General features: G+C 41.6%; 1 long non-coding RNA gene across 2 annotated transcripts; it reads left to right on the top strand.

The window, feature by feature from the left end:
* The first annotated feature begins 45,153 nt into the window (after positions 1-45,153).
* Positions 45,154-71,022, top strand: LOC310697060. 2 transcript variants are annotated; one of them, XR_014520911.1, is made up of 4 exons: positions 45,154-45,381; positions 50,961-51,044; positions 53,611-53,966; positions 70,667-71,022. It is a non-coding gene; the product is annotated as an uncharacterized lncRNA (long non-coding RNA). The 2 variants fall into 2 exon arrangements; XR_014520912.1 differs by lacking the exon at positions 70,667-71,022 and adding an exon at positions 58,277-61,769.
* Positions 71,023-72,089: the final 1,067 nt, after the last annotated feature.

Below are 72,089 nucleotides of genomic sequence, written 5' to 3'. Positions count from 1 at the left end.
TTGCTTGCTGTCGTTGAATCTGTAACTAAAGGGAAAGTGACTGAAAGAGAATCTTTGAATAGCCTAAATCTGGCTGAAGTTTACCAACATCCCAGGATGGTTAATGAAGTCTCATGCTGTGTGTAATTGCCCAGCAGCAGGCAGGCTGGCGGTTCCAAGGGAAAAGAAAGCACAGAGCCCCCTCCCTCTCTGCCATCCCCACAACACACCAATAAAGGCTTTTCTAACTTTGCTGGGTTGGGGTGTTTTTCTCTATCCTCTTTCTGCTTTCTTTTCTATTTGTAGCCTTGATTGCTTTGTTTATAAGGAACAGAACTGGACTTCAAAAACAGTAACAGCTCAAGGCTATCTAAACTGACTTAATCTTCTTCCCACTGGGACATTTAGTACCAACTGAGACTAGTAAGCAGGGGTCTTCTGTGGAAAATCACAGCACACAGAGAAAAGGGGACATTAAAAGAGTAAGGGAAAAAATCTTGGTTTTGCTCTTTCAGAGCTTGTTTGTCTGATTGTTGGAAGCTTCTTTTCATCTGTTTCTCCTCTGCTTCATTAAAGGGTCGGAAAGCTGCTGTATATAATGATTCCCCAGACCTACATGAGCAGCAACCAGCATCCCCTCCTGTGCCTAACAAATGTTTTGCTTGAAGGGGCACCCGGAAGATCCATCTCTCTCAAACCTGTCTCCTTGTATTTTTGCCCCACCCACCACCAGGTAGGTTGGAGAATTCACACAAAATGGGAGCAGAGAGTAACAGTGCTTGCTTATTCGGTCCATGTCCACAATGGAAATCAACCCAGGGCTTATCCACATTGACCTTTTGTCCTGCTCTTTCCAGCCACAGGTCTGTGCTTTAAAGCTCTGTGTCTTGAGTGCGCTCTCTCTCTCTTTTGCCCCAAAGTTGAAGCACAATGAACTGCAATTTGGGTTTCCCCCAAAATTGCCATTTACTCTGACTCAGCTTTGAAGAGCGGGTTTTCATGGAAGAAGCTCCAGAGCAAAGAGAGACAGAAAGAGAAAGAGAAAGAGAGAGATTGCTCAGAGATGGAGCTTTAAAGGATGGAAAGTGAGGAGGAAAGTTAAGTGTGGATATCCCCAGTGAAATCAATTGGAGTTCGCTGTTGTTTTCAGTCTGCAAATGTGTTTTATTGACACTGAAATGAATAGGGTAGGATATCAGTAATGACAACATAATTAACACAGTTAATAACGTAAGTGTGACGTTCGTACGGAGCCCCCGGTCATCTCATGGACTATTGACCCGTACACCAGTAATCCGCTGCCACCAACCAGGGCCTCCCTGGTAAAATCACTTCAGTCTCTGTCAGGTTCTCAATAAAGAAGAGTGTATTTTATTTCAGACAGAAACAAACTTTTACGGCATTCCAAACGTTGTTGCTCTTTTCTTTCTTAGTCTTATTTTCCTCTCTCTATCTCTTCTACCTCTCCACACTCAAGAACCCACTGCCCTAACTGTCTCTCTATTACCAACTGCCTGCCAACTGCTTCTCCAACTGCCTTTCCCAACCAGCCAACCCACTAAAACCAACCAACTACCCACCAACAACTCCCCCCCAAACTCCTCCCAGAACTGGTTTTATAGTCCCACTGACTCCACCCCCTGGGTCCTGACTGGGCAACCTGTTTAACTATTTCACCTCCAGCACTCTCTCTTATGTTAACATCACAATAAGTTACATAATTCCATCACAGTGGATAGTGAGACTAATGTAGCTCTGGGTGGAAAACAAACTGCAGCAGAACAGAAGCAAGGCTACATATGATGAATCCAGGGTGGAATGTCAAGCCATGCCTTCTTATCCACCATACACACCTTTTAAGAAATAGCTCAGAAAATATTTGTTGCACTAGTCTTTTATTCAGTTATGAACGCATTCATACTCTGCCTTTGTCAGCCCACAAAGTGCCATCTAGAAGGCTGACAGCCATAAATACAGAGCTATAATATAACAATTTTTTAAAATGTCAACAGAAAGCTTCTCAACGAGAACCAAGTACAAAAGGGTGGGACAGAAAAGAACTCTTGGGAAAATGAAGTGAACGTCTTTGGAGCCTACCATCCAGGCTTCTCCAACGAGTGACCTCTAAAATAATTAAGAATGCCGTGTCCCAGGTGTCTGGCCGTGACTCCTGGCATACTTCCAGCATTCGTCTTCGTTTGATCCTTTCCAATCTTCTAACAAGCTGGTGTCTCACCAAAACCATCATAAATCAGAATTAGAGCCCTCTTTAGGAAGCAGTGTCACAATTCATCACAGTATTTCACATAGCCTGTTTCTTCAAGTACTCTGTAAAGAAAATTATAAAGTTCTTGTTGAATCCCTCTTGAATTCCATATATAGTTGTTATCCATTAGTAATTTCATTCCATTAGTAATTAATTAATTAGTTCTTCTTCAGCGAAGGCTTGCCGAATCACAGCATAGCAAATATAATGGGGGGGGGGGAGAACAAAGGCTCCCCTTCACTTACATAGCAATCCAATTACAATGAGAGTCCTCTCCAGATCAAGACCTTGGCACTCAGTGGCTGATTGATTTAGCAGGTTATCTTTCTCCTTCATGCAGAGCATGTCTGTTTCTTAAGTCCAAATTCAGATCCATCTTAAAAGAAACCGAAGTACCTCTGCTCATGGTGACTGCATTGGAGAGTATCCAATACATGCAGTGCTATGCACTCTGCGTCCCTGCCCAGGGGCTTGCAAGGACAATTACTCCCAGATTATCCTTAATTAACTGCATGGCTGGCATCCGCTATCGTGGGATCCACTGTTCGCCATAGTGGCAGCACCAGAAGTCAGAACTGCCTCAATTCAATCATGAGCACAAATCATCATGAATGCACAATAAGGAAGACGTCTGGGTGGCCTCTTAGTTTCCATCAGTGCTAAATGCTGCCACCCACTCAGCCTGACACTTTCATGAAGCAGCAGCCCCTGGCTCCTCTGCTGCTGCCTCTTTGTAAAGTTTTAAAGGAAAGCATAAAACAAAATGTACCTTTTCCTACTTATTTGCTAAATATTTTACAATCCAGAGGATTAAACATACACTGACCACTTATTTCAGATTATGCAGTATACACCAAGTATAATCTAACAGAGCTGGGGGTGGGGAAGAACTACTGCGATTTTACTTGAGGTTTAGGCTTGTTTGATGGTGGCAGCAGCAGCAGCAGCAGAAACAATGCATTTCCTTGTTTTCCTTGGATGATCCAGCTCCCGTGGTTGTGCAGAAGATATTTCAGAAAAGCAAAACACCACATCTTTCATTTCTCACAAAAATTCAGAGGATGCAGTTTCTCAATCCCCTGGCTTGGTCCATCAGAGCCGTGAAGCAAGTGTGAAAGACAAACATGAATGGATGGAAAATCAGCACAGAAAAGTCTTCTTCTTTTTTTTCTTTCCCCTTCCCTGCTACACTCTTTCTGTATTACCACAAACTCTCTTTAGTATTACTTCCTGCTGGGCTGCACTAGGCAGCTTTGCCCAGAGGCTAGAATACACTTCTTAGCTCACCAGTTATATAGGCTATATAATCAAAAGCTCAGTAGGCTCAGGCATGGAAATAGTTCTGTATTTTTATCAAGTACACAGTAACTACCTGGGTGAGATTATTGGGGACATCCTAATACTGTACGTTCAGGAAGTAGGTTGGAATCCCCTCATTCATTCCTAACAATCCTGTCCTAATAAACCTAGTAGTGTAAAGCAGAAAATCTAAATCCAATGTTTTGCCCATGATCCCAACCTACTAGTGTTCATTATAATGAGTAAAAGAACCTACATTCATGCAAAGCGTGCACTCATGGGTTCTTTATATATTATTAGGTGCCCTTAACAGATGAGGTGTCTGATTGTGGATACAGAGCCTAAACACATACAAATGTAATGTCTTTCATAGATTATGGTGAAGTCTTGGGGATGCTGTGGGCGTGCTGTTGATGTATCTGAGTAGTCTTCAAGGGCAGCCCTACATTGCCATGATCCAGTCTGGAAGTTACCAGAGTATGGAGTACTGTGGCCAATTCATGGCCGAGTCAAAACATACAGGGCTGCACAGATCATGCTTTCTTTCATTCCTCAGAACAACTGAACCACAGTTGCTAAAGTAGGACAAAACAATTCAGACAGAATAGCTCCACAAGACCGGAGCTTACACAAATTGCCATGCTGATGTTGGACCAAGAACGTGGGAGGAAATAAACATAGCACTATGGTGATCACTCCATCAGTGCAAGCATTTATGTTTTCCTGATGGGACATTCACCTCCTCCCACACACGTGCTGCTCTGGGGGTTCTCCTGACCCACTTGCGGCAATCTGGAGGTTGCACAGGATAAGGAGAGGATGAAGCCCCATTGCACTAGCAGAAATCCATGTGTGGCTTCCTCTAATGGAGATGCTTAGTAGAATCTGGCCCTGCGAATTTTGAATAGCTGCCATTCCACATCAATAACTTGTGATTTAAGTCTATTTTATTAAGACGGTTAAGAGGAAACTCACCCAATCAGCTATCTGAGCTAGGGAGAACATGACTTTTCGTTAACTAAATTTCTTAGCATAAATTATACAACACATTTCCAACATTTAATATAGAAATGTTTTAACAGACAGGTAATAGAAGAAACACTCCACTAAAAGAAACCCCAATCTGGCCTGGTGTCAGTAAACACAAAACCTACATATTTTCATCTATTAACTGATTATTCACCCCACATACAATTCACAACTTGATGAACACCTTGTGAAAAGATAAATGCCCAGAGGGATTAAAATGTCATGTACTGATATTTATTTCAAATGATATTATCGTATATTTTATAGCATTCTTCAACTGGAAGACTTGTAGTGCCTGAGGGCATGACATCCTGAGTTGTGGTCCTGCCAAAACTTGTGAAATAAGAAGGGTCACAAAGGGTGAACTAGTTGGAAAGCCCTCAAAGCAATGCTTAAATTATTCAAAGAGCAGGAGGTTATCAGTAGGTGGTATTTTTCATCTGTGTAAAACCAATGATATAAAATGAATGAGACAATACTGAAACCCACTCTTTATTTTTCCTGAGGCCTACTTTTGACCACACATGGATTCTAAAATTTATATGGACAGTTTTGTTAATGAGAGTAAGGATACCATTTTCCTCAGCAAACTGGCCCAGTCTTATTTTATCACAAATCCTTTACTTGGGCAACTTATCTCCAGAGATCGAAACAGAAGTCTAAAAGTTTAATCTGAGAATATGTAATTCATGCATCACTGTCTAGTGTATACTCCTTCTTCTGCTACTTTCTTTCTAAATAACCAGTCAAATGGAATGGACTGTTCAGAAAGTGATTTTTCTAAAATAAAGGTGGTAGGGTTTCTGCAATATCTGAATTTACTGACCTACCTTTCAAAGGTGTTTCTGGATCCTTAAATAACAGAAAAATAGATGGAGTAGACCAAGATATTTTGATGCCCGAGTGGAAGATCTCCCTGTTCAACGTACAAAAGCCAACTGGATAGGCAGCTGAAATTTACTTCATTGCTGGTGACACAATAGTGTCTTCTGCAGCACCTGAAGCAGCCAGGTACTTCAGAGTGGCCAGAAGAGGCTAGGTAGCATACAAAGCTCTCTTTTTCCAGTAGATGACACCTGACAGCTGTGGCCATCACCCTATTTTTACCTAATGGTAGGATTGGCCTGAAAATGCACTGCAGTGAGCATGATAAAGCCTGTTGGGAGACAATGACACTAGTTGTTCTGTTTTGCTGGTGGTCTGACCTAAAGGTGAGTCAAAGAGGCCAGAAGTTGGGAAGTGAGGCAGTAGGGTTGAAGAAGCCTCAAGATGTGCTAAGCCAGAGGAGAGCAAGGTGGCTATTTAAGCATCAGAAGAAGGTCCTGAGCAGAGTGAATGGGAATGCGGGGGAACAGACAAAACACACAGAGAAAGAGAAACAGAACAGCTAAACAGGCTGAGTCGCAGCAGGCAGATTTAGGGGAGCGTGACTGATTTGGTTGCACTGGATGCCGAGCTTCAGGGATGCAGCAATTATGATGTAGGATGGAAGGCAAGAGGCAGGGGGTGTCTGCCACTGGTTGTGAGGCAAGAGGCAGAGACCTGGAAGGAGGGGGGAGAAGTGTGAGAGAAGATAGGAGAGAGAGAAGGAACTGAGAAGTTATGGCTTATCACAGAGAAGACAGGCAGCAAAGAGAACAACAAAGAAAAGCCTGAGACTTTCAACCCCATCTTAGAGCAAAGAAGAGAGTGAGTATGAAGACATACAGTGGTACCTCAGATTATGAACTTAATTCATTCCGGAGATCCGTTCTTAACCTGAAACTGTTCTTAAGCTGAGGTACCACTTTAGCTAATGGGGTCTCCCACTGCCTCCGCACGATTTCTGTTCTCATCCTGAAGCAAAGTTCTTAAACCGAGGTACTATTTCTGGGTTAGTGGAGTCTGTAACCTGAAGCGTCTGTAACCTGAGGTACCACTGTATAGGCAATCAAAGCATTGGAGCCCATTTGCACACACAGAGATGCCTCTGTACACTTCTGTTTGCCAAACCATCCCATGGGGCTGATTGTACCCCAATTTATATTTCTGTATTGTAAAAATGAAAGGCAAGTCAAAGTCTCTCACTACATGTGAGTACATGATTTTATAAAGCAACTCTCTACAAGGTATTAATGAAACAGGAAAAGAAGTAGAAACTCCACAAGAGCTTAGGATAAAACACTTGCCCTGTTCAGAACTTCCTAATCAACAGTGGAACAATGGAAGGGCATCAGGATTGTATCTGCTATCCTTTCCTCTGACCTCCACCTGTTCAGTAAAAGCTTTTACCAATGCTCTACACATGTAGCTCTTACACACAATTGGGAACATTGCAAAAAAGAGGGTCCCAAATGATGTGTGCAATTGCCATGCATAGCGTTCTGCTCTGGACTTCTGCTGAATGCATAGTATTTGGGAGTGGGGACAGCAGACATGATCCCAGTGCCTTCTCATTGCGTTTCACCTATACACTTTGGAAGTCTGGAAAATATTTTAATTATTTTGAATTACTAAGAGTTTAAGCAATGATGTAAATGAATGCTTAGAATTAGACTGGAAGCAATATCATTTTCCCAGGACAAGGTACACGTGCCTTAGTGAATTTGGAAGAGTTATCAGTGTTCTAGCTATGAGATAATGGGTAGGGAACCCCCCTCCCATAAAATCACAAATCACAACTCCTGACCACCCCACCCTCAATATTGGTCATCAAATCACTTCTTCCTTGTAGCTTTCCAAATATATTAGCTAAGGCAGTTGGATCCCCTTTTACACCACCACCACCCTGGTAATTTTACTAGACAAACCATCGAGAAGCAGGACAGCTATTCTGAATAAAACTCTTATCCTTTAATAATAACCAACAATTGCTGACTAGATTCTTTCTCATCTAAGAGTGCACTAATAAGTAAAGATGTCAAAATGATCTTGCCAAGAAAATCAGTTAATCTTTAAAAACAGAAGATTTCAGAATATTTTCCCATTAGCGTTCTGAAAGGTTGAGCGCTACTCAACTGAGTGCATTGGGTATTAACAGTAAGTTGAAGGAGAGGAAGAAGTAGTAGACATCTTAAAATGCCATAGAAATTTAACATTAAATTGTTTAAACTAATGGCAGGAAACCATCTCAAAGACACAAACATATGCAACTGTTCCCAAATGCCTGAGTAAATGACGGTGTCTTTGAAAAAGGTATCTAAAGCAAAACACTGAGAGAACCAATCATAGTGGGACTGAGTTCCACAGCTGGGTTGCCCCTATGGAGAAGGCTCCATCCCAGTGGAGCTGCCACATTTTACCCTGGCTGCAGCTTCTGAAGCAATCTTCAAGGGTATTTCCATGTGGAACGCATCACAGTAATCCATTTAGGAGACTACCAAGGCATGGATAATAGTGGCCAGGCTCTCCCTTTCGAGGAACTGACAAACCAGACAGATCTGGTCATATGCATTCCTCACCGCTAAGGCCACCTGGGCCTCCAGTGTCAGCTTGGAATAGAGGTATATAATGTACTTTACAGTGGACTCTGCAGGGACATGTGAGTTACCTATTGAAATGTATTTCTGATGTACCTTTTCTGAGCTCGTTCAGAAAGAGACCCCAGATACTCTTGTGGCACAAGGGATAGTAAACATTTAAAGGGAGGGGTCAGCTGGAAGTAGAAAGAAGCAGCTAGGGAACAAGGAGGCAGGAGTGATCGCTCTGAGCTGTTTCACAGGAGCAGGCAGACTTGTCCTGGGTAAGTTAAAGGCAAAAGCATATGAGCTTGGCACAGCCAATAGTGCAACAGCTGGATGGCTGCCTGAGGGCAGTGCTATCCTCTCAACACTGAGTCAGGAAATAGACAGATAGTATCTATTCAGGGACCACTGAGAGGAAGGGATTTGCAAAAATGTATTGGATTTGCTCAAGCTGCAACTTTCCTCTGGGGATCAAACCCACAAAGAGTTACTACATTGTCTTTTACTTGCTAGTTTCTCCTCCAGCTATGTACGAGCCTTAGCCATTTCATGTCCTAACTTGAAGAGTAGGACACATCACGATCTGAAAACGCAGAAACAAAAATTCCCCCTTTAGCAATGAACTCCGCATACTGAATTTATGATAACATTGGACAGCTCCTAGATCATAAGCTAACTGTGCAATTCTGTTTACATCACACAGACACACACACAAAAATACCTCATTGTTTTTAATGAACAGGGGAGCACCAGATACCAGAAGATAAATGAGAGGCTGTAATCCAAGCTGACAAACAATCCAACATGACCAAAAAAATAAAAAAATAAAAATGCCAGTCCTTTGAATGCTGAATTAAAAAGCAGATGAATGAAGTGCTTAGAATAAAGCTATACGCTTGCCACCGCTAGCACATTAGTCATGGGGAACATGTTCTTGCATGCATAAGCCACTAAAAATTAAGGTCTTTAAGAAAAATACAAAGCCAAAGACATCAAGGGTGGCAAATTGATTCATTCCCCTCCTTTTATTATTTCATTAACTCTTGCATTGCAAGATCCCCAGGTGGCTCACCATGAAAAGCAGAAAAGGGATGTGAAGGCAAGTTCACAGTACAAATGCAACGAAAGACTGGATAGGCATAATAGAAATAGTAAATGGATTGTGGTTCTGTGTGTGCAGTGAGGGTATATGAGAATGAATATTCAATGCAACTGTTTTAACCCCAAATTCTTCTTAAACCACATTTCCTGAACACTGAGGAGGTTCTGGAATTGTTTATATGATGTAGATTACTTGTGGCATCCTGCTCCTATTTTTATAGATATAAATATAGACAGGCAGGTGAAGAATGGAAATCATAGGTGAAATATTGTTAATAGTTTTGTCTGAAGCCTACCAGGGGAGGGGGGATGTACTCCCTTCCCCCCAGTTCTGATCAACAGCTTTCCATAGAAAACCTAGATGATCTTTTGATATTTCGTGAGTTCTGTTTCTGCTGCTACTCTGTTCAATTCAAGTAAAGATATTCAGAAATGGGTCACTCTCAAACACACCCTCACATTGATTTTGTGGTCTAATGATGCATAAATAGCTATTCTGGTATGTTCTGTTTTCTTGACAGCTGCAAAGGTACATACACACCTTTGTACTGGAGAAGAAATGTTCAGCAGGAATTGACAAGATTGTAGGAAGTAACACAAAGTATTTTATTGCCAAGGTATTTCATAGCTAAAGATAGTATGAAAATACAGAATGCTCACTATAAAAGGAAGTGACTACACTGTTTCAGGATGAAGGAATATGCTGCGGATTCCAAAATACTGTATGCATGTTTTGTTAAGTTTGCTATGTGAAAATACTATTTTTATTTTAGTGGAACCCAAATAGATAGCAAAATTAACCTCTACTCACATAATCCAAATAAGAAAGTTAACAGAGCTTCTCGGAGATGCTAAAATGAGATCTGGCAAGTCTCCAGGAAAAGATGTTTCACAGTTCCAAAGCATCTACAAAAAGGCTTCATGCATTAACTGTAATAGTAAAATATAGCTCTCATTCATTCATTCATTCATTCTGCATTTTCCATCTTCAGCCAAAAGAAACCCAAGGTGGAACATAGTGAAACAGTAAAATATACAAATGAAGGCAACAACCATAAAACCAATACTATAAATCAGATATGAAACAAAACATCAAAATATAATGAGATCATAACGGCGAACAATCCAGCAGTAACCACTCTTGCATCAGCCCAAAATCCACATGCCTAGAAATGTATCTTCATCTGATGCAGATGACAGGTGGGTCTCTATGGGGACAGAGTTCCACATCAAGGGTACCACAACAGAGAAGGCCCTGGGCTGTTGCATCATGTCAGTTAAACTATGAGCTCTGCTGCAAATCATGACACAGGTAAAAGGTGAGGCAATCTTCCATTTATTTCAGCCCTAGGGCACATATACCTTTTTGAGTTAAATTCAGCAGCTTAAATCAAGGCCAGCAAACAGGCAGCCAGTGCACATCCTATGGGACAGGTGGTGAAGGACTTCCCTTTTCAGTGCCAGACAAGAACCTGAATGAACCACTTAAGCCACCTGAGCAGTGATGACTGCAAGAATATCCTTACATTACCAACCTCTTCCTGCGAGGGGAGGGCACCTTTGTCCAGTCTGCCCAACTCACAGCTAAGAGATTTAAAAGCTTTCAAAGTCAAGGCTCCAGTGCAGACTCTAGTACAACAGGCTCCCAATAATCCAATCAGGAGGTGGGTCATTGCATCATGCAACAGCAAGTCTTCTTGATGGCCAGAAGAGGAATAACATCAGTTTTAAATGTCCCCACGCCATGAAGTGTGCAGGGCTTTCCAACTATCATTAGCGTCATCTTGCCTGAATGCAGCTCATTAATATTTGCATCTGCTTTCAAATCACAGCCAGATGGGATACAAGAACTAAGACTCATGGCCAGAGTCATAGGAAAGAAATGAAAGAGAGCAGAGTAGCTGTTTACACAGCAGTTTTGACAGCATTACTGAACTCACTTAATGAATATAAAACTCACTTCCAAGATGCTGATCCTGCTCTGCTGCAAATTTTATAGAGTTGCACTTCATTTGACCTGTAAGGAGTACAGTTCAGAAGCTGCCACAACTTAATGTATTGATACAACCAATGTGTTGGCTAATCAGCTACTGTATGTTGCTATTATGCACCACTGCCTAGTGGTGCAGCGAGAAAGCTGATAGCGTATTTGCAAAGCTAAGCAGGGTCTGGTATGGATTCAACTTGGATGAGGGACTGTGTGTTGAGATTCCTGCATTGCAGAGGGTTGGACTAGAATTCTATGACTCTATTCATGTACTCCTGCACTCAGGGCTGACCAGCCCATGAGGCAAGGTGAGGTGACTGCCTCAGGCAGCAGGATCCACAGGAGCAGTAGATCCGGCCTCCAAAGAATGAATTGTTCACTGCAGCAGTGGCATTAATGGCCAGATCTGCCACCTTCTTGGCAGCCCCTGACCCATCCCTACAGCAGCTTCTTGGTGAATAGGAAGCACTGCTGGTTTCCTCCTACCATTGTTCCCAATGTACATCTTTATTCCTCCAATTCTTCCTGATGTTGATGTCCCTTGTTCCCTGGTTGGTGGGTGTTCAGCTCAGGTGTCAAAATGTCTTGAGCCAGCCCTGCCTGCTCCTCACCTTGATATAACCACAACACTAGCTACAAAATGTACCCATGAGCTAAGCTGTGGTTATAGAATCATAGAGGAAGTAAGCTTAAAGATAAAATAATCCAACCTCTAAAAAGGAACATAGGAAGCTGGCTTAGAGTCAGACCATTGGGCCACCTAGCCTAGTACTAGGATAGGTTGAATCCTGACAAGACAGAAGTACTGTTTTGGCGGACAGGGAGCGGGTGGGTATGGGGGACTCCCTGGTCCTGAATGGGGCAACTGTACCCCTGAAGGAACAGGTGTGCAGCCTGGGAGTCATTTTGGACTCACAGCTGTCCATGGAAGCGCAGGTCAAATCTGTGTCCATGGCAGCTGTCTACCAGCTCCATCTGATATGCAGGCTAGACCCTACCTGCCCACGGACTGTCTTGCCAGAGTGGTGCATGCTCTAGTTATCTCCCACTTGGACTACTGCAATGCGCTCTACATGGGTATACCTTTGAAGGTGACCCGGAAACTACAATTAATCCAGAATGTGGCAGCTAGATTGGTGACTGGGAGCGGCCACCGAGACCACCTAACACCAGTCTTGAAAGACCTACATTGGCTCCCAATACGTTTCTGAGCACAATTCAAAATGTTGGTGCTGACCTTTAAAGCCCTAAATGGCCTCAGCCCTGAAGGAGCATCTCCACCCTCATCGTTCGGTCCAGCGCGGAGGGCCTTCTGCCGGTTCCCTCACTGTGAGAAGTAGAGTTACAAGGAACCAGGCAAAGGGCCTTCTCAGTAGTGGCGCCCACCCTGTAGAACACCCTCCCTTCAGATGTCAAAGAGATAAACAACTATCTGATGTTTAGAAGACATCTGAAGGCAGCCCTGTTTAGGGAAGTTTTTTTAAAAAAAAAATAAATGACTGATGTTTTAATGTATTTTTAATCTCCTGTTGGAAGCCACCCAGAGTGGCTGGGGAAACCCAGCCAGATGGGCAGGGTATAAGTAATAGATGATGATGATGATGATGATGATGATGATGATGATGATGATGATGGCTGGCAATGGATCTTAAAGATTTCAGACAGTGAGTCTTCCCCAGCCCTAGAAATGCAAAGGATTTATGTTCTACCACTCTGTCCTTCCTCCAATGCCAATAGAAGAAATCTATTACTACAGCACCTTGGGATGTGGCCATATAATCTATGCTTTAAATGTTTAACAAAGAGCCTATCACTTTCAAGATGGTCTGTTCCACTGTTAAACCTCTGATACTGTCAGGAAATTCTTCCTAAGTTTAACCTAAATTCTTTTTCAGAGCCCATTGCTTCTGGAGGAGCAGAAAACAATCCTGCCCCATAATCTGTTTGGTAGCCCTTCAAATACTTCAGGATGGCAATCATGTCATGTAAATAATAAAATAAATGAATAAATAATTTGATAGAGCTGCCTTCAAAGAAAGCTTAGAAATTCCATATTGTTTAAAAGCAAAGTCTGAATCTAGACACTATTATGTTCATGATGATAAATTAGCTAGTAAGGTCAGAGGTGTTAGACATAAATGGATTTCAAGTTCACATACATTGGGCCATGTGCTTTGCATGCACTTAGGACTCTATTTGTGAAAGTTCTTTTCTTCAGTACCAATTATATTAACGTTCTTATCTAAAATCCAATTGCACGCGCCATTGAAGTCAATGAACATTATTCCATTTGAGGTAAATGAAATTTATGTTATGATGATTATATGTAACATAAAATAATGCAGCTAAGGCTTCCCATGGGATGATGACAATTGCTACTCTAATTAGTTTTGAACTGTTTGAGTTAAATGGAACAATAAACCTGTTTCATAGTCACCTTTATTTCATGGCCATTTTCAGCTAAAAAGACAGATCTACAACAAAGCGGGGAGGGGACCAAGCTTCAAGAAGCAGCACAGACACCATGTGAAAGTCAGACATCAAATTCTCTTGTCATTATCAGCTTCTACATCTACAGAGGCAGCTGCTGAAAAAGCATTGAACTTATCTTCTGGTTTCTTTTAGGTATTAGGCTCAGAGAGCAATGCAGTCCCCTTAGGCTAAAGTGAACTAGCTCTGAATCTGGATCCACATACTGTTATATATTGGAAGCGAATTTATTTAATTTTAAAGCTGATTTAATTTAGGAAATACCTACACTAGTAGTCTGTTTAGTTTACAGAGATTCATAGTCTAAAGTAAATTTATTCAATGGCTTGCTAGCAGAAGGGCTAGAAGTGAAAAGTGTTTCCAGTAGCAGGAAAACTGTACAGGTTTACAAAAGTAAAGAAGAAATAGACTTTTTAACTTTTTTTAAAAAAAATAGAATTAAATGCTTCACACCCAGAAATATTTTTTTTCTCCTATTTTGGAAAATAATGAAAGGATCAGGTGAAATACTTGCAAAACCTAAATTATAAAAAACTATTTCTCCACAATACACAAACCTTTCTTTCAACAACAAAAAAAGCATTTTATAAACTACCTATTATAGGAACTGCTGAACATCATCATCATCATCATTATTCTACTGCTGTGTCCACATTCCTTGGGTCACACAAGGACACTTCAACCAGCAAACTACTTAAGTATGCCAGTTTTAGTCCCATTTGGTACCAAATTGGCATCATTGCTCAGTTAAGCAACTGTTTGACTTTTGCTAAAGGCACTAGTGCTGGAAATGCTAACTGTATTACAGAAGCAGGGGACAACTTGAGACCTGGCTATCTTGACAAGCTGAATCTGAATCATATGGGTCACATTAGGCATTTGTTGAGCTCAAGTTAAAAAGTCCGCTTTCCTTGTTCCCCAACAATTCAGAGCTCAGCTATATTGCAGCTAAAATGCAGTACAATAGTGATTACTGGTGACTATCCATTCATTCGAAATATTTCAAGCCTACCTTTTGGCAACAAGGCCTTTCAAGAATTTTCAACAAGACTTTCAATATGGCCTTGCAATGATCACACTAGAACTGTGTACTATCAAACAGACCCCATATTCAGTCAAAGCCAACTTCCGAATTCCTATTTCTCAGATTTTTTTTTTTATAATAGCTACTACTCAAGCTAATCATATATCTTGTCTTTCTCCCCTTTTGTGCCCCTCCTTTAGTTTGTGCATAGTCTGCCTATTGGGTATTCCAGTATTGGGCATTTATGATGCAGCATATACACATTCAGAGATTGAGCATACTTTATCTCCAATCATTTTTATGCATTAGATCAGTTATGCAGAGATTGTCAAGTTGTGGTGCATGTAAACTATTAAGAAGCAAATTGATGAAGACTGAACCTCTGTATTTCAATTGCATTTTTAATATACAATATGTGTGTGTATATACCATAGTTACATAAAGGTAAAGGAGCCCTGACAGTTAAGTCCAGTCGCGAATGACTCTGGGGTTGCCGCACTGATCTCGCTTCACTGGCCAAGGGAGCCAGCGTTTGTCCACAGACAGTTTTTCCAGGTCATGTGGCAAACATGACTAAGCCGCCTCTGGCGATACCAGAGCAGCTCACGGAAACATCATTTATCTTCCCGCCGGAGCAGTACCTATTTATCTACTTGCACTTTGACATGATTTCGAACTGCTGGGTTGACAGGAGCTGGGACCGAGCAATGGGAGCTCACCCCGTTGAAGGATTCGAACTGTCAACCTTCCAATCGGCAAGCCCAAGAGGCTCAGTGGTTTAGACCACAGCGCCACCCACATCCCATATACAGTTACATAAACACACTCTATTGGTATCCTGCTCCCAAGGTTACTATCAAAAACCGTAAAATACATAAAGGTAGTTGTCATTATTAAAATCCAATGGAATCATAAAACATAATCTCTCTCATTCTCTCTCAGTACCTCTGAAACAGGCTGCATTCATTTATGTTTCATAAATGGTGTAACTGTAAGGGCCAAACTAGACATTACACAGCAGATGTATGTAACAGTCTCTTGACCTTTCTCTAAAATGAAAAATAACTGCGGGAGTCTGCAAATCGAGAACAGAGAAACTGTGAGGAGTTGGGCTACTTAACAGTCTCTGCTTTGGCAGTTTTCCTTCTGAAAAAAAAGTCACATCTCTCAAGCTGCTTTTCTGCTGATTGCAAGAAAGAGATGGGGAGGGTACCTATCACAGTACATTATTTACTTTCTTAATAAGATCAAAGTCTGATGATTCTTGTCATGGGACTGGAATGCTTATGTTTATTTATAGTCATCATCTGACAAGATTCTTTAAAATGTGGCAGCGTATCAGTGTCAGAAGACATGGATGCAAAAAGCAGTGAAGAAGCTGGGCTACCCTGGCATGGTTATCTTAGTGGTGGTCCTTCCTACTGAGTTACGTAAAACCTCTACATAAACCCCCTACAGTGCAGACTTTCAAATGAGCTGTAAAGAATAACTCATTTCTGGTATGTTATGGCCTACATCTTGGATTTCAGATGCTTCTTGAAATTGTTTTGTATCGTGTTGTAATTGATTTGGGGGGGACTTGTTTGTTTAGAATCTTATTTTATTATGAATTTTAGGTGAGGAGTATGTACACATTGACAATGTTTTCTTAGAAACTACCCACACAATCCAGCAAGCAGAGGGCAAAATGCCTTGGGAACTGCATGAAACAAGATGCAAGGAACCCGTGGCTTATCTTGCAGATTCCTTCCCCAATCTTGTTGGCTGATGTATGGATTCTTCCAGTTAATTCCAGAAGTTGCTGGTGGTGTTGACAAAGAACAGGATGAGGGGGAAAAACAAGCAAGAGGCTGCAATGCCTCCATCACTTGCCACATTAGGAAATGTAAAGGTATGGGAGAAACAATATACCTCAACTCTCTTGGTAGCAGCTGAATGGGATTTTCTTACTGGAATTCTCCCAGCCCTATTTGGGGTTGCTGAGGATTTAAACTGAGACCTTTGGAATGCAAAACAGATACTTGTACTAGCCAGGAGTACACCTGGCAGGTTCATTGTGGGTGGAGACAGCTTGAGTGGTTCAGGATACACTGGTAAACTCCTTGAGATATCATGGTGAAGGGAGCTTAACAAACCAACCACTGAGGGCTTATCAACTCATGGAGACCTTGAAAACATCCCTCAGTTGCCTTGCTGACAATTTCATTTCCCAAAGTTGGAAGAAACAATAAAGAGGTCCTCTCTTTTGGATCGGGTCCTCACCAACAGGGAGGAACTGACTGATAAAGTGGAAGTTCAGAAAGAAGCTGGTAAAATGTGGACTTGATGAGGTAACTGTTAGATGGATTTGTAGTTGGTTGACTGATGGAACCCAAAGTGTGCTCACTCACAGTTCCTCATCATCCTAGAAAAAAATGGCATGTGGGGTGCCACAGAGTTCTGTCCTGGTCCCATTGTTGTTCAACATCTTTATAAACAACTTGGATGAAGACATTGGGGGGATGCACATCAAATTTGAAGATGACACCAAACTGGGAGGGGTAGCCAATGCTGCTGAAGACAGAATCAGGATTCAAGATGACCTTAACAGATTGGACAGCTCGATCAAAACTAACAAAATGAATTTCAATAAGGACAGATGTAAGGTTCTACAATTAGGCAGGGAGAACCAATACCTGGTGTGCAATGTGGGAATTCTACTTACAAATCACCAGATCTTTTCTCGAAAAGGAAGCACCTCATCTATCAGCACTACACTGTAAACTGTGTATTCTTTATGCTAACACATTTTACATGACAGATAAAATATACAAAATGCAGCAAAAGAAAAACTGAACTTGTCTCATTGTTCTTACCTCCTACTTGTATAAATAAAGATGAACACAAAACAGATGTAGTAACAAGATAAATGAGATTTATTCTAATTGTTGACAACAATTGTCCTGTAGACACTTCCCATTCTATAATCGTGCTTTATCTGGTATTCAGACAGAAACAGATGAGATACGCCAGCTTAAGGTCACTTACTTTATATGTGAAACAGAGAAAAGAGATGTCATCTTTATGTTAAGCAACAAGACTGCATTATGTATTAATAGTGAAGGAACACACAGAAGAAGACATGTGTTTTGCTGGAAAATACAACATTCCTTACATTTTTCAGTGCATAGCAGTTGTTTTTGTTTTATAGCAGAACATATGACATTTGAGAGGAATAATTCAAAATATCTTTCATCAAGTGAAATTGGCGGCAGTGGGGGGTCCTCACTGAATAAATTTCCAGAAACACAGATCATGTGAAAAAGGCTTGTTTTCAATCACTTTGTATCCATGTAGGTCAATAAACACAAATCCATAGATTTTGTTTTGAGGGGGTAGGAGTTCAAAAGAACTGAAACTCAAAGAAAAGCCATGTGAAATGACTGTCAATAGCTTTCATGACAAAATGCCTAGCAATCAAGTCTTTCAACTGTGTGAAGTAGAAAATCCTGGTTACTGCAGTGTACAGAAAGAAGACATGGTAGAACAAGATGTGATTCAAGCACCACAGCTTTAAGGAAGATGAGTAAAAAGGATTAATGACTGCAGCAAATGATGCCACTTCAGAGGAGAAGCCACATTCCTCCTTAAATAACCAGTGTGCAAACCAAGGGATGACTTAGCATGGGGCACCTTAACACCTTCAGAACCACCCTGTTTGGTGCCCATCAAGGCCACTGCCCCACTCACTTTTAATTATTTTTAATTGAGGGTTGTTGAGCTTTGGGTTTGTTTGCTTGCTTTTTGCTTTTTGCGGGAGGGGGTTGGTTGGGACAGGGTTGTCTGCTTTGTGGGGTTTCTCCAGTTTTTTGTCTGTGGCACGGTGGGTTAAACCGCAGAGCCTAGGACTTGCCGATCAGAAGGTTGGCGGTTTGAATCCCCGCGATGGGGTGAGCTCCTGTTACTCGGTCCCTGCTCCTGCCAACCTAGCAGTTCAAAAGCACATCAAAGTGCAAGTAGATAAATAGGTACCACTCTTGCGGGAAGGTAAACGATGTTTCCATGCGCTGCTCTGGTTGCCAGAAGCAGCTTAGTCATGCTGGCCACATGACCCGGAAGCTGTACACCAGCTCCCTCAGCCAATAAAGCGAGATGAGCGCCGCAACCCCAGAGTCGGTCACAACTGGACCTAATGGTCAGGGGACCCTTTACCTTTTTATTTGTGGGGCGTAGGGGATGCCTGTCTTTGCGGGGGGGGGGCAATTCTGAGCACTGCTAGTTTTCTTTTGGGGCGCTATGACAGTTCATTGGTTCATAAAGACTGGGAATCCTTTCTCTAAGTAGCTGCAGCTCCTTAAGGTGGCTAACCAGTAACCCCTGTACCAGAGATCTAGCTAATTTTACCATATGCATATAAAAATGGACCCCCAAGGTTGCCCAATCCCTGCTGGTTGTCTTTGTACTCACCCTGACAAAACTCTTCCCCTCACAGCTACCCAGACCTCTGGGTGTCCTGCAATTCCCTATCTCTAATATGTTCTAGATTTATGTCTCCATTCTGTTTGCTTCATCCCTTTATTTGGTTTCCACACTGGAACCTCAGCATACTAAGCAGGCAAATTACTTCCATTCATAATTCCTTCTGTCATCAGGCATTATTTAGTGCCTACAAGCACCAGGCTACAATGCTGCATGTGTGGAGCAAACACTACAAGGAAGGTGAAAACATCCCATTCTCCAAGTCAACTGAGTATAATAGCAAATACTTCCATGTCATCTTCTTCGATTTCGGCCATTTCCCTGCCAAAAAAGCCATTAAGTCCAGATCCTAAATTTACCTAACTGCATCGCTGGTTTTCTTTCTCTGGCAATGCTACTGAAACAATCAAGGACTATGTAATTATTTTCAAGAAGTCAGTGAAGCACTGAAATCTCCATTGTTTGTATAATAAAGTAAGAGGTTGGTGGTGAGGGAAATCAATTGTTATGCTCTCGCTGGGTGGGATACACAGTGAAGAGCATGTGGTGCATTGCAATTTCATAGTTCTGGTGAAGTGTGCTCTATAATTATTCTTTAACTAAAACATAACGGTGCAATTTTGGCTTATTATTAAAAAGAAACTGCAACAACTGAGAAAATTTTAAAAGCAGATAACAGAAGCATAGCGGTTTCAAGAGCTTATAGCGGCAAATGTTTGGGATACATATGAACTGTGCCAAATAACGATTTCTGTATTCTCCCAAGTTCTTTTACATGCACAGACCTCTTTGAGGATCATCTCCAGAGGACTTCTGTAAAGCATAGTGCTGGCCACAGTTAAAAACTGTTAGTCTGCTTCAGCAGGGATATTATTCCTGATATCTATATCCAAAGCGGGATACATCTATCTCCATTGCAAGGATGGGGAACCCTTTTCTGACCATGACTGGGTGGGGGTCAGATGCATTTATTGTATTTATTTATTTATTAACTCTGCATACCGCCTTTCATCTATAGATCTCAGCACAGTTCACAGTACAAAAATACAAGATTAAAACACAAAATGCATAATAACAAAACAAAACAATAATACCCTCACACCTATTTACAGTAGGATTCATTCCAGCCATACAATTGTCCAGAACTGTTAGGCACATCCAACCCAACCCAACCCAACCACATCTTTTCAACCTCCATCTGGACAAGCAAGAGACATTATTGTGCATGATCATAGTTCAGAGATACATCCCAGCAGGCACTTGAGGAGAGAGGAGAGAGGAGATGTGGCCTGGGGAGAGTCAATTACTGAATAGAGGGGCTTGCAAAATTGCATTTAGCCTCCAGTTTTAATGTATGGCCCACCATGGTGCAAAATGTTACCTCCGTTAAATTTGTAATGATGACATTACTTCTTTCCACAGCTATACAAATCCATAAGTACTGCCTTAGTATATTCTCCCATATCTATACACCATTGGATGATGCCTTCAGGCTGCCACTTACATTCTGTACAGCCAGCATCAGACAAACATTGGAGGAAAGCACTTCTGTTAGAGAGAGAGAGAAGCAGAATTATCTGTACCCAGCCTATGAAACAAGAAAGCATAATAACAAAAGTAGGCAGGGGGTGGAATCACACTCTGCTTTAGATATGAGAAAAACTGCTTTTTCAGCCTTTGGCTCCTGTCCTTTCTCCTTTACTTCCAACCACCATGTTATTTACCCTTCAAGAAAAAGATTCAAATTAGCAGGAGCAGCCGGTATATCAGAACAATGCCACCTACTGGGGCAGGGTGGTGCTGAACAGGTGAGACTGGGACTGCACACATGTACACACACACACACACACACACACAGACACACACACACAAATAGTGCGAGTGTTGGATTGTTGCTCATGCACAACCCCTGCTTCTGTGCCACTAGCAATGATGCCACTGTTGGCAGGTCTCCACCACCAGTACTGGATTTACGTATAAGCTAACAAGCTATAGCTTAGGGCCCCACTCTCTGGGGGCCCTCCAAAAAATTAAAGGAAAACACCTGGATGTACATTTCCAAAATATAAGATAAAAAACAAATAAAATAAAACCTACATACAGCAACAGTGTTTTGTGTTGTGTAGGCTCCTATGATGTAAGTAATGGGCCCTGCCTGCTAGCCTGCTCCCTAAAATATCACTGGTTTGCTCATTTCTATATCTAGGGTGCCTACATTCTGCATGGACTGCTTGCAACATGCGCAAGCAGCTTTAGATGCCTATTAGGTCCATAAATCACCACATAGCATATATTCAACACAAAAAAGTGACCATTTGTTGTTGACAAAGGACAGCTGGACATATAAAGGGCCCCATTACCTTCAGTAGTTGAGGGCCTCATCAAACCTAAATCCGGCTTTGACCACCACTGCACAGCAGGGAGAAGTCCTCTCTCATCTTTCCCAGCACTCTCCTTCCTTCTGCTAATGTGTCTGAGCGCTTGGTTCCCTTTGTGGTGATAAGTCTAACAGAAAGCAGGCATCCTTGTTTCTTTTGCCAGTCACAGTGTAGCACTGCATGTATAGAACCAGTTTATTCAGTTCCAGGATCTACAAGGCAGCTGAATTAACAATTAGGACTCCTGCTAGAAATGTAGCTTATAGGACGTACAGTACTTCTCTCTAATGCATATTTGAACAACTTATTCATCATTTCTGCTGCTCTTGACACAGCTTGTCATTTTTAAAAATCTCTCTTATCCAGGAAACACAGCAAAGCAGATCTCTTTTGCATTGTGTGAGATACAATGAAGGACACATATAACTCAACATTTTAACTTTTCATAAATCTAAAGTTCAATCCAATTGGAGTTTGGACTGAAGTTGAGAGATCATTTGTGTTCATCAAATTATACTCTTTAAGAGCCTTGTGATATACGCAACATTTAAAATCTTTGTATAAATGACCTTGATAAAATGAATAAATTGAGCAATAGTATCACCCAGTGGACAGAAATAGAAACAATAAATTAGTTTCAAATTGCATAAATTATATGTGGCATTTAAAAATAATAATACAAGAATAACACATGAAACTTGTCAAATGTTAAATCTATTTTGCAACATGACATGATAAACATTTCAGCGAAATACTGTTGTACTAATTATGTATCCTTTAGTTATTTAGAAGCTTTCAGATATTATATATACACATTTACACACACACACACAGAGAGGGAGAGAGAGAGAGAGAGAGAGAGAGAGAGAGAGAGAGAGAGAGAAATTCTATAATATTCTCAGCATCACTTCAGCATCTCAAACTTAAGTGTGTGGCCCATCTACATTCACACATATATTTTATTTTAGCCCAAATTCCAGTCTATGGTCACTTCATACTGTCTGCATACAAAATTCCTTTGAAGTTTGATCCTTGTGATCCCTGTTATCTCCAAAGTCTTCTCCAGCAAGCTAAATTAACCAGTATTCCGAACCTAAATTACCATTGTGTAGTGCAGGAGTGGAAAACATTTTTTTCATCCGGTAGGCCAAATTTTATTTCCTCCTACCCTCTGGGTCAGTTTTGACAGACCTGTCAATCATCTAGCAGCATGATACTCAAAGCTGACCACTGGGGATGGACAGGCACAGCCAATGCAGAATTGAACTCCCAGCCATCAGCTGATTGACAGGTTGGCCCGGTTTCAGGGAAATGACCCCGAGAACCAAATTGGATCTTCTGCCAGGCCAAAATAAGCCCATGGGCCAGAGACTGCCCACCCCTGGTCAGGTAGTGCAGCTACCTTTCCCTTTCCCCTATTATTAGCTAGCAGGAGTTGGATGGCATCTTGTATGCCTCCTTCCGGCAACTCCTGCAGCCAGGCTGGTGCCAAACATATTGCTCTGCTTTCTTTTGGACCACGCCAGTGAGGTCAATAGTGGGGTCTTGCTATTTGGGCAGGACCTCCATACACACTGCCCAGGAATGTGGAGGTCACCTCAGTGCTGCTAACGCAGCAAAAAACTATGGAAGAGGGGGCGCTTATGGGTTACCAGTCTCTGCAGCCACAGCGGGCACTGTGATTCTCTAGTGGTTTGACTTCAACCCTGGAGGTACACCCCATTGACTTTTGAGACAGACAGATGCCAGCCAACTAATAGGCCCACAAGACGAGGAGAGCCTATCCAGGAGGCTTCCTTCCATAGTTTAATCAAAACTAAAGTCACTCCCCCTCCCAAGGATAGCATTATTGGGGGGGGGGGATTACTTCTCATTGGCAACAGATTTTCCCCACCAAGCATTTTAGCCACAGAAAGGGAATTTTTTTAGTTTCAATGTGTGCTGTAAAAGAAAACAAGGGGGAGGTTGCTACATGCTCACACACTGTAACTCACTAAACTCCTCACTGATACAGTGGAATAAATATCCATTATAGCAACTCAGTTACTCAAAGTTCATCTGTATATAACTCTAGGTGGCCTGCTAATAGTGCTATGCTTTACACAAGGTAGTTCTGATCAAAAAACAAGAGTTGTCCAAGTTTAGAAAGACTTCAAGTGTCCAGCCAATTTTTGACATATGAGTCATCTTGCCTATGTAAGCAAAAACTTTGAGTTAAAAGTAGTCCTTTTGCCTATGTTCTACACTTTCCTATTATTTGTGAACATTACTCACCGAGGTCACAATGTCCTTAGAAAGTCAAAATACTTAAATCTTTGGGACGGTAACTATAAAACATATGAAGATAATCCCATCATTATACCTCCAGCAGAGTGGCATTATTATTTGTGAACTATGCAAACACTTAAATTTGACAAAATCCTGTTCACATCATTTCCAATATGTGTATGTAGTGGGGAGTGGGGAAACAGATTGCACCTGCTGGCTCAATCCCTGACCTCTCGATGTGCACTGAAGGATGCGAAGAGAATCAACCTGTGTAGAGAGACCAAACATATGGAGCAATCCTACATGCATAAATTTATAGGCATATAGTAGATTCATTCCACTTTCATTTGACTGCATGGAGATCAAGAGAAATATATCTATATCATTAGCAGCAGCAGCAGCAGCATTTATATCCCACCTCTTTTTCTAACAGACTCAATGTGGCTTACAGCTAAAATAGAAAGAGCTAAAAACATAGGGGGAAGTAATCATTTAAAAAAAGAAAAGAATTCACACACATACACACAATCCATTAAACCCTACAGAGAAAAAGGACTGTTGGTGCAATTTCCCTCCCTCCACATTCATCTGAATGTATGGATATGGAGAGGGAGCCTCAAGGCACCCATTCCATTGTAAAAGGTATTCACATTTTGGAAACTGTCATTTCATCCCTAACAGCAGACTCTCATCAGCACTGCTGCCTAGCCACTGAAGTTCGCCATTTTTGTTCCTGTACATTGCATGCACGCTGCAAAAGGAACCCTTGCTGATTCTGCAATATATTTTTACTTCTTTTTTTTAAGTACAAGGTGGAATGTGAAGCCTAACGTTTTGCATTGAGCCCAGCATATGAGCTGCTCAATTTAGTGATGAATGATTACCTTAAGATGGCAGATTCATGTCAGGGAAAAATTTGAACCAGTAGCTGCTGCAAATGTTGACGTTCAGATGGCAAAGTCGCCAAGTAAAATCAAGACGCTATGGGTATTGTACACAGACTGCAAACCAATGGCGAGACATTATTACGCACAGTCAGAAAACATTTAGAGTCACACAGAGAAATACACCTAAGGAAGTTTCCAAATAAAGCATAGGAGATAAAGGAGAATCAGGGATACACAGGTTGCACAGCCAGCCAAAGTAGTACATAAAAAAATGCTGCAGGGACCAGCAATTGATGTTGACACAACAGAGAAGTGAAGGCTGCAAAGGCAAGACACAGCAAAGCCACCTTCAAAGCAGTATGTTAAGAGGAAGTATGCAGGGGCACCCAGTTGGGTACAAAAGCCTTCCTTGTGTGCATGTGCCCAGTGACCAAACCTTGCACACTTTGTGTCTGACTGCTGTTCATAAGACTCAGAGGATCATCAGCTCTAGCCACAAGCAGTAAAACCTAGTTTAGATCACAATGCCTAGTGTGGTATACTAGTGTGCTGCCTAGTGTGTGAACACAAGGCTTTGCACAAGCCATGTGGGAAAGGCATAGAGATAGCTGCAGCCAGGAAGTGTGTGCATGTGAGAGAGGTAAAGGAACGAATTAATAAAACCAGAGAACTGCTTCATGCTGTAATCCTACACCTAAACTGGGTGTGAGCCCCATTTTATTCAAAGGGCTTTTCTTCAAATTTACATATCTAGAATTGCTGTCAATTCCATATCAAAGCTTTATGTTTTAAGGAAACTGTTTCCAAAGTTTTCAGCATATTCATGGCAAGTTCAATAAATGCACACCTTCAGTGCTCACCCCAATAATGATATGCACACTGCCTAGTTTTGACTCTCTCAACGTTAATGCAATAACGCTCATCTAAGCTCATCTAAGCTTTTATTAGTTTGCATCACTGGAGATTAGGGCAGCAAATTACTGGAACCCCAAGAGACATTCTTTGACAACAAAAGGATTTCAGGACATCACCTTTGCATAGCCTGTAATTTTTCTGATAGCCAGATTATTTTTCCTGATCCCAGAAAAGGATGTGCAAAGTAAGACATGCAGTATAGGTGGAGAACATGCACATAATGGAAGCTGTATGCCCCAGTCTGAGTACTTCCTCAATATACAATTTGATTGGTGGCAATGAGGAAGAAGGCTTTCTCAATGGAAGCCCCCTGATTATGGAATACTCTCCAACTAGCCCCAATGTCAATGCATTTTTGTCATTTTCCTGTTTCCTGTTCTTCCAGGCCTCTTAGCATTTTAATGCTTTAACATTTAATTGCAATAATATCTCTAAGACTCTTCTTTTATTATGTGTGATTTTTTTTAAGTCTCTAGGATAAGTTTACAGATGATTTAACTAGTATTTGGGAGGTCTCTATGCATCCTTTTTGTTGTGCATTCATGACTATTTCTGCAATAAATACTGTTTCCACCTGCAAAAGCTTTGGGGTGAACTTCCTACAGAAATCCAGTTATACTATAAATGTTCCTGGGCTTTTTTGGTCTCAACTTTGTTGCACTATAGTGCACACAGAAATGTGATAACATGGTTCAGCAATGCTTCCCCAATGAATAAAGCAGAATGACATGTGGTCATTCTAGTATAAACCCACCACCGATGGACCATTATTGCATCAATGGCATGTTGCAGAATACATCAACACACACAAACAAACCCACCAATCTGGAGAGACCCTATATTTTTCCTGCTCTGCTTCTGAGCTGCTGTTTTTTTAATTGTTTTTGTGGAATTTATGATTCAGTGGCTTTAAATTTTTCAACAGCATGCTTCTCAGATGTAATGGGGTATTAGGGGGTTGCTCTAGAGCAATCAGGCAAATGCCTCCCTGAGCTGTTGTAAAGCTTTGTTATTGGTGCTAAAAAAACTTCACCATGCAGAGTGCCTCTATTCCATGGCTTGCTCATTCACTGGCAGAATCTGAGAGTGGGCGGTCCTTGAATCTTCCCCATCAGAGTAATCTCTTGACCCCCAGTCTACGCCTCCCTTCTCAGCGCATAAGCCTACTGTGCAAGGAAGGCGTGGGCAACGGGGGACCTCCCTCCTCCCTGCTTTGTTCCGGCAAGGTGTCCTGGCACGGCCTTGCAGCCTCCGAGCCCTGCATCTCCTCCTCACTAGAGGCGTGGCTTCTTTCCTCCATTGAGGAGGTGCTGCTTCCCACGATCCCTGGGGGCTCTCTGTAATCCATCCGCCCCTTCCCCTCTCGTCCCTGAGCCGATGGCAGTTCCCTGACATCAGAGAATTTAGGTTATTGGGTCCCTAAGAAATATAATTTGTTTGTTTTTTAAATGAACTGATACATGAACTGATGTAAGGTTAGAGAAGTAGGTCTCTAACATTCCACAGTTTGGTAAAGGTAGGTAATTGTATTGTGTCACTTATCTGAGCTTCATCAGCTTAGTCTAGTCAGGAAAATTAATATACTATGGAAGAAGCTTTCATATATCACAGCTGCTGAACAAGGGAAACTTCTGTATGAGTCTACTGAGAAAAGACTCATTTGTTACCCTCACAAAAATGCACAGATGTCCTCAAAGTCTGTCTCCCTTCTGGGTTTTTATTAGTGTGGATCTCATTTACCAAAAACAGCTGAGAAATTCCTTGCTAAGATGTTTACAGTCAAAAGCACTGGGTGTTAAATCCAGTAGCCCAAGCTTGCTTCCTCTCTTCTTTTCAGGCAGCACATTTGGCAAGACTCTAAGTGGCACTGGATAATTGCTTTATAAATCTGAATCCCTACGCTTCCCCTGTATGGTGACTCAACCCATTTAAAAGCAGATTCGGGGTTCAAAGGTGATTGCCAAGCAGTTACACCTTGGGGGGAAAAACAACCCTTCAATAGGGAAGGGGTCACTTTGCTCTCTATTGCTGACCACTAGTGGAGAAGAATGGATTTCAGATTTACAGATACTTTTGCTGGAATTGTTTTTGAGAGATTTTAAACAGAAGGAAACTGCTGCTTGAAGAGCAAGGTAGATTAGGTAGCACTTATTCTGCACCTTTGCCTTAGTTTCCCTTTCCTCTTAGTAGAAAACAAGATGTGATTTTTCTGTGCACATTTTTTAATGCAAACAGCAGACACCGGGGAGGAGTGTTGATAATTGTTGAGACTTGGCAACAGGGGGGAAGGTAGGGATTAACCTGCTGCCATCCTGATTAAAACATCACACACACACACACACACACACACACACACACACACACCACTGCTTGATGCTTCTATTTGCACTAGGAAGACATGGAAGACCTGTGGCACTCCAAATGTTGCTAAACCTCAGGGCAGCAAAAGCTGTTGTTTCAGCAGGAGCCCCGGCCTCACCTAGAATGCTTTATGTCCAAGGAAGTCAGTGTTCAATCAGGAGAGCAATCTCTGGGGTTAGCCAAATAAGGGGAAACGTAGTCCTCTTCTGCTGAATAACTGCCACGTCTCAATTGCTTTGTCTGGAGCATCTGGCACAAGAAACCAAGGACTCTCACTGCCTTGATCTGTGCTCTTCACAAAATTGCTCAGTAACCTTAGTTTATTAGAGTTGTTTTGACTGACTAAGACAAAAGCTGTAAAAAAATAATAATACATGCAGTAAGGAGGAGCAGTAATACATTGCTACTGCAACCTTTCATCTCTGGGACCAACTAGGCAATAAGTAGGCCAAGCCATTGTTCTGCAGGGCATTAATTGGAACCCAAAATTAATTGGGACATGCTTTTGTGTAAGCATTTGTGAACGGTCTCATGTCAAGAGCACTTTTGCTTGCTCTATCCGCATTCAGGTTTGCCCTTTCCCTTCCCTATTATTTGCAACTGATAGGCTTTGCAGCATTTGCTTCAGTGCAGAAAATCTACCCATCATAGGAAGAGATCAGGAGAAAAGCAAGAGGCTATAAATTTAACTATAAAGCACAGGGAAGTGTGTTGCTGTTTCAGTCTCTTGGCTGCACACAAACTCACTCTCTTAAGTTGATCCATAAGGTGGCTATCATTCACAATCACGGCATAATCATGTAACCTGCCAGAGGAGGAAATCCACAACCATCCCATGCTGTGTTAAAATATTTTAGGTCAGGTGGGCACAAGGAACAGTATGAGAGTCACTCAGTATTCTCATTCTTAATACATGAGCACAAAACTTCATATGAATGCCATTATAGCTAAACTGAAATTGGTTCCCTCTCTGATCCAATTGCAAACTATATGGTCACTCTTATTGATACCGGCAGTTCCTATTCTATTCAGGTGAAAAAAATGACTCTTGAAAGAACATCATGTTCTTTTTCTTGTGTGTGTGTGTGTGTGTGTGTGTGTGTGTGTGTGTATATATATATATATATATATATATATATATATATATATCTACATCCAATTGGATATGGAGAAACGTAATGAATATACAGGTGTAGGGATGTCAACAGGATTTGCTGGGCCTGGGATATTGTATGTGAATTGGGCCCCCTTCGTGTCCCCCCTAAACAATAACCTTTTTGGTTACAAATTACAGTTGCGCTCAAACACACTAGTGCATTGATCAAATCATGGAACAAAAAAGAAATAAATGGAAACTTGATGTGATCACAGATTGCCATTGAAATTATTTTTTGGTGCTGCATTTGATCAATGCACTAGTGTGTATGTTTACATTAGTTAAGCCACAGTCCAAAAGGAATCCTGATGTGAACATTAACATTCCCTTTTCTTCCTGTGATGAAATCAATATGCATATATGCTGGACCACAACAGTAACCTGTACAAAGAAGAGAAAAGGCATGAACTGAAAGCTGTGGCAAACATGTGCCACTTCTGAAAGTGACTTTAGAAATTTAGAAAAACTAAACTAGAATAAATGTAGAGGAGAAACACAGAGCAGATCAAATGCATATAACAAGAATTGAATGAAATGGGAGAAATCTATTCATCCCAATATGCTACTAGACTTTTTGCATATTCCACTACCATCTCTTGCTAAAATAATTGCAGGCTAACTCTTAAAGCAGATGGCTTTTATGTATCACATTTAATATTTTGAAACCTCACACATATGAAATATGTAGGAACAAATATCAATTGTGTTTTCTGTGGATTTACGTTTGTTTCGATTCAGCAGTAAACAGAGGGTTTTCCTGGGGAAAGTGGTGGACAAAAGAACCTCTCAGACACATGACTAGTAATCATGGGACAAAGGGAAGTGTGGATGGACCCTAAGTAATATTAAAATGATCTAAGGATCCTCCAGGTGTGCCAGTTTAGTGGCAAATAATAAAAATTATATAGGGAAGCCTAGTACTGAACTTTGATTGTGGAACTAAGGCTGAGGCATCTACTGGACTTTGTGCTAAGGCAGCAGCATCTGTCATAGTAATGTCTTTAAGTAATCTTTGTCAGTATAACTCCCTTCATGTGTTATGTGTGCATATGGGATCTGTATGGTAACTGGGCAATGGGGCTGCAGTGCTGGCCCCAATCCAGGTATCATTTGGTGAAGCTAATTGTTATGGCGAAGCAGTGTGTGTGACCATCTGTAAACATTCTCAGTGGACCGTCTGGGTGAATGGGGCACTGCCCCACCAGACTCAATCTATATGCCTTCCTTCTTACAACATAGCCCAGGGGGTAGCATTGCCTATCAGTTTCATCTTCCTTAGTCTCATTGCTGTCCCTTGAAGAATTCAGCAGGGAGGAGGCCTGCCTGTTAGTTGCTTTGGCTCCAACTACAGTTGATATCTCTTCCTTCTGCCCCACCATTCTCAATGGGCACCAGCCACAACTGAGGAAAGCAGACTGAAAATGCAGTGTACATGGGCCAGGGAGACATTCATACAGTATATCAACAATGTTCCTAAGTTCCTGATATATGTGATAATCCATGGAATTGAGGCTGACCTGACAACCTTCAGAAAAGGACTATCTAGCTAAGAAAAATCAAGCCCATCTCACTTTGGTGTCAGGAAGTGTATGGCTCCATAAAACATGTCCCGTATAGCTTTGTCCAAGTTTATCTTTCCTAAGAAACCTTTTATCTTATTCCTCTGGGCCGTTATAAATTAACTGTGAAGAAGATCTCTTTCCTACTGCTTTCTTCCCTTTCACTTCTTATGATCGTCAGGACTGTGGGTGATTTCCTAGCTGCTCCAAAATTGGTAGTAGGAGTTCAGCTTACAAAAGTAAGGTTATCAAGCATCCACCAGTATATATTCATTTTTTAAAAAATATGTTATCTAGTCTGCAATTTACTTAACATTGCAGATAAATTTGCATTTCATGGGGAAGGCTTAGAGAATTGGAGGGGGAGGAGAAACAGAGGTTTAAAATTACTTTTTTGCTGGAGTGGTGGGGGACATACCATTCCCCCCCTTCTTTATGACCAAAAACATATCTACAGATTAGCACAATAAAAATAAAGCTGAAGTACCTTGTGTTCCCCTCAATTTTCAACTTATAATTGCTTTGGGCTGTTTCTGGAAGCATTTGGAGAATACAGAATTCAAAGTGAACCAAGGCCCATGTTTCTATTGGGTTGTAAAAACCCCAATAGATGACAGCTAACCCTGGTGACCAGTTTACTTGCTAAAGGTCACAGTATACTTATAATTCATGGCCAGCTGTGTTTGAATGCATTTCAGACATTGTTTATGCCTTTAGGCAGTTTTACAACTTTTCATATTAAAGTCCAGAGTGCAGCTATAAATATTTAGGACCTCAATGAAAACAGGTTTGCACAAAGTGGCTCAGTTCTCAATCTTCCTCTAATGATTCATCCCTGGTCAGGAGTCGGTGATCTTTTGTGGGCACTGCTCAGAATGTGGGTATGCAAAGGAAAACAAAGTCTCAGACCATAAAGCCACCCGATGCACAGTCTGAAAACCAGTTGGTAGCAAGTCTAGCCAATAAAAGATTCAGTGTCTGTGAACTGGAAGCTCTACAGATATGATAGCCATTTGTGCCTACCAGGAATATGCATCCAGTCCAGACAAATCCCAGAGCCTGAACTGGGCCAAACTGGGAATTGTCTGGAGCAGGTTAAGAAAGCCCTGAATCACCCTGGTTTCGGTCCATCTGAAGCAATCTGGGACTATCAAAAGCAGGGACGGTCGGTGGCAAGGAGAACCAGGGAGAGGAAGATTATGCCAGTGACAGTCTGCTGCTGATCTCAATGCCCCCTGATTTGGTTTGAAGTCCTGATCAGTCTGAGTTAGATCAGGGCCCAAGCAGGATTGTGGAATTGGACCCTGAAGCAAATTGGGGGTGCCTTGCACAGCCCTAGTACCTACCAGTGGACACAACACCTAAAAGCTGAATGACCAAAGGGCTGCCTGTGGATCAGTCACCTATTGTGTGTGTGTGCAGTGGGGGGGGGGATAGAATTACTGGAAGCACACCTTTATGGGAATTAATATTTGAATAGTGCAGCTGATTGGAGCTGGAAAATAGAGGCAGAAAGATGGATGAGAAAGAAAAGCAGCTTGGTTTAAGATGGTAATTCCCTTATGTGGCAGAATTCAATAGTAAATCATAAAAGGCAAGTGGCTGGGCAGGCAGTCTGTGCAAACAGTATGATACAGTGACAGCATGAGGCTTCCAGGTCAAGGAAGGGATCAAGAACAATGGCAAACTTTTATTGATGTAGAATGTTTCAGAGCACATTGATTTCCGCGAGACACTGACCAGATATATAGAAATCTGTTGCTTGCAAAGTCCCCTGACCTATTTTTCCTGCTTTGGGGCAGTATTAAATTTATTTGTTTTTCTCTTCACAACATAATCCGAACACTGAAAAGAAGTGTAAAATCACAAAGGATTTTGGATTAAAGAAGCATTTGGAGGAAATCTCCTACCAGTATCTATTTCATACTAATACCTTAAAATACTACACAAACATCCCTGTAGAGAGCAGCTCAATTAGTCAACATACAAGAGGAGTTGATACGGGATATGCTGCTGCAAGGCTGTTATTATGTTTCTGTGGAAGCAGTTTGAGACGTCACCTATAGCTGACTCCATTGCTGTTTAGCTCTTCTGGTGTAATCCAGGTGAAACTACAATGGAACTGCAACACAGACTGTGATTCAGAGCCTCTCCTGCCACGCTTGGGAGAAGCACTCTCATTGCCTGGGTCCAAATGATAAGCTACTTGGGTTTCTGAAGGAGATTCATCTTCTGTTCCTTCGCTGCAAGACTATTACACTTGTAGTGATGGGTGTCACCAGCTCCACCACCACTCCAATACTTCTCCCATAATGGGATGGGATCAGTAAGTTCTGATCTGATTAGCTGTGTTTTGAGATTTTTACTGTATGTTCCTGATAGGTTTGAAATAAGTCGCTTCGGGTCAGTCTGTGAGAAAAGCAACTACCAAATTGTAAATAAATAAATAAAATGTAGTGAAGTGTAGGGTCCATTTCCTTTCCCCCTCCCCAGTGAAAATGATCCTACCAAGTAACTAGTAGATCCAGCAGGTCCCATTGTCTACACATAGTGGAAAGAATTGCCTGTTCCCATGACACATTGCTGAGTGTACACAGTTTTTCCCCCCAAACAAAGAGTAGGAAGACTGTATGAACTGACCTTTAACCTGTGTGGTCAGTTTTAGCAGACAGCCACTAATCTGTGGTAGTGGCAGCCATATAAGTTATGAGCATGAGATGTGATGAGAAGAAGCCAACTCATTATAATGGCAAACAGCACTAGGCTGTGGAAAATGAATGTTTGTGGAAGCCAGCACCTGCCTGCTGAAAAGTCTACAGATGGAGGTAGGTGTATTGGGAGTAAAGTGATTAGCAAAGATGGACAGCAGCTCCGAACTTGCCACTGCAGAGAATTCAAACAAATGTCTGTCATGGTTCAGTAGAAATATAATAAATTGCATCTTAAACTGTTGCTGTATCAGCCAAGGGGCACAGATAAGCTCTTCAGTCTCTATGGTTGTAGGATGCCATCAGACACGACACCAGAGCTCACACCAGTCACAGCCCTAATGATCGCCAAGCAACAAAGTCAATAGGAGAAGAATGCCATGGGAACAAAAGCTAATGTGGCAACACAAGCAGTCATTCTAACATTCCTGCCACCACCCATTAATCACAATTATGTACATTACCAGCAACCCCACAATACAGATAGGTGCACAAAAAGAGCCAACCAGCATGATGCAATGACCAGGAAGCTATGACATCACAAAAGCCTGTCCACAGCACCTCCAACACACAATGCACAGCACTATTAGAGGGGCAGATATCATGACATCCCTGTTGAACAAAGATTATGCCCATTCAACTCTAATGAGATTGAGTCCATTGGGCATGTTGTTCTATACTGTGCGTTGTATCGTGATACCTGAAGAGAGTTAATTCAACTGTTGTTAAGGAAATGACCTGGCCGTTCAGAGGAAACTTATGTTAAACACCTTCTGCCAATAAGGATCTGGATATCATCAGGCCTATCATGAAATTCTGTTTTATGGCAACAAGGACAAGACAGGCCATGGTGACAGTGATGGCCGGCAAATGAGTACTGATTCTAATCTCTGGAATGCAGATGTTAGCTATTTTAAATGTAAATAAGTTTATAGACAATTTTTAAATCATGTCTGCTTCTTGATGCGGATGTGGCATATGTTGCTGTTGTTCACTTTGACCACAATAAAGATTGATTGAGTGATTGATCTGGGAGGTTCAAAGCATTGTAAACAAAGGACAAAGCAAACAGAACCATGCTGAGGGATGAGAGACTTGTGGAATTGGCAGAGAAGCTGGAATGCAGGACAATTGACTGCCAGCAAGACGAAGACTGGCTATTGCTCAGACAAATGCCCAGATGTTGACCCAGAAGTTATTAACAGGTCTGTGACTATATAATAAATGAATAATTGATTGACCAACCTGGAAGCCTTTATAGCCTTCACAGTTACGGGAAAATCAATGGCTTTTCCAGGGCACAGGACTGAGAAGCCACACTGGAACCTGAAGGAATAGCCATACCCTTTGCTAAGAGGATATGCCAGATCATGCGGTGTGCTACCACATTGGTAACATTCACTATATATGTAGCATTTGTAACTAATATCATTATATGTAATGTCATGCTCTACATGGGTAGAAGACCATGAGGGTACAGTCACCAGATGGTATCCATTGCAACAGTAGTGTTTAGTGTATAGTCATATCTGTATACAGTACTTTCACATACTCCTCTAAAGTCAACAAATGCCATTAATGAACTGGTTTGTTTGTTTGTTGTCTGTCTGTTTGCTTTTCTTGTCCATATCCTGCCACTTAGATGGGCCATTACTTGCACAGGAAATTGAGATAACACTGCCTAAAACACAATGAGCTCAATCCAGGTAGGAAAGCACCAAACTTTAATACTATTTATTTCATTTTCATTGGTAATGTCAGCGAGAATGAAGAGCACCTTAGCATTCCCGGCAGCCTCACATTGGTCATATGGTATAAATAACCATCATATGATGCTGCCATAGAAACCTTACTTGAATTCCCCAAATTTCATTCAAACCTCAAAATATGCTAATAAGTTTTTTGAACTAGGATGAATATTTATTCTCCAGTGGATTTCCATTAATGCTGTTGCAATCTATCTGTAGCAAGGGATGTTAACCTTCATAAAAGCGAAATGCTAAAGCTCTTTATAGATCTCACATGGCCAAGGTCCAATGGAGAGTCTTAAAACAACTCTTGGGTAGTGTTATTGTTGATGGCCCTCAAATCATGCTTCTTCTGCCACAGGGAATTGCTTCATGAGTTATAAGTAAAATAAACACCCAAGCAAAGATTACATTCTCCTAAGCTCAACTAAGACAGATGCCAACCGATCATGGCACATGGACAATAGATTCTAAGTTAATCTGTAAATAAAACATGTACATATTTGATATTTAAATGTGCTAATGCTCAAAATTAATTCTGAGTCTGCCAGGTCTAGCAGAAAGGCTCAATTAATGTTTCTGGGAGTTGTTTTATCAGATGAAATGATTTATTCTCAAATGATTGTCAAGGTAAAGACACGAAGTCTGAATGAGTTTGGATTTGCATTTATCAGGAGCCTCAAAGAGCATCCCTCATGTATATTTCTTTTAATAAATAACTACAGATCTTTCAGAAACAAAGACACATTTAGGATGAAAGCATGACTGCTAATTGTGGTAACGCCTCATGTCTTTGAGACAGGATTTTGTCTGTTTACTGAGATTGTTTAGGATGGCAGAATGTGTTGCTTTAGTGTGGCTGGCTGCATTCTTTTTAAATTTTTGTTACCCTTGAAATGTGCAATTAGGTTGAAATAGGATCTGGTGGGGAAAAAACAAGTTTTGTCCTTCTAGCAAGCTCCCCACACGTAAGTCAGGCCTGTTCCCCTCTGATCTGCAGGGAATTACTTATGGGAGTAAATCTGCCCAATGGCTCATAAGAAATCATGGTAAACCTAAAATAATGGTACAAATAACACCACTCAGCCTGTGGCAAATTACGACTTTTACAGGTATAGTGGGAAACCAACTTTTATGACAACACTAAAATGAGTGGTGGAAAACACCATAAAGTTTGTTGCTATTTCATAAAATAGTGTGCCACATATAAGGGAAAGGATATGAACTTTCTGTGAGTGTGGATGTAACTGAGATGGTATAAATTTTCCTCCATTGTAACTGCTAGGGACTTTTCTTTGTATTTTAACCTTTTGTGAGATATGGAAAAACCAATATAACACACTTAAAACAAGTGCTGGTGTGCATAGGCAAGTTCCGCTACATACCCAGGGTCTTTAATATTCAGAACCAAATGATATTGATCAGAGTCTAAAAGAATATCCAACACAGATGATTTCTTATGAAAAAGAAGGGCAAAAATGAGCAAGTTTCCCCTTTTTAACTTCGACTTATTGCAGATAGCTAAACACATGTTTAACAACGCTTTCCCTGAAATCAATAGAACTTCAATTTCATTAAAACTGATCGTACTTTTCATTTCGACCATGTACCAATATCTCATTACCATGTATTTGTCAATAGTCTCTCAAGTCTGTTAAAACAGTCCAGGGGAAAATGATATTTCCATTCTTTTCCAATCAGCTTGTAAAATAAGTTATATATGATTAAAAGAATAATTTTGAGAAAAGGTAAATATCATGGCTGTCTCACACAATTAAAATCACATGTAGAGTGCTTTTAGATATTTGGCAACAAATTTGAAAATGAAATGGTTGAGAAATGTTTGGTCTTCCAATATGTGAAGAAAAGGACTCATGAAACTGAGATTATGAGCATTTGCCTAGAATTCCTAATGGTTTAAGCCAGGAGTCATACAATTGTGATATTTAGTATTGTTGTAAATTGCCTTTATTTTTTCCTCCTAGCTTTCATCTTGACCAGGCATAGGCAAACTCCGAACCTCCAGATGTTTGGGACTACAATTCCCATCACGCCTAGCTAACAGGACCAGTGGTCAGGGATGATGGGAATTGTAGTCCCAAACATCTGGAGGGCTGGAGTTTGCCTATGCCTGATCTTGACTATCAGTGTCTGCTAAGCTGGAAAGCACCAAGGACAATGATTCTGAATGGAAAAGAGTGTGCCCTAGCCCCCATTAGGTGTCACCGTGGGCTCCTTCAGGAGGAAAGGTTGTACAGTGGTACCTTGGTTCTCAAACAGCTTAGCTGATGAACAAATTGACTTCCAAACACCAAAAACCTGAAAGTAAGTGTTCCGGTTTTTGAATGTTTTTTGGAAGCTGAATGTCCAACGTGGCTACTGCTTGAGTGCAGGAAGCTCCTGCAGCCAATCGGAAGCCATGCCTTGGTTTTTGGGAGTCAAATGGACCTCCAGAATGGATTAAGTTTGAGAACCAAGGTACCACTGTATATGAATTGGATGGATGGATGGATGATGCATGCCCTGGGTTATGGCTTGGTTATGCCAAATCCATTGTCCTCCACATCATAATGCAATACCCCAGTACTGTTCATGCTTTACTCTTCAAAAAGGAAACCTCTTCATCTGTAGGAAGCATGTGGCTGAGCACACTAGCCTTGTAAAAGCCCACTTCATACATTCCCCCCTCAACCCAGGGCAGGTTGGAGCCTGAGTGGGCAGAGAGATCCACACCAGGACCTTATGGGTAAGTCATACCCATACTAAGTCATACTCCTGTGCCCATCCACATTTCCAGATAATGCCTGAGCACAACACCTAGCATTCATCATATTGGCAACACCAAGCGCCTTCATTAGTTTTAGAAAGTGTCCTTGATATTTCCAACCCTTTTACGTCCTTGGAAACTCCCTTTCAGCAAACATCCTGTTCTCCATTTTCCCTAATGGTATAATTGCTTTCAGACCCCTGGACAAAGTGTGTGCTTTTTGGAGAATGGTCCTCAGGCCTAATCCTACCATCAGGCAAAGTGAGGCATATCATGAAAGGGCATGGAAATATTGGTTATATAATTTATTTCGATTGCCTTTATGGAATTTCTGCCTCAGTTGCCAAAATAGCTTAGCTGGCCTTTGCTCCTCTGTGCAATTTGCAGCTCCAGCCCAGGCAGCAAAATGGGCCAGACCTGATGCTTTCGCTGGCATCAATGCTGCTGCCATCCACAGCTCTTTCTCTCTCAAAGCTCCCAGCTTGGTGCCAGTTTTCGTACTGCTGCATGAGGGCTGCTGCATGCATGCTTTTCCTATGGGCTTCCTCCCAGGTCCCTGGAAGCAGAGAAGAGCCATCGTGGCCACTTGCTACTGATAACTTTATCCTCCATTAATTTGTTAAATATTCTTTTAAAGCCATCCAACTTGGTGGCCATCACTGCCTCCTATGGGAGTGTGTTCCAGAGTTTAACTATGTGTTGCATGAAGAAGTTCTTTCATTTATCCATCCTGAATCTTCCAACGTTCAGCTTCATTATATGTTTTTGAGTTTTGGTATCATGAGAGAGGGAGAAAAAGAAACTTTCTCTACCCACTTTCCCCATGTTATGCATGATTTTATAGACTTCTATCATGAAACCTCTTACTTGCCTCTTCTACAAACTAAAAATTCCCAAATGCTGCAACTTTTGCTCCTCCTCCTCCTGGTCTTTCTGGTTGAGCTTTCTGAACCTTTTCAAACCCTACAATATCCTTTCTGATGTGAGCTGACTGGAACTGTACATAATATTCCAAAAGTGGTTACGCCATAGGTAAAAAGGTAAAGGAGCCCTGGACGGTTAAGTCCAGTCAAAGGCGGCTATGGGGTTGCGGGGCTCCTCTTGCTTTCAGACCGAGGGAGCCAGCGTTTGTCCACAGACAACTTTCTGGGTCATGTGGCCAGCATGACTAAACCACTTCTAGTGCAACGTAACACTGTGACGGAAACCAGAGCGCATGGAAATGCTGTTTACCTTCCTGTCGCAGTGGTACCTATTTATCTACTTGCACTGGTGTGCTCTCGAACTGCTAGGATAGCAGAAGGTGGGACAGAGCAATGGGAGATTGCTTCGTTATGGGAATTTGAACTGCTGACCTTTCAACTGGTAAGTCCAAGAGGTTCAGTGGTTTAGACCACAGCACCACTCGCGTCCCAATGGTTGCACCATAGATTTGTATAATGGCAGTAAGATACTGGTGGTTTTGTTTACAATTCCTTTCTCAATGATCCCTAGCATGGAATATTTCTTTTTCATAGTGGCAGCACTCTGGCCTGACATCCTTGTTGAACTATCCACTACAGCTCCAAGATCTCTTCCCTGGTCAATCACCACCATTTCAGACCTCATGAATGTATACCTGAAATTAAGCACATGCATCTCTTTGTGCTTGTTTACATTGAATTGCATTTGCCATTTACTACCCATTCACTCAGCTTGCAGAAGTCCTTTTGCAGCTCTTCTCAATCTCTTTCTGTACTTTTAAACATGAACTGAATATGGCCATGATTTTAATGCGCTAACTGCAACTCTCATGCCTAGTAATGACGTGGGGAATGGGAATTTGAAACAGGCAAGTCCTACTAGAATGCACTTCAGGTTAGGTGATCTCTGTTCCCACAGTGAAGTCTTTGGTGAGGGATCAGCACAAAAATGAGTAGCAGGATATAACAAGGTTGAAGTACATAAGCTGAGGGAGAACATGGAAGGAATAAATGGGTGTAAGAATAGGATGAGACACGCCTGCTTTGTAAATTACAATTCCTACAGAGAGATCAATTTCCACAAAGGAGAAACTATGTACACTGCAATATTTGAAGTGCAGTGCAAGTGTCATGTCTACAAAGATAACTGCTGCACATATTGGCACTGAGGAGGTATATTCATGGAAGGAAGGAGAAAAAAATCCCTCTGAATCGGCGATGCTGCAATGCACACACTTTTTCATTGATGGAGATGGACTTCTGTATAAGAAATTGTAATCTATTAATTGTAATCTATTAATCTATTAATCTATTCCCCACAGAGGGGAAAAAGAAGGGCATCAATGTCAATGCAGCAATTTCAAACAAGAGTGCATTCTGCCCATCAAATGGGCAGACACATGCTGAATTCACAAAATGAAAAAGCAGAGGTGTCATGAATGCCAGACTACGTCTGCTACCTAGATATTTACAAAAAAAATGTTTGCCAAGGTGCTCTGTAATGATCTGAAAAGAGCAGAAAGCCCTTTGGATGACAGTCCAGCGAGTGTCTCAACACCATCACATTTTGTCTGCCATGTAGTTGCACAAAAACAGAAGAATGAAATGTTATCTAGAAGAGCAACCAAAGCTTAAGCAGGAAAATATGGATGGGCATTTTGTTTGAAAGCCAAAGCAAATCATTTGGCCACTAAAAGCAAAAAATCACGAAATGAAAAGCTGCTCTGCTGTTTCAGCCTCCTGATTAACAATAAAGGTGCAACAGTTTGATCGGCAGGAAGCTAGAAGCAAGCACTGGCAGAGCCATCTTCTGTTTGCCTTTCAAACATGGCACTCCACAGATGCTGCTAATGAATATTGGCTGCCTGGCACAAGGTTTCTGCAGGAGTGTTTCTGTCACAAGCACCATTTTAGCCACTTTATCTAATAGAATAATATAAATTTTTAAGCCTTAATTTCTCCTGGGCAGGTTTTTAAAGTTCAGAATGAATCCTAACTCCATGCCTCCTCCTTTCTCATCCCCCGTCCACCAACTTCATTGGGTGGCTTGCGTCTGTTTCTTCATGACCATGTGGTTTCAAGCTGAATGAATGGGTATTTTGTATTTTTCAGATTATTATTATAATAATATTTTATATGCTGGCGTTCTGACTGGGTTGCCCCAGCCACTCTAGTGTAGTTATAAAACTACAGTAAGACATCACACATTAAAAACTTCCCTATACAAGGCTGCCTTCAAGACATTTTGCTACCTGAGGCAGAACAACAAATTGTGTTTCGCCTCTTAAGGCAACCTGCATAATACTCAGGGGTGGCCATGTTATTCGGGAACCTAAGGCTGGCTAAATAAATAAATAAAATACCAAAAGTGCCTCTCTCTGACAGTAAAAGCACAACAATAAGAATAAATGACACAATAAACAACCTGTTGTCCTTTCATGATATGCAAAATAAGCTGCCTGAGGCAGCCATCTCTCACTGCGCAATAGTGCAGCTAGTCCTGTACACTATTTATGCTTATTCAGATTTTTTATTATTAAAGTAGCAGTGCTTGAGCTGCATTGGTTATGAATTCATTTAACACTCTTTGCATCTTTCTGTATATTGGAATCAACTTGAATGTTGAGAAGCTTCATGCTCCGGCACCGGGGGGCAGAGAGCAGCCGGGGCGGGGCTGGCACACGTCCTCGGGGCGGGGGGCAACCGCGATGGCACCCTGCCAGGATTGCACTCCCGGGGATGGTGCGCTCCCCCCGCACTCCTCTTCCTCCGCCAGTGTTGAGGTCTCATAATGAAAGGAACATGAGACATTTCTTCGTTTTATTATTTCATCTATCCCCATTTTCCTGTGTGTTGTATTAAAATTATATAAAACATAAAACATTATGGCCAGGATTCAACTACTGAGTCCCTTCAACCAAAGAATCTCCACTTACACAAAGGGGCTTTCTTCCCTCTCCTCGCTCTGTGCACCACAAAATTGACTTGGGGTGTCTGTGTAAAGAAAACCCCCAGAACAGCACAAAGTATCATAGGGGAGCTGACAAGAAGTCCCTGACATGAAGGGGGAGTAGACGGGATTGTTCCGCCTAGCAAGCCAAAATGCTTGCCCTCCCAGAACGATCACCTTCGTGTGGCATTGAATTCCTCCCTACATGTAATTATTTGAAAGTTCCAATTGTGCTCACATTTGAGACACTTCATGGAATAATCCTTGTACAGTGGTACCTCGGGTTACAGACGCTTCAGGTTACAGACTCCGCTGCTAACCCAGAAATAGTACCTCAGGTACTATTTCTACTATAACTTTGCTTCAGGATGAGAACAGAAATCACACAGCGGCAGCACGGTGGCAGCGGGAGGCCCCGTTAGCTAAAGTGGTACCTCAGGTTAAGAACAGTTTCAGGTTAAGAACAGACCTCCAGAACGAATTAAGTTCTTAACCCGAGGTACCACTGTAAATCACAAACAGGTGTTACCTCTGTTCAAACCTAGTAGAACATATGTAGGATCAGCATATAGGGCAGAGATGTAGGCATGGGACTAGAAATCTAATTCAATAAAAACTATTCGTCATGATGAGAATTCCCACCAGACATGCCCAAGGCTTGCCCAAGCGATGAAGACCTGTCTGTTGGGCTCCTGGCTGGGTCATAACAGTGCCTGATACCAACTTTGTGTCATATCACAATCAATTGTCACTCTGAATCAAGCTGTTATTTTTAACAGAGAACTGAATCAACAACATTAATTGCTACCAGTGTTTAGCCCCATAATGTGCAATGGCAGAGTGGCTGCTTGCACCACCACAGAACTCAGGTTTTTTATATAGAAATCTAAATTTGGGGAGCTTCCTATAGAGTAGTAAATTTGGACTGATAAAGCTGAAAGCTTCGACTGGGTGATGTATTCCCTCAGTCAAGCAAATGTTTCACCACAATGTGAAGCATTTGCTGATTTCCACATGTTCTCATCTCCACATGTCTTCTCTCAGCTACACCAAATAAGACATGTGAATGGTCCTTGCACTTCATTAGCAACTAGGATCCCATATACAGAAACTCTTATCACCACACTGTGGTTATGTCACTGATATGCTGAGTGACTGACTACATGAATTCTCTGGACTGCATAAGGAGTTTCCATGTGAACAATGGGCACATCCAGGAATGGCCAACTACGGTATAGAAACTCCAGTGGGCTGATCCATATGGTTAGAGTTGCAGACTAAGGTGCAATCTACACACGTTAAAAACATTGTGAAAATGCTTTTTAAAAAAAAATCATTTTGAAAAATGCATTGAATTTGCTATAGCTTAGAGCAGGCATAGGCAACCTTCAGCCCTCCAGATGTTTTGGCCTACAGCTCCCATGATCCCTAGCAAACAGGACCAGTGGTCAGGGATGATGGGAATTGTAGTCCAAAACATCTGGAGGGCTGAAGGTTGCCTATGCCTGGCTTAGAGTCACCATCTAGTGTCGCAAATGTATATTGCACTTTACAACACATTCAAAACATTGTATTTGCGGCTATGTAGCTGAGTCCTAAGACTAGAGAGATCCATTTTCAAAACACTACTCAGCTGTGATGCTGGATGACCTTGAACCAGTCATTCTTGTTCTTAGCCTGAACTACCTTTTAGGCTTGCACACCATGGTGTGCTCCTTGGAAGAAAGATGGTAGTCAGGTTGGCATCTAATGAAGCAGATTTGTTAGTGCAAGGACTTCTGGCTGGGCAATGGAATTTCCCTTCACCCTGCATATCCTCCCCAAAACTGCTCCAGAGGGTTGGGGGAAACCAAGAACAAATGTGTGGGGGGGTTGGGGGGTGAAGAGAAGAGAGAAGGGAAATTCTATGGGGCAACCAGAGATTCTTGTACTAAATCAGGCATAGGCAAACTCCTGCCTACAATTCCCATAATCCCTAGCTAACAGGACCAGTGGTCAGGGATGATGGGAATTGTAGTCCCAAACATCTGGAGGGCTGGAGTTTGTCTATGCATGTACTAAATGAACTACTTTGTTGGATATTGTCCTGAATGAATGAATGAATGAATGAATGAATAAAGTATTTCTAGCCTCAAATTTAAACATTCTTTGCACTAGTCCTGAAAACACAGATCACTCTACCAGAATTATCCTCAGGCAGCAAATCCGAAGTCTCATTAAAGAGTGATGGATATAGTCAGCTATTTCATTTATCATTATTTTTAACTCGTGGAAATCGCAGTTTGGATTTCTGCCTCATGTGCCCAAGTTCATCAGATCAGTCCTGGCAAAACACTTTGGCCAATTTTAGCATTTACAACTAGCACAGCTTAGCAACACATTGATGTGGTGAATTTCATGTGTAAAGTTAATTAGGTAGCAACTTATTACATGCTGGTCGCATATTCACCTTCTGAGTTTTGATACCAGCCCTAAATGCTACTACTGGGGAGTTGCTCAGGTTGCCTGGGCCAACTATATGCAAGAAATTGCTATTTGTTTATCAAAGGACAGAAATCTCTTTTTTCCTACCCTCCCTTCTACACAGCAAGAGGGCTGCTAATTAGAGACCCTAGACCTCAGGCTTTAGCCTTGGGGTTATCTATAACTATGTTTGTTAGCTTTCATTTCTAGCCAACAGGATGGCTGCTTACAATTGTTGCCTGTGGAAGATTATTACCTATACCCAAAGCAAGGCAGAAACAAAGATGAAATAAATCACCAGGAACACATTGCACCAACTTTTTCTTTCTCTGTATATTTTATGTGAGGAAATATGCCAATGTTCTTTGTTGTAAATGTGAAACATCCTCTTCATGCTCATTAACAGAAAAATGTATTTACCATAGGAAGGCATTCAGAGAATACAGGTGAATTTTGCACTAACTGAGGTAGTGAATCCACAGACTGATAGTTAGCACAGATTCCTAGCAGAAGGATGTGCAGCTGAAGCCAGGGGCAGCACGTCCTGTTTCACTGCTTGAGGTGAAACAAGAAGTGCTGCGTGAGGAGGCAAAGTATGTATCTCACCCTGAATACTCCAGAGTAAGGACAGGGTGAAACAAACTGATAGTGTAAATGTAACATCAGTATTGGATTCTAAACCACCAAATATTTTCATGAGATGCCCAGGTAGGACCACTGGTGGCTGTGAGAAGGTGGGCATATTCATTTATTTTATGTACAAGGGTAAGTGTTTAGCGTTATGAATGTTTTGTACTATGGTTAAATACTGTAGCTTGAAATAAATCACGAAGAAAAACTGTATCTGATTAGGCCTCTGAACTCTATGAACATGACTGCTTACAGGAGCCTCGGTGACTGTTGCTAAGGAACACAGCATCTTTGGCGGTTAACACTACTGAAGGGGAATGTCCTAGGTTTACTGATCAGGGGTATTAGAAGAAAATGATCTGATTGGGGTTCTGAGGGTCACTCTTAAAACTCCTATGTAGCAGGAGGCCCTGCAAGATGACCACATGTCATTGGCCAGAGGCTGAGGCCATCAGAGAATAAAAGGCCACACGAAGCCCTGTCAGGGGTCAGTTGGCGCTGGAATCAACCAGAGAGAGTCAGACAGAAGGCTAAGAAAGATGAGATAAAACTGGTGAGATTAAGGGCCTTTCCACACCTTACATTTGCAGTGGAATAGTTGCTGTTTGATCTGATTTTGTAGCATATTGTCTGCACCTTTGCTCACACGTTGCTGCTATTAGAAAGTGAGTGTGGGGTTTTCCTTTCCACACTAATGGTGGATTGTACCTGAATTGAGAATAGTTCCATGGCTGTAGCTACACACTTAACAAACCCTTGTGTTCCTCCAGCCAGTAAATATTGCAGTTATGAGTAAGCACACCGGGGTAATAATAATAAATTTTATTTATACCCCACCCTTCCCAGTTTAAAAACTGGGCTCATGGTGGCTAACAACAAATATAAAAGTGCTTTCATGGCTTTTAAAAAGTGTTATTGAATGCCTAGTATTCCTCAGTACTGATTTTGTGGAGGCAATGGAGATTAGAAGAGGAACTATGTGTCTGCCTGAGCTTATGGAGAACTGGCTAATGTAATGCAATTTTATCTTCTGTTAATGAGTGCTATTATGGGCAATACTTCAATTAGGTACCACCATCTCTAACTTCCATGTTCCTTGTTTAACTGAGCTCACAAACTGACAGCTCATACTGTTCAGAGGCAAGTGGCAGGAAGCAAACACCTCCCAAAGCACACCTACCAACCCCAAGCCCCTCCCCACAGAAACTGGGATCATGCTTGTATACATGCCGCACAAATGAAACATTGGGACTCCATCACAACAGTTGAATTCACAAAAGTTGCATTCAACACCCGCCCCCAGCGAAAGAAGAAACATTCTTCCAGAATACTAGCTGAATGATGCCAATGCAATGTGACAACATACAAAAATAGGGTTGCCATATTTCACAAAGTGAAAATCCAGACACAAAAGTTGTTGCAACTTTTTTTGGGCAAAGTTGTGGACAGATTTATGCCTGGCCACTGCTTCCAGCTGCAGTATTCCAGCTATCTACGGGGATTTCCAGGTGTATAGCAACCCTAGCAAAAAGAAAATGGGTGGAGGAGCAAATATTCCACTGTAAGTGGTAAGTGCAGAAAGGCCCCAAGGCTGAGGAGACGTTCAGCAGGCTACCAAAGCTGGTAGACTTAGCAAGTATTCAGCAAGGAAGTAACTGAAAACCCAGTGGGGGAGCTTCATGCTCCAGCACTGGGGGGCGGAAAGCAGGCGGGGGTGGGGCTGGCCCACGTCCTGGGGGCATGGTGCGCCGCCCATAGGGGCATGGCACCCAACGCAGGTGGGGGAGCAGCCTCAATGGCACCCCGCCAGGATCGTGCTGCTGGGGGCGGTGTGCTCCCCCCACACTCCTTGTGGAAACCTCAAGTAATCCTGGCTCATGTGAAAAATTATCTTCAGGGGAAAAGCCCTCATTCTGACTGAATGTCCATTAGACCAGCCTGTCTCAACCTTGGGTCCCCAGATGTTGTTGGACTACAACTCCCATCATCTCTAGCTAGCAGGACTGGATCAGGGATGATTGGAGCTGTAATCCAACAACATCTGGGGACCCAAGGTTGAGAAAGTCTGCAATAGGCCAATGAGATGGGGAGTGAGGGCTGGACCTGAGAAAAAGACTTAAGTTCAGAACTGAAACTAATGCTGTTCTGTGAGTGCTGGCTTGGGATGAGGAGAGATGGAAGATTTGCTTTTTTTTTTTTTAAAGGTACATGGTGGCAGCAGCAGTTCATTAACAGTATTAAGTTAGAATTTTTCTCCATAGTGGCTTTTAGAGCCACTATTGTAAATTTGCTTTGGCACTTCATTGTGGCATAGGAAAGACTACCAATAACTGTATTGTACTTCACAATTCTCTAGGATTTCACTGAACAAAACTATGCAGTCATTAGTGTGTTTTATTTTGGCAATAATACATTCACAGATCTCTAGATAGATATTTTTCTATTAATAGAGAGATAAAGAATTAATTTTACACTTAAGTTCTCAAATGTACATGGCTAACTAAGATCTCACGGCTTTGTGGTATAATAGGCAAAACACAGATGTTAATTTGTCTAAAAGAAATTATTCATTTTGATGTTTGTTCATTTCTGGATCTCTAATTTGAACTGACCTCTGCTGACAAAGCAGCCAACACCCTCATTCTGAGAGGGCTGTACCAATAGCAGACTCTTATGCTTCTGTACAACTTGTTCATTCCAGTGTGGTGTTTGGAGGATGGCTCACCAAGCTCAATAATTTGTAACTCATTAACGAAAAATTAGATGAAATACAGTGCAATCTTTGTAACAGCTCTATAATTTACTCAATCTGCAAAGAATTAAAATTTCATTAGGAATCAATAAACTATCAGCTACAGTGATGTGAAGTGTATCCATTATTGATATTCAGAATTATTTTCATTTTTTAGAGCGGGGGAAAACAAGTTGAGTTGGCTTTTGAGAATTATGCAAGGGATCAATAGAAAATACAGCAAACAAAAGACCGTGCAGTTCTGTATTTCTTGAAAGTGCCATGGCTGTTTCTTTCAAGTCTGACATTACTAAGCGCTGCTGTGTTGGAGACACGGTCTATTGTTTATCATATAATTTCAGACAAATCAAAAGCTTCCCAAACGCTATGTAAATCAGTCCCTTTCCTTTGCCTTCTAATATAGTCATTCAGCTTATGCACATCTTTCTTTAATGATTGAAGAGGGGGAAAATCAAAAGGTGTTTCTTTCTCGGATAGAAATGAATAATATGTATTGAAAACATTTAAATGTTGATTTCATGCTCTGCTGTTCAGTGCTCTTTGCTTTTTAGAAGCCCCTGGGAACAGGGCAGCGCTGTTCATTTTGTCCACAACTGACACAGAGTGCCATCTCAAGAATGGCAAATTACTGATAAAGAACTCAGTGGGGGTTATGTTTCTATGCAAGATTTGGAAGCTTGTTAGAATCATAGTATTCTATTGGCCCAAACCTTACTAAACTTATAAGAAATGAAGACCTCTGTAGAGAAGGGCTTTGGCCTATACATAGAGCTAAGTACTATGACATGTAACTTCTGATTGTCCTGAACTGGTGTACATTGCCTGCATGGTGATATTGCCTGCACATCAAAAATGAGAACTCAAGATACCTCAAATGTCACATGTGTTCAAAGATAATGTGGGGATCTGCGGCAAACTGTACCAAACCATTTAGTGTGGGCATGTGAAACCTGTGTAACTGGAGAAGCGGAAACCTCATGCCCACCATTCTGGGGGAAAGCACTTCAGTGGAGATCCATCACCATATGTCTGTAATAAGATGCAATGTTTTATACTGTCCTGTACAGGGGTCCATGTATAGGGGTCCCAAGAAAAGCAAACCAAAAAGCCTCCCAAATGGCTGTGAATGGAATGTGCTTAGGGAACTGCCCTTCATCCAGGAATGCCTCAGTGTGCAGGCCATTGGTATTCATTTTAACCCATTTACTTGCTCACTCCAAAAACCAATTGGAATAAAATGAAACAGCCAAACAATGTGGCCCAAACCCACTTTAAACCAATCACATAAGGGGCAGTATGGAGTAGGTTTATTAGCCTTTGGGTAATTTAAAAATCAATGGCCTTTTAAACTCTCTCTCTTACTCTGTGTCTCTCTGTGTGTGTTATTATGGTATGTATTTTTGTGTTTTTGTATTGTAAACTACCCCGTGACCTTTGGATGAAGGACGGTATAGAAAATTAATTAATAATAACAATGTGAACCAGAAGACCAATTGAGGAACCCACCCCCAAAATCCCTACCCAACTCTCAATTTGCACAGTCCACACTGCCTAATATGCTTATCCTTATCCTTAAGCAAATGTGCATAGGATTGAAGCTTTAATTGTTCAAAATGAAAAGATCGCAACATTTCCAAACTGACTTACAAGTGGATGAACGTTAGTTGCATTAGAATGCTGGGAAAATGTGGAATGTTGGTGATAGACTACTTGCAAGAATACAAACACACTGCAGTATCTTAATCAGTGTACTGGATCCCACCCCATATCAATGATAGGGGCCCTTTCTTGGGAGTAAAGAAGTCCAGCTTTACTTACGTAGACAGTCAGTACAAGCTCAGCAACAGGAGAAAAACAGGAACTAGTTCAGAAGCCCTTAGGTGCCAGTGATGCAGAAAAAAACCAAAGTCGGTTAGGAGCAGTGGCGTAGCGTGGGTTGTCAGCACCCGGGGCAAGGCAAGTAATTTGCGCCCCCTAACCCGTGGATTTGCGCCCCCTAACCCTAACCCCCAGATGTTGCGCCCGGTGCGGCCGGCCCCCCCCCTGCACCCCCCACGCTACGCCACTGGTTAGGAGAGGAACTTCAAGGCTGAGGGACAAGGCCAGAGTTAATGACTGCAAGATCAGGAGCATGAAATTGTTTCAACCATTGGTCCCACTTACAGATCACACTTTTATACAGAGACAGAGGAAGACCAGTAATTCGCACAAATGCCTGTCCCACTGAGAGCTCCTGGAACCTTGGGGTGAAGGGACGGTAATAAATTGTAATAATTAATTACATCATCCTCATAATTGACAGCATCTTCCCCCTCCTTACACAGGGAATTACTGTGGGTCCATCATGTTCAGCCTACCTACAGCACAACCAACAGCATTACAGAATTACAATCCTGCACACTGACAAAAACCAAACCATAGCAATAGCTGTAGAAATAAAAGTTAATATAGAAGGATCAATCAACATGTAGCATTGAGAAAATGCCACAATGGTGACACTTTACTCTCTCCACATCGACACTCATATACAATGTACCCAAAACTGTTAGGGGAAGTCTGTTGTGCTTTTAGATCAGAAACCACCCATAGCCACATCTCCAGGGCTTTCTCAGATCAGTCCCTGGTAACCCATAGAAAACCAGCTGCACCCTTTTCTCAAGGCTGTGATGGAAAGAACTGTTGCTTCAGTCACTACCAACAACCAAGTTTATAACCTAAAGGCTGGGAAGAGTTATCTTTCTTGCTGTTAAGACATGGGCCAAAATGATTGGCCTTTTGCTAAGTTTCTCAATAGTCAGTGCTTTTTTTCTGGAGGAACGCAGGGGTACACATACCCCTAAACATTTTGTGAATCTTTGTACTTTTGTCCATTTACTGTGCTTACTTTTCCCAATTTGAACTATAAAATGGTGATTTTCTTGAGTCAAAATGAGAGTACCCATGAACATTATTTGTTTTTTAGAAAATAAACGCTGTCAATAGTTATATAAAACTGTGCTCTCTGAAGGGTCTGGCGTCATTCTATGATTGGTCTCTGAGTTAGTGAGCAGCATCGCACCCTCCATTGTTACATTAGGTGTTGTGATAAAAGGTGCGGGAAAGTTGCCTCTGACATAACAGTTACATTAGTCATAACTTCCCACCATTACAATAGTGGTGGGTACATCTTCAGTACATCTGAAGGCAGCCCTGGTTTGGGACGTTTTTAATGTTTGATGCTTTATTATGTTTTTATATTTGTTGGAAGCCACTCCAAGTAGCTGGGGCTACCTAGCCAGATAGGCGGGGTATTATTATTATTATTATTATTATTATTATTATTATTATTATTATTATTGCCATGGTTTTTCTTTTCTCTTCCTCCCATCCTGTCAATATAGCATTGCGTCCTGCTAATAGAAAGGGGTTTGATTCTATTCCTGTGGCCGCAAATCAGGAATGGGAAGGCACTATTATCCTCTCAGGTATTTAATTGAATTTCTTGCAATTTTGCATGCATTATAATACTTTTTAGTCCACGAGAAAACAAGGTTTTAAACATGTGCTGTACGTTAAATATTCAGCAAGGCAAAGAAAACAGTTCTTGAGGAGTATAGTAATTTTACAGTCTCTGGTTTCTAATAAATTTTTACAGCAATCCTAAACTGCATTAGCAAGTTCCAGTTTATTGTCAAGCTTCTGCACAACATCGCTCAATGACATGTCAAATCTTTACCACGGCAGTTGAACTCCTAAAGCTGTCCTCATTGGCAGGAAACTTGTCAGATTAAATTGCCACCTCTTGTCAAGTGAAGATATACAACCTGATATCTCTCTGCTGCTGATGACACAAACAGTTGCTTCAATTTGGACAGATTATGAATTTTCTAGCCTGTCCCACTCTTTAAGGAAGCAGAGATATAAAGCTCAGGGTAAGGGAGGAAGTGTAATTTATTGACCACTCGAGGTACCTGGTTCATTATAGATTTCTAATACTCTTGCCTCCCCTTGCCTATTTCATATTCTGTTGCATTTAGCAACCATGAAACAGTTTGGGCATATTGGTTTAGCTTCCTAGGGGATTAGATAGCAAAATGTCATCAATGTTCTCTGCCTCTTTCTGGTGCACCACTTTGTAATCGGTTGCCCGTATGCATATTTAGTATTTTGAACATATCCCCCCATGAAATTGCTCTTCCTCCTCTTGCAATGAGATTCTAATGGTAGAATCTTGTGCTGCTAAGAAAATATTATTCAGAACATGTGTATCATTACAGAGCACAGGAGATGATAGGCTAGATTAGCCAATAGAATAGAAATTTGTTTTGTATAATGCTCTTTTACAGGCAAGACATTGGAAAGTGCTTTACATAGCAATGAGTTAAACACTTCTATTAAGCAATAACAGCAGAATGCTACAAAGGCAATCTATTACATCTGTGCTTTCAGTAGCATCTCCTCTGCACCCCAGAATATTGAATTGGTTTGAGTCTGGCACCCACTACCCACTCAATGAGGAGAACTTGTTCTTTGTGGATCTTTCACACAGAGAAACTTGATCTGGAAACAATAACCTGGATGCTTGACCCCTAATGCCAGCAGTTATTTTATAAACACTCCATAAAGTATTAACCCCATGCATTTTAAATTATACAACCATATCCTAAAATGGGCAACAAAGGTTATATGTCATCAGTGCTATCATTGGATACAACTAGTGGAGTAATGGAATGCTGGGATCCTGCTGCATGCAACTCCAGCCAATAAGCCTCCAGTTGTTTTATTATTAATCTTTTTTTAAAAAAACTTTGCTTAACCATAACCAGGACACTGAATGTGTACAGAAGTATGGTATGCTACAACACACCAGTATTTGCATTCTGATACACTCAGGTGTAAAGTCAACAAGATATATGGAGTACAGTTCCTTCCCTTAAATTTGTCAGTATAAATGTTGAAGGCTTTAAAGCAACCCACACTTACTTAGGATTAAATCACATTGATCTTAATGGGAATTAGTCCTGTATAAGGGATTGCACTGTCCAGGGAGCAAGATATTGTGGAGAAATCGTACCTCCTCCAGTTGTAAGTTACCCATCCCTTCTGCTCCCAATGGTTGGCAAAGAATAATTCTCCATGAGTCCGCAGAGATGACTCATTTGCCACAGTGCAACTGCAGGCATCTTGTGACTGTCAGATCAGAGTTGCCGGGCAAAACTGGCGTGAAAATCTGGATAGATAAGGGGCTCAAGTTACAGCATTCAGGGTGGTCCAATAGTAGGAGAAATTGTCTAAAACAGTGTGGATCAGTTTGAAGAAGAAGAACTGGAACTGTGGTCAAGGCTGAAGACTTTGTGAAGAGTTGCAGGACTTTGCAAGAAACTGAACTTAGGACTTGATGGCGGACTTGTCTCAGAGAGAGAAGACTACTTGTAACATCTGTATAGTGGTGTAAATTGGTGTTGGCCTAGTAAAGACAACCCTGCTAAACAGCTGTTTTCTGTGATGTGCTTAGCCACTTGACTGAGCTTCCAAGGTGCATACCCTTAACATCCAGCAATTGTTAGTAGTAAATAAATGGTTCGGGAATCAATTCCTCCAATTCAAAATTTCTGAGTCTGTTATGAGCTGAGTCCAACCTACTCTGAAGCTCGGTTCCAGCTCATGATGGGCTCACCAGCCACCTCTCCCTAGAACAGGAGTTGCAGTCAGCAACTTTCCATTCTTCCCCAGAAGCAGCACATTTCCCAGGGCACCAGGTGCCTGGAACACAGTTTTGACAGCATTCTCAAGCATAATGACGGTCCTGGTGCCAGCAATCCTCATAATGAGTTTTGCCCCTCCTGCTGCCACTTCCACTGCCAGGTACATTTTGAGGGAAGGAAGGAAGGAAGGAAGGAAGGAAGGAAGGAAGGAAGGAAGGAAGGAAGGAACTCACATGGAGGGAAGGGATGCTAGGGTCCAATTGTGCTGCTGGTGATCTATTCAGGAGCATGATGAGACCCAAACTTCAGAATGAATGTGGAAATAATACTTATTTTTCTCATGCAGAATGATTTATTTTATCTGAGCCATTTGGAACCAAGATGGGAGGAGCAGATGCTGATATTAATTAGAAGAGGATATGAAGTTGATACTGCTTCAACATCAACTGTATTGTGTAGTGCAGTATGGAGTTGTCAACTGTGATAATTCTGGACAAATACAACAGATAAGAGTGCTGGGAAAAGATGACAAATCTGACTTTATCCAACAGAGAAGCCAAGTGGTTCATGTGAGCAAGACAATAATCCCGCAACTCGTTAGAAGCTGGATAAAACCTGGCAGGTTAAAACAGATATGGCAATTTACTGAGTACCAAAATGACATCTGTCATAAAGACAAGAAGTGGAAAACATTTAACGCAGGTAAGGATCTTGTCACTACAGTAGATGATCATAAATTTTGTGTGGAAACAATGGCTAACAGATGCAGAAGTGGCCTTTTCTTTCATTATTTTGCCAGAATGAAAGTTAGGCTCTGTCGCTTTTAAAAGAGGCTGTGATATTTTTTAAAAGCACAAACTAATGTTACCTTATTAAAATCTGATCTACATTGAATTACCATAGATATGAGCAGATAAGCCATATGCTACTGCATCTGCTCTTATGTATGAATAAAGAGACTGTCCCCTGTAGGGCTTGCAAATTAATACGCACTAAGATGTCTGCAATGTACATGATATTTCCGGACATTACTATTTGTAGGTAGACAGTGATCAAATTATTGCTTTTATACCACATGTCACTTTTTTTCTGTACTGCAACTGAGTCATGATTACAACCCATGGTACCAATATTAGCAACTGTAAGTCAAGGACTTTGAGACTTCTTTATGTAGGGGAGAAACAACATGCACATGAACTTTGCACATCAAAATAGTGGTAGAAAAAGTGTTTAGTACCTTAAGATTTATGAATAAAACTTCCCTTGTTTCATTTTCAAGTAGAGCTGAAAGAGGTTTTTGTCCAAAATCTGTTTTAGTGTTGCCTAGAATTTTCCAAAATCATGTAATTTTTTCTGTGTTCTGCCTAATTTTGATATACAGAACTAATTTTGATATACAGATATCTCAGTGGCATGCCCATGGTAAAAGCAGATGAAGTTGGAGGCTAACTATTCATTGAAGAACACCTCATCCCCAAGAAAAAACGGGGACTCTGCACCTAAGTCAGGAGACAAATGACAGAGCAAAGAAAGGAATCAAATGACTAGAATATATCGATGTAGTCATACCTACACCTGTTGTCACCAGGCCATAATTTCTGTATTGGTGGGAGAAAGCACAGCTGACTCATGCTGATCCAAAAGCGTAGCAAGGCCCCATGACCACCCTGTTGCCTAGGGAGTAAATAACTAGACAACACACAGCATATTGGTTTGGGATCAAATAAGGCCACAAGTTTATTGGTTACAGAAGTGAAGGTTTGGCCATAGGCATTGTGGTAAGCAATGCCGTATGTCACTCCTGCCTGCCTGCTGGGAGTGTTTCTATGGAGGAAGCCAGTGGTGGTGGTGGAGATGCCCTATGACCTATGTCAAATCGGGGCATCCCCCAAGCGGTCCTGTTGGAGGAGTGATATGGCCCTAGCCCCCATCTGGGCATTGAACAGGAGCCACTCCTCCTGGATCTTTTTAACAGGATACTCTTAACTGTGGAGGGGCAGGCAGAGGCTACAACCTCCCCTCCAACCAAGACTAGGCTTACCCAATGCTTATCCGCCTTACAAAGTTGTGACGATTGCTTTGATGTAGGCAAAAACCCAAATGGCGGCACCAATTTGCCAGAGGGGGGAAATTCCTGTCCAGCCTCAAAAATAGGCAACTAACATTGTCCACAGCAAGGTTGTACCATGAGCTAAATCCTAATCTGAGGGAGGGTGGGTGGGAGAACTGGTGCAACAAGCCCCCCCCCCCGGCCTGAGATTTATCCTTCCACTGGGTACAGGACAATGTGCCACAATTGTTCAGTTGGTCCTGCACCCAGGTAAACACCCTCTAATTCCTGCCACCATTGGCCAATTTGGCAGCAGGCAGACAATCTGGCCTGCAATGAGCCGGTTCACAGAGGAGGCCGCCCACCCGAGAAGGAGCAAACGGTCTTGCCAAAGCTCCAAATGGGTAGCTACCATTGTAGTGATCTATAGAAATCAAAACATGGAGGAATGGAAGGTGTGTGGAATGCTCAGTCCTGCTTGTGTAAGTGGGACGCCACAATTGTATATTATCCAATAAATGTGTGTATGTGACTGTGCAAAGAAAGTATATTTTCAGTGCATAAGTTAACACCATAGATAAAACAGAGACACTGGCTGGCCAGGCTGGCAGGAAGAACAAGTGGGAAATGGAGAAAATTATTTAAGGGAATTGATGCCAAAAAAGGGGAAGTAGGAGGGGAGAAGTCAATTAGATAAACCAAGTGGAAGCCAACTTAGCAAGAGGCCAGAATACATAAAGGTGAAAATACACGCACATATAGAGCTATGCTAATTACAGTACAAGGTTTGCACAGATATATATAACTGTGAATTGCCATATATAATTTAGTGACTTTATACCTGGAGAGTTCAAAACAATCTGCATTATTGAAACTGAAGTGAATTTAAATTGAAAACAGCAAAACATTAATGGAAAAATGGAAATCTGTCCGTCCCTACCCTAAATATAATAATATATAAAAATAGGCATTGTTTACTTTATCAGATACCGGCATCATCTCTACTGGCCTTCTTGCCATTAAGTAGTGATAAGTAACAGAATCCAATTATAGGCCATTGACCCTTCTGAACTGCATCTGCATGTAATTAATGGAAGTATTATAAACCACATGCTTCATCCGCTGTTCTTTTATATTTTTAAAAAAGCTAAAGGACTATGAAATAAATGCACACTGAGCAGATGTATCATCATAACCAGAAGTAAATAATCTTACTCATCAGATAACATCATTAACAAGAGGCTGCTACAAAAGTCATACCACATTGCCCTGCTCACAAAGGGCAGACACTCCTTGTCTTCATTTACAGTGGTACCTCGGGTTAAGTACTTAATTCGTTCCGGAGGTCCGTACTTAACCTGAAACTGTTCTTAACCTGAAGCACCACTTTAGCTAATGGGGCCTCCTGCTGCCGCCGTGCCGCCAGAGCACGATTTCTGTTCTCATCCTGAAGCAAAGTTCTTAACCTGAAGCACTATTTCTGGGTTAGCAGAGTCTGTAACCTGAAGCGTATGTAACCCAAGGTACCACTGTACATGTAATCTGACCAGATCCCTCGCAAAGCGGTGCATGGCTAGCTCAGGGAGGGCAGTGTGAGCAGCACTCAGAGCCATCACCCTGGCAGCCCCCCAAACTATGCCCCCACAGATGACACCACAGATAAAATGCTCATATCACCTCCAATGCAGCCAGCTCAGATAATCAGTTTCCAGTCACTATACACATGGGAATCAAATACAGAGAAATAAAGTGAAGGGACGGGGTATGGCAGAGCTCAGGTGATCGGGGACAGATGGCCCACTTGGCACTTGATATTTAGTCATTAACAGAGAACTTAAGCCTCTCAAAATGATCCAGACGAAATCCGGAAGTGAAGCAATTTTTGTGAACAGTGAACTGTGCTCTATTGCCAAGGATAAGTTTTGAGAGATGTATCTTGAAGTCCATATAGGAACACAATGCCAGGCCTTGTTATCATTCTTGTGTTCCTGGTGAGATGCAGAAACCTAGTAACCCCAAGGTCTTTTCACAGGATGGGACAGCAGGGTTTTAAAATATGCGACTAATAATACAATGATAGAAACATAGAATTGTAGAATTAGAATGGACCATGAAGCTCTAGCTCAACCCCCTGCAATGCAGGAATCTAAGCGCTCTGGAAAAGACCCTGATGTTGGGAAAGATTGAGGGCACAAGGAGAAGGGGACGACAGAGGATGAGATGGTTGGACAGTGTTCTCGAAGCTACAAACATGAGTCTGACCAGACTGCGGGAGGCAGTGGAAGACAGGAGTGCCTGGCGTGCTCTGGTCCATGGGGTCAAGAAGAGTCGGACACGACTAAACGACTAAACAACAACAAAAACACTCTGCCTGCTTGTTTTATTGCTATGATTGGGGAATGAATGAATTAATTATATTTCAGCCATCTTTACTTACTTTTGGCCACTCTGGTCTTATCCTGTTTTATTAACCTATGACAGAATATATTTTTTATAACTAAACTGTGAAAAGTAAGGAAGAATCAACTTGGCTGTTAACTTTCTTCAGGTGTGCTCTCTGCAAAGAGACCTTTACAGCTTTGGGAAAATCTGCAGAACTCTTGCTTTATTGGGAGTCTTTTGCATTCCAGCATAAAGGCTTTTCAGCCACGTAGGAGGCCTAACCTCTGTCATGTCTGATTCAGATTTAGAAGTCTTTGGAAATGGTAAAGAAGAGGTGACACGTTGCCCCTTGCAATTCAGGGAAGGAGGAAACCCTTATGTGTGAGGGATCTTCATGCTGGTGTCACATTGCTCCCTACAAGAGGGTATGGATGACCGTATCTGCCTCCTGAGAAAGGACTTGAGATTGCAGGGATCATCAAGAACCGAGAAGCCAGCAATATGTGTACTAATACATGCAAGCTTTCAACAGAGTTTTTTGGACCAATATGTTTCCCCAATATTTTATTTATCTTTCCAGAACAGATTTTACAACAGCTGAAGGCAAGCACTGTACCATTTTGAAAACAAACAAAATACAAAATCATAGAAATCTCTTACATGTCTGCAAAGCTTACATGTCTGCTATCAAAGTATGTTGGGGTGTGCCCTCACATGTCAAACTGTTTAACAATGCACTTTACAAGGTCTCTAGCTTTCTCCCTGAGCAGATGTGTTTTTCCCAACTCTAAGTATCGCTGATAGATACAATATACTTGCCATTATGAATAAGATAAAAAGCAGCTGCTCTGCAAGTATTCATTTTCCAAATATATACAGTTCAGTCCACTGATGATAATTAACTGCTAAAAGGGAATGTGGTGAGCAGATCTCAAGATAAATTGCTTTGGCTGATCATTAATTTATAACAGCCCTTTTCAAACTCCAGAAGTAGCTACAAGAGTCATATAACAAGCAAGCGTAAATATTCTGATCTAAACAACAGCAGCAGGTTAAACATCTCCACGGGGCTAACTTAGCTGAATTGAAATGTCTGATCTCAATTGCCTGTTGCTGTATTATGCTTTTCACTGGCTGGCATAAGGAAACTTCGCTCCCTGACAAAAGACAAAACATTTCTGCCAGCTGAGGTGACATTGTGCTCATTCAATAATGATACAAGGCCCAGAGGTCCTCCAGCAAGATAGATAACAAAGAAAACCCTCATTAGCTAACTGCAGAAGAATGAAGGTCAACCCACAGAGAGAATTTCATGCTTACATGTCAGTTGGAACATTTGTTCTTCATTAATTCTTTAAACCTAAGCTGGGATATCATCTCATAGCATTTTAATACGCTGTCCTCTGTCAGAAATCTCTCTCAGGGTGTTGTTTTCTTTGTACTCTACTTAAGAGGCCATTTCTATAAGCACTTGACTCCACATCATTGGGCACTAATAATGTTTTAGGATTGTTACATGATTGGATTTAATGTGGGCAATAACAGTTTGGAATTTCAAGATAGGATATACTGCTGCAGTCCTCATTTCAAGGAGCTTATTATGTGGCTACATAAAAAACCTCAGCTCCACACAGGGTTATGTTTGCATAATGGCGAAGTACTAGGCTGGGTAGAGATTGTTTTTAAGTGCATACCTAGGGGTGAATCTAAGATGTCAACCCCCACTCTCTCACACAAAACTATAGTGTATTATATAATTTAGTGCCAGTCAACCTGGACAAGCAAAAATAGGCATTCCTTCAAGTGGCCTTGGTCTGCAACCTTTGTCTGCACCTGTGCTGATGTCTCCATGTCCTCTGAGGCACAGGCAGTGTCAATGCTAGCTCAGTATCCATTTTACTCTCAGTCCAATTTACTCTCAGTCACTTTCCCAGAAGGAGGAGGCTCCTCATTGACAGGAGATAGCTTCACACCAGGAGTTACCTCCTCTGCCAGTCAATTTGGTCCACCCCCTGGATCTAGCTCTCCAATCCTTAGACTACTGGCCTTCTCGCTGGGACCAGATATTTGGCGTCCTGATATCCCCTCCCCTATCCTGCTAGGATGCTCTTCATGGTAGTCCTGCTCCAACTCCCTCCATAACAATTCCATGGCACTCATGACATCCTGTAGAAAGCAGTGGAGACTGTACAAATGTAGTACACTTGCAAAGTTGGCAGGACAACCTTAGCGGATGACTTTCTCAGAAAGAGTGACTACTCAATATAGTAGCTAACATTCTGATATTACCTCAGAAAAATGCTCTCCAAGACCTCTTTAGTTCAGTATTGTGGGGAAATCCCCGCTCTATGAATAAAGTCAAAACTCCATGGCAATATAACACCCCTGTGAATTTTTTTTAGAAAATGAGAAAACAGACTCTCTCACACACATTCCTCCCAAGCGGCAAAATTGCTACACATACCTTCTGCTCAACCCCACGGTTTGTGTTTCCAGGTTTTGTTTATTAAGTGCAGTGTAGAGTGTGCTAATGACTGGGGGAAAACACCCAGTATATTTTCTAAGCTATATTTGAAAAGAGGAACTGTCCAACTTTACAGCTGCCTTGGCCTTGAGTTTATATAAAGACATGCCCATTTTCCTATATACTGTACAAGAAACAAAATCCTTGCCAGCCACACTACCCATTTTCTAAGTGCTAACCACTTAGAAACTAGCATCTCCCCATGTCTCAGTAATTTCTTCTCTGACTTTTGCTCATTTATTTATTTGATAACAAGCAAAAAGCTCTGAGAGTGAATAAGCAATTACCCAAAAACATCCTTTGGGATCTTTCCGAAATTGGAGAACAAGATGCTTCCGAGCGAGAGTCCCATTCCTCCACATCTAATTCCCTGATAGGAAACTTAATAGTCTTAAAAGCCGATAACATACCATAGTGACTTAGGGTTATCTAGGCACATGAACCATTTCAATACTTCCTGGATCAAAATTACTGACATACCTTTACTGTTATTACAGGAAAAATGGCTCTACCTCACAGGGTAGTCTTAGAGATTCTGCTTTGAGTCTTCCAAGGAAAGAACTTGGAAGGGAGAAGGGCGATGTGGTGGGGAAATTCAGCAGTGTTGTTTCATGTTTGAACCATTATGAAGCTCTGCCTACACACATAGAATGCCTTTTTCTTATTATTGACCAGGTTGGCTTCAGTTTTGAAATAACTGGGTAAATGAAGAAAGGCTTAGTAAGTCTCTCTGGGCTGGGGTCTGCTTCCAGTGCCTGCAAGGTGAATTCCCCCTTGTAGACAGGATGGTAGGCAGCAGAGGGAATTAGTCTCAACTACTGGTCTGTCTCTAAATGGCAATATAAATGATTCCCTATGACCAGCATAAGTTTCCCATATGAACTTTCACCCTGGGATGACAATGACAGTAGACAGTTTATGTTGATTTCCTACCCTAATAAATGTGGGTGGGAGGGAGTGGAATTCATTTATTGTTTTGCAAAGTATCTTCACTCTGGCTATCTAGCTTACCTGCTTGGTTCCCTCGCCCCATCCCATTCATCAATCTAAGTCTATTTACTGAGAAATCAACAAGGCACTAGAGCCGCTAACTAATTCCTTGTGCTTGGTTTTCAATCTACATTACATTCATGTATCCTAGATGCTGATGGTTTTAGTTGTTGTTGTTTCCAGCCTTAGGAAATGAATCTCAGTGTGAAAAATGAAGATTAATATGCTTTATAATCACTCTGTTCTGCTAAAGCCAATTTGAAAATAAGGGAATAGGGATTCATTATGAAAACAACTTTGGATAAAAATAGTCATTGTGCATAATTGTAAGTGCCTAAATAAAATTGTGGCTTTATTTGATATTGTGCACATAAAAAGCATCATAGCAACATGCTCAGTGGCTTTTCTTTTTCAAATTGGCAACTATAGCATTCATTCTGCTAGCAGTTTGCTGTGTTGCATTCAGAGTATGTTAAAAAATAAATGGCATTCTGAACTCTTGCTTTGCTTGGAGGGGGATATTTCTAAGGACAATTACATTAATAAATTAGAACTATTATTCAAAGATGCACTTCCATTTTATTGGTATAATACCAAGTGTTTTTTTCTGCAGAAACATAATGTCTGGGGGCAGAGGGACAATTATGCAGAGGCAATTGCATCAATGATACCACAGACCATTCAGTACTGGCGAATGAGACCTACCTACCTACCTACCTATCACATTTATATCCCACCTTTTTCTCCAAGGTGTAATCCATGCTTGTCATTTATTCCCCAAAAACCCTGTGAGGTAGGTGAAGCCAGGAGGCAGGGACTGGCCCAAGGTCACCCACTGAGAGCTTCATGACTGAGTAGGGATTTGAATCCTGCTCTCTCAGGTCTAGTTGACACTCTGACTACCACACCACATGGGCTCTGTTATACTGAGTCACACCTAGTGGTTCATCTAGCTGACTGGCAGTGCTCCGTGGGGTTTCAAACAGGGGGCTCTCCCAGCCCTGCCTGAACATGCCATTGGGGATTGAACTATTGAAGATATTTTGGCATCTAAAGCAGAAAACCCCACAAGCACCTCTCCCTATCCCTGGTGGTAAAAAACACATTAATAGTAACAATTTATTACCCTTGCATGGCACCGCAAACCTGAGCCACCTGTCTCATGCTGCCTAAAAGTTGTGTGTCAAGGTCCCCAAGACACCCCAAATAAAACACAATTGACACATAATTTTTGTTTAAGATTTTTGTCATAATTTTGGTCACAACTTTATTAAAATTACAAGCGATGTAAGTGGTTGCTTAGGCATTGGTTGCAACTATCTGACCCCGCATGGGGACAGTCTGACATTGCACGCCCACGAAGTCAGAAAGGGGAAAACATTTTGGGGAGAGAGACGGGACTGGGAACCATGCCTCACCTCTCCCCAAATGCTCCCAGGGGCTCTTGCATGGCCCTAGCCCCTTGACACGGTTCAGACAAAAGCATGGTGAGCCCCCGGGTTCCTTTAACAGAAAACCCCTGCAGCAGCAGCACTTTGGAGGGGCAGGCACAGCCAATCCATACCCCTCCACCAGCCAATTCCAAAACCAATGCCTAACCACAACCTTACAAGTTGTGACGATTTGCTACGCAGTAGGCAAAAATCAAATGGCACCCACTAATCAGCCAAATGGACAAAATTCCTACTGGGCCCCTGCCCCAAAAGCAGACGACCCCATGACAAGCATAGCAAGGTCAAGCGAACAACCTGAAAACAGGGAGGGAGGGCGGGTGTTCTGATGCGTGCAGTGAAAAGAGGAAGCTCAACGCTGCGCTCAGGGTATTTAAGAGCTATGGCTGTCAATCACAAAATAGCAACATTTAAATCTCCCCAGCAACAGGAAGCTTAATGTTAATGGTGCCCAAACTCTCTCCACCTAGCAACAGTGGGTGTCTTGCCAGCCCCCATCGCAACACATGCTCTCCATGAAGGAGAACACGCTTTCCCTACTGGATGTAAACTGTTTGGTGGGTAAGGTTTGTCAGCATTGGAGTTTACCGTACCACTCACAAACATGTATTTTCTTTAAACCAAAATATTGCCTTAAATGGCTATTAATTTTGTCATGAATTACAATTCAGTCAACTCTTTAAAACACACTTAGAAATAGCAACTATTATTTCCAGAGGTGTTTCCACCATGAATCTCTGTCCAGTTAGATTTGTTATTTTACTCAAGGGCATGTCCATCTATTTTTCTCATTTTATCAGGTCACAGATCGTAGAGTTCATACATACACATCCCATTTCCAGTAACTGTTCCACACCATTGCTTAGGACGCAACAAAGTGATGGCTCTGTGAAAAGCCCTCCATTACAGCTCTGTCAGAGTCGGAGTTTAGCATTGATCCAGTGGCATCTGCCTTCTCAGTGATACCAAGTCAATACATTTCCATCCTCCAGATTTTTTTCTGCTTTAATTTAAAGCTTGTAAGCATAGCTGTTGGCATACAGTTAAGGGATGCATGCCTCTATCTCTTGACAAGTCTTGGCGGATCCAGTTAACATAGGTATGTCTTTGTAAGGAGGTAGGAATACTGCAGACTAATCTCTCTTTATACTCCTGCTTTCAAGATGTTTCACCTAATTTTGCCTGCTTAAAAATAGCAACAGACGATTGCTACCCACACACCATTTCCTATAATTTAGATAGCTTTGATTACAAGCCTGTGCAACACATGAATATTTTACTATTTACAGCATCTGGCATTTGCAACACATTTCTTCCTAATTTATGTCACATGAACTGGTTTCATCTCTCACAATCTTTCATGATGTATGAGCTACCTTGTTTGGTAATGAAAATGGGTTTGTGCAGTTTCATAACAGAAAGCAAGATGTATCAAAGTTGCCGTGAGACTAAATGCTTGCGCTTCTAGAGTTCTTAACAACCCTGCATTCCAGAATCTTCTCATAGAATTGTAGCATTGGAAAGGATCCTGATGGTTATCAAGTCCAACTCCCTGCAACACAGGAATCTTTTTGCCCACTGTAGAGCTCGGATCCATGACCCTGAGATCTGGTCTGGTGCTCTATGGACTGAGCAATCCGCTACTGGGAAATTACATTGGATCAGATTTCAGCAAATTACATTGAAACAGTTTCCAGAGGTTCAAAGAGCAGAGCTGCGTGAAAGCCCTTTTTCAAACAGCCTTGTGGTACTCTTTGAACCTCCAAAGACTGCACATTTAAACAGTAGGGCAGGGCTGTCTGCAAAAGCACTTTCAATCAGGCCCACACTGTGCTTTGTTTGCCTGCACCTGTCCCTGGCAGGGAACTGGCACACTAAATCAATGCAAAATAAAACGCCGCCCCATCAGCTGGCATCAGAGTGATATCAGCTGATTGGTAGGTGTGTGCCGTCATTGTTTATATAACTCTGTGGGCCAAATTTGACCTCTTGGGAGTGCCAGTATTAGTCCTTAGACTGGAAATTCCCCACCCCTGACAAAGTATTTGTAGAACTTTGCTATAAGCAAAAAGGCACACCACTAGTTTAAGCTTTGGGCAGTAAAACAGACTTCCATATAGCGCAAACAACTATCGTCTGTTAACTTTACCATTTTTATACACCAGTATCCAGTGTACCCCATGCCCAAACAAAACAAATGCCACAAGAGACAAATTTCTGCATTAAGGAAAGTAGAATTCTGGGACTTGTATAAATTATGCAAATAAATCACATTTGCATATTTTTATTTTGCCTAATGTATTCTGCTTCTAATAGTCATGGGGATAGCAAAGCTCTTCACAGGACACTGAATCTTGTCCCTTGAACATTTGAAGCCTTATTTATTCATTTAATCTGAGCTTGTCCACACACTCTTTTAAACCTCTCCACAGAATAATAAGGGTTAGCAAAAATTCCATATGAAAAGAGAAAGTTCTAGGAAACATGTTTTGTTTTTCTACCTTGCATAGAATGAGGAAATACACATAGTTCTGCCTGTATCTCACAATAAAGCTATTAAGTTAATTATCACAATATATATACAGTAGCATGTGGAGCAGTCCTTGGAGACCATGGCTGATACAAACTTTCCCTGGCTTGTTGTCCTTAAAGTATTCCCCACCCCATTAGGCTAACCCCAAAGTGTCCCCTCTTGCACCGTTATCACAAGCAATTGAAGGATGAAGTGAAACTTCCTTTGTCTCTGAATTTGGGTGCAAAGATTGATTAGAAAACTAAATGGGCTTGGGCAGCATGCTCACAGTCCTGAAAATATTTTGAGGACCACTCTACACATTACCTGAAAGGAAGAGTATACAGCACATATATCTTCTACACGCAAGGGCAGAAGCTTGGGAATTCATTGACAAACGAGGAGAAAAAGTGAGTGTCACACAAGGTAATGAAAACAACATCATCACTGAATGATTAAAAAAATTCACCACAAAAACAAATGGATAACGAGAAACACAAAAGAGATGACGGAGGTGGCCATGAGGATAGAAAGAAATGGAAAGAAACCTAAGTAACTCATTATGTGGGGATAAAAAGGGTTCTGCATTTCTCAAGAGGGTCAGCCCAAGAGGAGGAGAGAAATGAGATGGGAAAGACTACAGAAGCATTAAGCTGAGCTGAAAATAGTGAAGAAGAAAAGGGTGGTGTTCCCAGAGCACAGAGATGAATAAATATAGCTCCAAAGACGAGAGAAAATGTGCTGTTTTATGGATATCTGCTCAAAACTGGGAGAAGCACTGAACTATTTATAGTATTAAAATGGATCTATTATAAATAGTTCAAAGTCTTTTCTGGTAAATCTCTTGAATATCATTTGGGGCACTCAGCACCTTTGTTGTAGATATGGCTGTCCATAAAATTCAACAGTATTATGTGCTTGATGTATATGATCTAGTGCCTTTCAAAGACATCTTTATCTTCAGATAGCATACATAAAGACTCAAATATTACAATACTATATTTTTAAAGCATCTTGTCAGGGCCAGCCCTGCTATTAGACACAATGATTCAGCTGCCTCAGGTAGCAGATGGTGGGGGCTGAAAGTGGTGGAGACGTGTTGAATGACAGAGCTGTGTGTGCCACACCTAATCTGCCCCTTTGCCCCCTAAGCTAACCTGGCACCCTCAGATACAGAGCTGGATGCTCTACGATTCAATTAGCTGCCCAACTGGCTCCTGTACAGGAAATTGGAGAAATGACATCTTGCCCTTCACTTCAGGCAGCAATATTTCTTGGCTTGGCTTGATCCACCCAACATCTCAATCCTGGCAACATTCAGTTGGAGGTGGGCTCAGTGGCACTTACTTCCAGGAAACTGCTTAGAATCATTGCTTTAGTGTTCTAGTTGCAGTAGAGGTGACCAGGAAAAGGTCCTCCTCTATAGTCATCCCAGTTCCCTAGAACTCCCTCCAATATGACATTTTGGCTGAGGGCAAATATCACTCTTTGTAGAAGACCTTTTGGCCTGTAACAACATTTTCAATAGCTAGCTGAGACAGTTTTATGCTTCTGTGCTGAAGTACAGGTCACATTTATTGCTTTGTTTTCTGATGCTACTTTTACAGAGCTATACTGTGATAGATTACATTTTATCCTTCTGTTTTATGCTGCTTCTACTTGGTAACTGGAATTTTTAATGTTTCTTGCTTTGATAGCATGGTTGTGTGATGCCCTGAACTATTCTTTAGGAAACGTATGGTGTAAATCCTAAAGCAAGTCAATAATTATCATACAAGCATAGAAGCCACCCAGAGTGACTGGGGCAACCTAGTCAGATGGGTAGAATATCATCATAATCAGTCTGGCCATTGCCCTACCTAGCTCAGTACTGCCTATATTGACTAGTAGTGACTCTCTAAGGTAGTGAGTCTTTTCTAGTCCTATCTGGATATGCCAGGGACTGACATGGGGCCTTCTGCATTCAAAGCAGATGAATTGCCATTGAGCCTTCCGATCATAGTTGGAATTGTAGTCTCACAGGTATCAATGGTAATAAATACCTGCTCAACCGAGCCTTCAAAAAGGAAACACCTAGAAATTTCTTAATAGTGCTTCAGAGTAGGGTTGTGATATTTCAAAAAGTGAAAATCCGGACAGTTGTTTTGAGCTATTTTTAAGGAAATTTGCCAAAACATTCCTGTCTGAAAACCTGGTTTTCAGATGCTTCCAGATGTCATGGACAACATGTATTTAGTTGGACCAATGGGCCGGCTCAGTATACCTGGAAGTCAACAATGGGAAAACAATGCCATCTGGAATTTCTGTGAAATGAGAAAGAGAAAGTGGAAATTCCAGAGAAAAAGTGCTGGTGTAGAATCACCCTACGTTTGGTTTCATACAATAACAGAAGTGTTTTTCATGAGTTATTTTTAGTAGTAGTACCAGAGATCTGGAAAGGGTTTCATCCAATTCCTGCCACATCTATGTGCCTTGATTAGCCCATAAAGCATTTTTACATCAGAGTATGTTCGCAGATTGGTTGTTGTTTTTTTTGTAGCTCTGCTCATGAACTAGTCTGAATTTCATATTGTATGTAACACACACATTTGCTGATTTGTATAGTGGCATCTCTAAACATTTTAGCTGTCACATTTTACATAATATACACATTGTATATCCTATCATTAGCCTGATCGATGGAGAAGAAGCATATGTTGCCAAAAAGATAGGGGAATAATACTGCATAGTATTTCCTTCTATATAAACTGGGAAGCACAAAGTGCTGCCAATAAATAAATAAATAAAGGCTAATGACTGCACTATAAATCCATAGTGCTGTTTTCAGGTTCCTGTCCACTTCATGAATAGCGGTTTATATTAATACTAGCGACTCACTTCAACAGGTGACATTTTTATCCCCTCAGGCTGTCCATTATCCAAATGATGGGCCATCTGGAAAGGGATTCTGTTCACTGAAAAACGTGACAGGGCTGATGGTTTTTTAACTGCTAGTCATCTATGATTGCTAGTAAGCGCTGGAAATTAGCATTGATCCCCAAAATGGAAGAGGCTGGAGAATACTTAAGACAAGGCTTGCGGAAACACCTTCATGGCAGATGTGCCAGCTAATTAATAGTTGTCGTTGGTAACTTTCCTTCATGATTTGTAAATTAATACCGTTTCTGTTTTCTAAAACAAACAAACAAACAAACAAGAATACAGCTGGGAAAGCAGTTTGTAAAGGCGACCACAGAAAGTGCAAATTGGAAAGTGAGGTGAAGATCACTCACTCCTGTTTGCTTGCAAACTAGCATTACTATATAAAATCAACAAATCAGCTAATTTGACACCAACAACAATGGTTGCAATCAGTTAATTTGTCAACACACAATGCTGGGAGATCAGAAACAAATACTGACAGAAAGCAAAAATAAATAAAACAAGAATTCCTAGCATTTCTTTGGAAATGTGTGCAGATTGTTTTTAAAAAATGAGACATAATAGTATACTATTTGCCTCTTCGAACATACATTTGTTCTTGGCTGCCACCAGACATTATTTAATATCCTGTTCCTTAACTCAAGGACTACTGAAGTGTGAGACTGAGGAGAACTTACTGCACTGACTGAGAGCCACTTTTCTGCTACCATCTTCCACCTATGCTCAGTCCATGTGACTGGTAGGGAACCTGTGGCTTTCACTCCCATCAGCCCCGGCCAGACTGGGAATGGTGAGGTATGATGGGAATTGTAGTCCAGCAAGGTCTGCAAGGCCTCAGCTTCCCCATCCTACGTCTTTGGTACAAGGCATGGAAATTGAGTTGGTGTGTGTGACTTTTTGCCCCTGCCTTACTTTTTTAGATGAATTCTGGTGTCCTTTAAAAGATTTGGAAAATAACATTGTGAACCCTTATCAAGCCAAGATTGTGTGTACAATACTTTCCTGGCTCCTCTTACCTTGCCATCAGAAGACACACATAAAAGTAACTTGCAAGTTTCACAGTCTACCTTGTTGCTTTCTGTACGCTTTTGCATAAGGCTTCCTTCATGCCAGAACACACAGCATGGAACAAACATGTTTTTCACTCATCCCTAGGATCATACTGTGTTCCTTTTTAAAAATGCACATGCTGAGTCTCTTCACAAAACTTCAGCCTACCTGAATTACCTAAATAATTTAACCCCCCTTCTTTCTTTGGTGAGCTCACCTGCACATTAATATAATTATTGCCCCATCCATGGAACTAATGGGGCTTTTGTTCTGGTTACTGGCCCAGCGTAGTGAATGTTGCCAACCCAAGGCAACTTCCTTTAGTTACAAATGAGCAGGTGCTTTGCTCTAGGGTTCTCAATATTGTAAAATGGTATGATTGTAAGGGATGTTGCTGTATGTTACTAGGTCCATAATACCTCAGGAGGTGGTGTGCTCTCCTTCAGTTGGAGTTTTTAAGCAGAGGTTAGATGGCCATCTGTCATGGGTGCTTTATTTGAGATTCCTGCACTGCAAGGAGCTGGAGTAGATGACCCTTGGGGTCCTTTCGAACTCTGCAAACCTCTATGGTTCTTATTTAGCTACCAGTGATCCTTTAAAGCAAGGGTAGGGATCAGGTTGTTGTTGAAGAAGAAGAAGAAGAAGAGTTTGGATTTGATATCCCGCTTTATCACTACCCGAAGGAGTCTCAAAGCGGCTAACATTCTCCTTTCCCTTCCTCCCCCACAACAAACACTCTGTGAGGTGAGTGAGGCTGAGAGACTTCAGAGAAGTATAACTAGCCCAAGGTCACCCAGCAGCTGCATATGGAGCAGCGGAGACGCGAACCTGGTTCACCAGATTACGAGACTACCGCTCTTAACCACTACACCATGGCTGCATTCCAGATGGTGAACCTTCTGGAGACTACAGGTCCATGGTGGGCAGGTGCAGGCTGCATTCCAGATGGTGAACCTTCTGGAGACTACAGGTCCATAGTGGGCAGGTGCCAGAGGTTGGAGGAATGGTGTGACTCTTACCTTTACCCCACACATCTGTATCCAGACAAACAAGAAACACTATCACTGTTCAAGAGCACATTCTAATCAGAAAAACATTTGGAGAGGATGTAGGTCAGGAATGAGGAGGGAAGGAACCCAAAGGACCAACAAAGAAGTTAGAGAACCACGTCCTACAATTCTCCAACCTGATTTAAGGGGAACCAGTATAAACACCATTCACTATTAAGGGTCACTGAGCAGTTAAATGTCCTCAGCAGCCATTTAAAAGAAACAGTAGAACTGTTGAAGTAGCCAACATTACACTATTCCAATCTTTAGCTCTTAAAGATCTCTTCTAAAAGATCTCAGCATGAGGTGTGAAATCCCTTTAATTATTCTGTGGTTACTGGTTCTTCTAAATATGCTTGCATGTGGCATAGTGGAAACACAGCCACTCAAGGCATATTCTGAATAACAGGATTCTACATGTTTGTTCTACTAGATGGGTCAAATTCACCCATATTTTCCCCTTTCTTTCCAGACAGAAATGATACTATCAGCTGGCCTGCTTGAAGAACATTGAAAGGAGTTCACAGTAGGATAAAGGTGTGAATAATTCAATATAGGAAACACATTGAATCAATTGGTTGTGTGAAGATGGGGCGGGAGGAGGAAGGGAATATTGCGAAAGCCAGAGCTTTCAAAACTTGCCAACAAATAAAATGAAGGACTTTGTCACACCACAAGACACAAAGCAGTCTTAATTTTTAAAGCATAGCTCTGAAGCACAGAACAATCAAATTATTTGATTGCTTGTCTAACATGAAGGCAGCATTATCAACGGACATTCTGCAGCTGTGAGATAAGATTGCAGGAAAGCAATCCTGCAAAACTACTTTTCCGTGCAACTGACTATGATTTGGTGATTTGGACATTTCAGATTTAATAAAAAGGACTATTTAAATATATATTTTTAAAAATCTTCAGACCAAGGGGACGTATTTACATTGTAGCAGGTGTGCGTGTATTTCATTATTAAAAGTCCTCTTTTCAAAATTAAGTGACCGAATTAAGCATTTGAAATTACTTTTAAATTAAGGCACACACAGCTGGTGCAAATATAAGGGGACCTCCTAAAGTGTCTCTTCTGATTGGGATAGTGAGTAGCCAACAGAGCATGTTACTTGTCCCCCCCCCCCCCGGTTGATTTGAATGGCATTGTAACAAAATATTTAAAATGATTTCTGGTCCTCTCTGATATCACAAATCATCACACACACAGAGCTACAGGAATAATCAAAGATCCATTTGAATGATGGCTCATTAAAGACACAAAAACATTGCAGGTACCAGCCAAGCTTGTGTATGCAGGGCTGCAACATTCCCAACTCCCTAGTAGTTTCTTTATCTGTGAACCATGATGATTCCATAGTGAGGCCAAAGATTGCCTTGGAGAATCACAGGATGCTCCCACCAGCAAAACAAGAGGAGGTGTGATTGTTTTCTCTCTTCCCCCAATAGCCCTCTGTGCCCCTTAAGTATCTGTAACTTTCTGGAATGGGACCTCCTAGAAGCACCAATCCTACAGAAAGCTTACTCTGTGGCAAGGAGCAGGCAACAGACATCCCAGTACTTTTCCATCTAGGTCAGGGGAGAAACGTCATATCAGCCGAGAAAGATTCCTAACTGTCCTCTCTCCCTGGCAAGTTTGCTGGGAAGACACAGGTTGCTGATTTTGGAGATGGAGTACCCCTTGGACCCCTCTGGCATGGGGACAATGATTCATCAATGGTCATAAATTTCCTTTCACAGGAGTGTTGAAAGGAAAAGCACCAGGTCAGCTGGCTAATGTGCTTACCATCTTATTTTCTCCAAGTGCCTCTAGCCCAGAAGCATTTTGGGGGTGAGGAAGGAAAGATCTCAGCTGTTGCATCTGCCTGGCTTAGTACTTCTCCTTTAATTGC

Source organism: Podarcis liolepis (genome assembly GCF_965112155.1).
Source record: "Podarcis liolepis genome assembly, chromosome: 2".
Classification (NCBI taxonomy): domain Eukaryota; kingdom Metazoa; phylum Chordata; class Lepidosauria; order Squamata; family Lacertidae; genus Podarcis; species Podarcis liolepis.
The sequence above is the reverse complement of the archived record's forward strand: the minus strand, read 5'-3'. Positions and strand labels throughout refer to the sequence as shown.